The sequence below is a fragment of the Citrus clementina genome, unplaced genomic scaffold (assembly GCF_000493195.1).
Source record: "Citrus clementina cultivar Clemenules unplaced genomic scaffold, Citrus_clementina_v1.0 scaffold_8, whole genome shotgun sequence".
NCBI classification, from domain to species: domain Eukaryota; kingdom Viridiplantae; phylum Streptophyta; class Magnoliopsida; order Sapindales; family Rutaceae; genus Citrus; species Citrus x clementina.
The window spans coordinates 10,846,190-10,915,989 of NW_006262022.1; the positions used below are offsets into that span (position 1 = coordinate 10,846,190).

The 69,800-nt window shown below is 32.5% G+C and overlaps 7 protein-coding genes across 12 annotated transcripts; 2 read left to right on the forward strand and 5 right to left on the reverse strand.

Annotated features, from left to right (window-relative positions):
* Nucleotides 1-371: 371 nt before the first annotated feature.
* LOC18034068 (MADS-box protein JOINTLESS) lies at nucleotides 372-11,519 on the reverse strand. 5 transcript variants are annotated; one of them, XM_006423690.2, is made up of 9 exons: nucleotides 11,414-11,519; nucleotides 10,936-11,141; nucleotides 5,145-5,223; nucleotides 3,222-3,283; nucleotides 3,028-3,127; nucleotides 2,864-2,905; nucleotides 1,419-1,460; nucleotides 1,226-1,338; nucleotides 372-552 (listed from the first exon to the last, which is right to left on the reverse strand). In XM_006423690.2, exons 2-9 carry the CDS (start codon nucleotides 11,115-11,117, stop codon nucleotides 534-536), a joined length of 639 nt encoding a protein of 212 aa, XP_006423753.2. In that variant the 5' UTR covers nucleotides 11,118-11,141; nucleotides 11,414-11,519; the 3' UTR covers nucleotides 372-533. The 5 variants fall into 5 exon arrangements, with proteins under 5 accessions (XP_006423753.2, XP_006423752.2, XP_024035082.1 ...); XM_006423689.2 differs by having other exon boundaries at nucleotides 1,226-1,282; nucleotides 5,145-5,226; XM_024179314.1 differs by having other exon boundaries at nucleotides 1,226-1,331; nucleotides 5,145-5,226.
* A 6,129-nt stretch (nucleotides 11,520-17,648) lies between these two features.
* Nucleotides 17,649-19,419, forward strand: LOC18034258. Its single transcript, XM_006423693.2, has one exon. The coding sequence runs from the start codon at nucleotides 17,683-17,685 to the stop codon at nucleotides 19,153-19,155; it is 1,473 nt and encodes a 490-aa protein (XP_006423756.1). The 5' UTR covers nucleotides 17,649-17,682; the 3' UTR covers nucleotides 19,156-19,419.
* Nucleotides 19,420-27,222: 7,803 nt separating this feature from the next.
* On the reverse strand, nucleotides 27,223-29,281 carry LOC18035010 (sugar carrier protein C). Its single transcript, XM_006423694.2, has 3 exons — nucleotides 28,987-29,281; nucleotides 27,890-28,842; nucleotides 27,223-27,795 (listed from the first exon to the last, which is right to left on the reverse strand). Exons 1-3 carry the CDS (start codon nucleotides 29,117-29,119, stop codon nucleotides 27,313-27,315), a joined length of 1,569 nt encoding a protein of 522 aa, XP_006423757.1. The 5' UTR covers nucleotides 29,120-29,281; the 3' UTR covers nucleotides 27,223-27,312.
* An 11,568-nt stretch (nucleotides 29,282-40,849) lies between these two features.
* LOC18034377 (sugar carrier protein C) lies at nucleotides 40,850-42,840 on the reverse strand. Its single transcript, XM_006423695.2, has 3 exons — nucleotides 42,586-42,840; nucleotides 41,440-42,392; nucleotides 40,850-41,345 (listed from the first exon to the last, which is right to left on the reverse strand). The coding sequence occupies exons 1-3, from the start codon at nucleotides 42,716-42,718 to the stop codon at nucleotides 40,863-40,865; spliced, it is 1,569 nt and encodes a 522-aa protein (XP_006423758.1). The 5' UTR covers nucleotides 42,719-42,840; the 3' UTR covers nucleotides 40,850-40,862.
* A 3,691-nt stretch (nucleotides 42,841-46,531) lies between these two features.
* On the reverse strand, nucleotides 46,532-47,668 carry LOC18033621 (cytochrome P450 89A2). The gene is made up of 2 exons (XM_006423696.2): nucleotides 47,648-47,668; nucleotides 46,532-47,527 (listed from the first exon to the last, which is right to left on the reverse strand). The coding sequence occupies exons 1-2, from the start codon at nucleotides 47,666-47,668 to the stop codon at nucleotides 46,532-46,534; spliced, it is 1,017 nt and encodes a 338-aa protein (XP_006423759.2).
* A 367-nt stretch (nucleotides 47,669-48,035) lies between these two features.
* Nucleotides 48,036-51,976, forward strand: LOC18033757 (beta carbonic anhydrase 5, chloroplastic). 2 transcript variants are annotated; one of them, XM_006423700.2, is made up of 9 exons: nucleotides 48,036-48,511; nucleotides 48,595-48,668; nucleotides 49,319-49,480; nucleotides 49,569-49,617; nucleotides 49,759-49,872; nucleotides 50,034-50,087; nucleotides 50,304-50,386; nucleotides 50,502-50,604; nucleotides 51,457-51,976. In XM_006423700.2, exons 1-9 carry the CDS (start codon nucleotides 48,428-48,430, stop codon nucleotides 51,655-51,657), a joined length of 924 nt encoding a protein of 307 aa, XP_006423763.1. In that variant the 5' UTR covers nucleotides 48,036-48,427; the 3' UTR covers nucleotides 51,658-51,976. The 2 variants fall into 2 exon arrangements, with proteins under 2 accessions (XP_006423763.1, XP_006423761.1); XM_006423698.2 differs by having other exon boundaries at nucleotides 48,037-48,511; nucleotides 48,598-48,668.
* Nucleotides 51,977-54,212: 2,236 nt separating this feature from the next.
* LOC112096348 (disease resistance-like protein DSC2) lies at nucleotides 54,213-57,089 on the reverse strand. The gene is made up of 2 exons (XM_024179773.1): nucleotides 56,739-57,089; nucleotides 54,213-54,761 (listed from the first exon to the last, which is right to left on the reverse strand). Exons 1-2 carry the CDS (start codon nucleotides 57,087-57,089, stop codon nucleotides 54,213-54,215), a joined length of 900 nt encoding a protein of 299 aa, XP_024035541.1.
* Between the last annotated feature and the right edge of the window lie 12,711 nt (nucleotides 57,090-69,800).

Sequence of the window (69,800 nt, forward strand, 5' to 3'; positions counted from 1 at the left end):
GTTGTATATAATAGTTGTTATTTTTTGAATACTATAAACAAAAAATATTAATAATTAAGTAAACAAAATACAAAAAAATTATGCAATATACATTGTACTAAATTTAACACTCTGAACACAAATTTGTCATGACATTAATTGTCTTACAAAATTACTTTATTCGATCCGGATCAGCAATAAATGAAGCTTCACCCCATTATTTTCTTGTGCACATTCAGTTGAAATGCACAAGAACCTTACACACAAATATATATATACACACACACACACACACATACATATACACATTGATTAAATTAGATATATGTTGAGGAAAGATTCCAATATTTGCTACTTCAATTTGGAATCTTCTTGAAAACAAAAATCTCCCAATAAAAAACAAAAAAGTCAAAAATCAACTGAACCTACAATAATTTCAGTCCAAATAAGGACCGGGGGTCTTATTACACTGAATGGTAATTATAATTATTAATTGGTTATTCCAAAGCCAGCCATGCAATCATTATTGTGTGGCCTTCTTTTGCAATCTTTCATTAGCTGGGAAATGGTAACCTGCAAGACATAATTCAAGGAGATGCATTGGGAAACTTGATCTTGGCAAGATACAATCAATGTATGTCACCTAATAAGGGAGGTGATGAAAATAGGTTGTCCCACACGTAAAGTTTACTTCTTTAAATGAATTAGGATTCAGTGATTGGATGAGCTATACTCAACTCTTCATAATCTTCTACCACACGTTTATATATAGTAATATATGATTAAAATTTAATTAATATTATGTTCTTATTCAAAAATTATGAATTGTATCTTTCTAAAAAATTAATAAAAAGTTCAACTTAACACTAAATCTAAATCTTTTTTAAATCTCATAAAACTATGGATGAGTCTGTTACACCATGACATTATTGTTACACCATGTCATGATACGATTATTCAGTCAAAATATTATATATATCATGTGTTACTACATGTGGATTTATGATAGAAATTGTTCCAGGAAAAAAAAAAGACATAGTGACCTTTTTTATTGCAATTTATTTAGTAAACTTGTGGACATTTTGGTTTTATTTATTTTTATTTTTCACTTTTTATTGCAAACAAAACAAGAGGCATTGCAGTCTTTTTACAATTTAAGTCGATTCGTTCACTTTGTTAAATTTTCTTGATTTTTTTAAGTTAATAGATAGGCAAATGAGATTAATGCAATTAATAATGAACTTACCCCAACTTCAACGAAGTGTTAGAACTCTCCCAGTCTTGAGAATTATCTCCAGATGAACTGCAGATGAAGGTGTTAAATGAGTGGCCTTGTACATTTGTATTAATCCCTGTCTCCTAAATGTTCATAATGATAATATTAATTCAGTATCTAACATTAATTGGGAAGCAAGAAGATTGAGTAAAAGATTTCTCACATGCTGTTTCAATCTCAGGTTCTCCTCCGTCAGTTGCGCTTCCTGCATTTTTAACAAAAGTTGTGCTTAGTGAGCCACCACCTTGACCTTTGATTATATATATAATTTTCATTAACCAAGACGAAAAGTACAATAATATTTTATATACGATCTGTTATCAATAGAAACCAGTCAAACCACTCTAGTCTACCACTGTAATCTAATTCTCCAAGAGCATGAAAATTTTTTTTAAAAAAAAACGATATCTCATTATTTGATTAAATGATCATAAAGATTATTTTTATTTTAAAAAATGGTCATACGAACACTTTTTTGGGATATATACACTTTTTTGTGTATTCAAAAGTGGAAACACAAATCTTTAGTTTTATCAGAAAGAGATTTATATACCAATCCTAAAAAGTGTATGTATAACAGGTCTCCAAAAACATTTCGCCAAACCACAAGTATCATTTTCCTTTTTCTAAAAGTCTGTGCACTAAAGATACATTATATTCGCAAAGGATATTTTTCACTAACATAAAACAATGTGCAGAGACATTACAGCTCTGATAAAAATATCTTATGAACTCCTATAAATTATCCTCCAGTACAAACTACAAACGGACTCTTCGGATTGATACCATCACATAATTTCTATAGAGATAGACCTTCTATAAGCTAAAATCCTTTTATATAGAACTTATAGGGCTTCAGATTTAGAAGAAAATGTCACTAAACCACAAAAACAACAAAAGCACAGAATGACCACCATATATCTAAATTTGGATGACAGAAACTTACCATAAAAGCATAAACCTAGGTGAGATTTACCTTTAAAGAAAGTGAAAGAATTAAAATATAAATAACAGAAAGCAAGTTAATTAGAGGCACAAAAACGGATTTTGTGGACATCAAAATAGTCCAGAAATCAGCAGTTTTATTGCCTTCTATAAGCATGAGAAAAATGAGAAACCTGCGGATTGTACCGCCCTATTGGAATCACTTTCAACCTATATATACACATACACACACACACACATATTGAGCTTCGTTCAGCCCGCTTTAGTAGCAAAATCAAATACCAAGAAACTGAGCTGGCCATCTAAAACGATAGATCACAAATTAATTAACTATCCAGCATTGATCACCACAACAATCAATGAAAGCTGTTTCAGGAACATAATGTTATTGCCCTTACCTTATTAAAAAAAAAAAAATTGAAAAGGGTACAATTTACAGATATGTTGCAATCTAGGAATATAGATACATACATTTAGTACAACCCAAAAGTCTATCAAAACTAAATTAGAGATCTACGCTCCATTGTTGAAGGCACCAGCCCACCAATGGGCCCTTATCTTCAAAAATTTATTTTAATGATGAAAGAAACCAATGCTTTATTCATTAAAACTGCATAAAATTCCTTGCAACAAACTGCAAGTTACATATAATACTCATCTCACCTTTCTCCTCAGAGCATCAATTTCATTCAGAAGTCTTTCACCCTGGAATACATTATACACGCCATTTGTCAATAATCCACAAGCTAAATGTTGCCAACTTTCCATAAACAAGCCGATGGATTAAACAACAATAAGAAGAAGAAGAAATAGATGATATCACTAACTTTTGTTTGAACAACACGGCTCAGTCCTCCTTCAAGTGATTTTTCTAGTCGCATGAGTTCTTCCATGTTTAACTCTTGCAGTTCTTCTCCTTTCATCTGTCTGTGTAACAACTACGGTCATTAATAGCTTAGCAAAAATGGAATTTTAGGGAACACACTTCATGCAAATTAATGGCTTTACTATTTTCTTTTACCTTAGTTCACGGGTCCTATCTGCCATTTCCTTGCTCAAAATGGCGTAGGTACTGCTTTCGAGCTAAACAAACAACAAAAAGAGATCCCCTTTATGCAGCTTCTTTAGAAGTGATGTGCTTTCAGACAATAAGTTTTCAAGCAAAGAAGTACCAAAAATATCCTTATTTATATAAATATGAGAGATCGTATGCTCAAAGTAGATAATATCACTTAGACTACGTACAATTTGTATCTGAACTAGCTCGTTATAGACTAGGTTAATCTATCAGTCATAGGTTCTTCTAATTAAGTAGAAGCATTTAGATTTCCAAGGTTAAGAACAAAATTGTGAGAGGCCATATGTATTCAGAGCAGACACTTAAATTTTGGGCATTCAATGTTACAACTGGTATGAAAGCTAGCTCACTACTTAATGCCTGGATAAAATTTTGTTTTTAGAGTAGTGCTATTAACATCTATCTAAACTCCTTATGTTCAATGATATTACATAAATAGCTGAATATAAAATTAATTATTTTTTAATAGGATTTCAATCAAAAACTCATTATTTATTTTTTAACAAAATCCTTCAGCCGCACAATCTCATAATTTGTAATTATGTTTCAAAATTTTAGTTTCACAATTTTCCAAGGCTATAACAAAATGTTGGAACTTTCTACATTTGTGGAGAATATTCGAAAAGTTCGGGTATTTATTTTTGTGGTGAAAGAAAAAAGAGATCAAACTTCCAAAGAAATATTGTTCTTCTTTAGGGAATGCATCTTCTCCATAAGATTGATACTTTTTTCTTTGTACTTATATTTCATCATAGACAACAGTTGATCCTTAATGGATCTCCACAATCCACAAGAGGAAAATCATGGAATTAAGTTTGATGGATATCAATTGTACCATTAAAACAATTAGGATTTGAGATTTGGCACAGTTAGATGAGAGAATGATGAAGAAGATTGAGGGGTTCTCTATTGTCTACTCTGATAGACTGAAACCATGTAGAGAAACATTACAATTTTAGGTAAATATATACAAAGCTATATTCAGGTAAATAGGGGAGTTAAATAATACGAAGTAAATGCACTGTCCTAGACTCTCTACACGAGTGTACATATCAAACCCCTATATTATAAAAGAGAACCTCCACAATCAAATATCATGAGATATAGCTTTACAAACAAGATTTGCTAGCTGTTCTTTCTGCGTGAATTTGCTAGATGAGCAGGCTTCTTTTTCTCATGTATATATGACTACATCATTTGTAAATATATGAATCTTGGACGCCAAATATTTAACATAAATTTATCATATATTTCCTTGTTCATAGATCAATATAATCAAAATTTATAGTTTTAACTAATTTACATGGTAAATTCTATTAATAAAACTTACATATTGGTTATTCCCAGATGATGGTCAGTTGGTTTGGTCTAACCTACATATTAGCTATAAATTTATATACAAGTTTTTGTGACATTATCATGGAATTTTTTTTTTACACACTTTCTCAACATTTTTTTTAATTTTTATGCTCTACAATTCATTTATTCAATATCCATTTAATTATCATATTCTTATTTATTAATTATCAGTGAAAAATTTAAATCAAGAGAATCTTGGTCCTTAAAATTAGAATTATTATTGTTTTATAATTTAGGCAAAATTTAGTTGAGACCTAATCTGCATGGGAGGGTCATGATTGAGACTAGTGCAATGACAATGAGTGATATTTGGGGGAATGAGAGTGATTTTTTTTAAAAAAATAAAGATTAAAATAAGAATTCAGCTTTTATATATAAAAATATAAGTATAACTCTGTCACTTGGACAAAGTATAAAATAATCTTTATAAAATAGGTTATCACTCTGGTGTAATAGTGTGTATGCATAAATATCTTCTCAATGAAAAATAAATAATTAACCTATTACCTGCAGTTGAAGAGAAGGCTGATCAAATTTGTGAAGGTTCTGCGAATGGAGATTGTGCCTATCAATCACCTGCTTCATACTTCTTGGGAAAAAAAAAACGAATGGAAAACAGTCACTTGGTTTTCAGTGAAAAAAAAAATTGGTATTTTCAAAGAATGTCGTACGTAACACTACATATAGTCTACATTCATAAAATTGGGAGACCCAATTATATTATAACTAATGTGAAGACAACGTGATACTATCATACATGCAATGGTATTTGTTAGGTACTAATTTATCTTATCCTTCACAATAAAACTTCTCAATTTATGACATTCATTGATAATGTCGCATCATCTGACACAATAAATAAAATACATAACTTTGCCACATTTATTAAATTGTATACTTTATATTTAAATGTTATATTTTTATATGTTGTTTATCAATTTTTTAATAAGGGCGAAAAAAATCCATATAAATTTTTTAGCTCCTTATTTCTCTAAATTTAAATTCAGATAGCCAACAAAAAAAAATCACTCAGCCAATGGGCCGAGCATATCCTAACATGATAAATGTATGATTATTCCTTAATAATTATTTTTCAGCAATAAGAGATACAATAATTAGCTTTAAATTACCGAATATTAACAAAAAGCTGTAAAACCGCCAGATTTTGGTGCTTGTGTCGTTTTGATACTATCTCTAACCTTTCAAGAATTAGTTATACAAAGTTTTAACATTACACATAAACCAAAAGTTACAAGAAATAGGCTTACAAGTCCATTTTTCAGTAACTGAACCTAATTACTACCCTATTTATGAAATGTTATGAACAAGAATTAAGTTGGGATCTTTTAACATGTTTTCTCGCAGTAAAGTGATAGATATTATCGGTCATTGATTTTGTTCAATTCTTTATACTGGGAAAAAATGAATCTCTTGAAGCATTTTTCATATAAATTTGTTTTCACCTTTTTCTAATGTTTTTAAAAAGATAGAAGGATGAGTAAAGTTCAAATCAATTTTTTTTAATCTCCAACTTTTCCAAAGATTTGAACTCGGGCGGCCAATTAAAGAAAGTCACTTGAAAGCTATTCCGACCAAGCTCTTGGGAATATAATTAGTATAAAAAATAGAGGGATATACTCTCTGGTGTTTTCTCTTAAGAAACAATTTTTGTTTTTGAAGATGCCAAGGCACTTCTATGAAAATCAAATAGCTATGAAGTCTTTTGATACTTTTTAAGAAGGATGAGAATTACATAGCAAAGGGTGATATAGGAGTGAGAAACATGTTGTCACATTTTTCTTTTTCATTGAGTTTCTGCTTCTCTCATTTTTTTAAAAGATTAAGATTCTTAGATTATTTCTTGCTTAGTACTTTTCTTATTTTAGAAGAATTCATATTTAAGGAATAAGTGGTTGTCTTTTAGTATTTAGATTATTGAAGATGGAGTTTAGTTTCCGCAAGAAAATGAACATTGGGGCCAATTGGGGATGAAATATAGTTCAAAAACCCTATTTTTGACATATGAGTTTATAGAGGGTGTGAGCAGTCAAAAGCACATTAAAGAGGATTGTCAACAAAGGAATGGAACAAGTTTAGCATGTAGCTCCAAGTCTATAGATAAAAACACTATTAATATTGCCAACTATCTATCTCTCTCCTCCGTGAGAGACAATTGTATCATCTAAAATAGATGATGAAGACATCTTCAGGGCATGCCACTAGTGAAATAGAAGTGGTTTGTGATTGCTAACAACTCTCCATTGCACACAAGGTATAACTTGGTCTGTATGTGAGATGTGGTGAAATATTTATGATGATGGTTGAATACTCTCCGGGAAGCCAAAAATAAGAGTGAGTCATTTTAGCAAAGCGATCGACATGTGTTGATTATGTGTACTCCATACAAAGTAGAGTATCTAAAGAATCACAATTATTGGAGAAGAATCACAATTACTGGAGAGGGGACAAGATTCTACCCAAGGCGAAATAATTCCCATAAGCTTTGTGAGTGTAGTTTTGGTAAAGGAATAAAAGTAGAGACAAGATAGTTATGTGGATACGCAGTGAATTGAAGAATTCATCAATTTGGAGATTGTTAGGAAATATGTCTCTTTCTTTTTTATAAGGATCAGATTTCCTAAGTATTTCTTATTTAATATTTTTCTTATTATAGGAAGATTACTATTTAAAGAATAAGTTGCTCCCTTTTTAGGTCTTAGCTTGTTCACAATAGGATTAATTTGTACAAGAAAATAAATATTATACCTAAAAAAAAAGGTTACTAATCATAAATATAGGAAGGTAGAGTTCTTTTATTTTACGATAGTAATCGCAATCATATTTACAAATTGACATTTTCTAGCACAAGATACTAGAGTGTGATTTTTGAGCTTCCAGTGTGATAAGAAAAATACTAGAGTGTGATTATAACAATTCTTCACATTGCGAATTTTTCTCGCATCATTCTTGATGGAAATAGTTTGTCTCCAGCATAGGAACTTTTTGTTCGTATTTTATGGTTGGCACCTTTCTCTATCTAAATCTTTTGTTTATTACTTGAAAAATCCAATAAGTTCTTTGTCTCAAAATTCATAAGAAATAATTTCTTAAAATTTTTTTAGTGGAACTTCTTGAATCTTTAAAACAAAAGAAATAGCTTTTTAATTTAATAAATTCTAAATATTACAAAGAAATATATTCTCAAGTTCAAAAAATATTACCAAATTATTGATGTATCATCTTGCTCCATACGATATAAAGTAACCTTGGTCTATATAATGATTTCACAGTATTTTCTTTTAAATGGACCTAAAGTTCTTGTAGAAAAGACATAGCACACATAGTTTAATTGTGCTTTTAACTAAGCAATGTGTGATAAGAAGAATATCCTCTACAAGTTGAAAAAAAGTTACCAGGCTAATAATAAGTTTGAGGTAAACTTCAACTCTTGTACTATCTTTTGAGTATGAGTTAAGTGTGTAAACGTTTATCTGGTATTAAAGTCAAACTCACCAATACAAGTAGACCAGCACTACCAACCACGAGAAAAGGACTAGACAAGAGGATCAATTTGCACGTGATGGGGGTGATATAAGTTGAAAATAGTTATTAGGCTAATAATATAAGTTTAAGACAACCCCTTAAATCTTTAGCTAGCTTTTCACTATAAGTTAGACGAATGAGGTTCCATTATGTGATTGTGGCAGTTCACTCTTAGATTGTGGCACTTCACTCTTAAATGTTGCAAATGGTATCAAAGCCAATAATGTGGGCAAGAGTTTGAGCTCAAATGCCAGCCATGCATCACTATTGTCTAGTAAAAGAGTTTGAGTGTCCTCTAAGAAGATAAAGTATAACAAACATGATCATAAATAGTTACTAAGTCATATATGTACAATGATATTTTTTCCTCAATTAAAGTGAAAACTCTTTCAACAATATATAACTTTTTGGGTGAATTTCAAACTACAATTGTGTTGGCCTAGAGCAAAAATTGGACATTAAAATAGTACGTGAGAGTGTGACGCCACACTTGAATTATAAAAAGACAAATGAGAAAAGAAATAAAAAGTAAAGAAATTAGAACCTTCTTTTTGTAAGAGGAATCATAAGAACAACTTTACTTCATATTCGAAATTAAAATTTGGGATAAATTTATGATGTCGCAAATGAATTTACAACGTTAAAAAATCTGTTTATAACGTTATAAATCTGTCCCAAACTTTAATCGCAGATAAGAAAATTTTGTCTAAGAACACAACAAAAGAAAATGGTAAAATACCACTTTCTTAAGTTAATAAGAAAAGTTAATGTGAAAGAAATCTCATTCTATTAAAAGAATAAGTATAACCTGAAGATAATCAAGATAAGACAAACAAGAAAATTAAGTGGACCTAGATAAAACTTCTTAGAGTTGTCCTTACTCTTATCAACAGGAGGAAAAATAAAAACTTTGCCAAAATTTCTTTCAATCTTAGAGGAAATCACTTATCATGAATCTTGATCAATCAAAAGCTTGATCAAATAAGCATGAAACAAATATTGTACATGGTATTCTAAAGCTCCTTACAAAGTGTCACTGCATTGTCTACTCATATATAGGCAATGCAAGACCCATTTTAATAAATTACTAGTTTGAACAATTTTTTTTTATTTTAAATATTGTCATTATAATTTAGAGATCAATATTTAATATTGTGGTAACTACTCTCCACTAGTCTGTCTTTTTTTTCCATATTTAATGAATGAAATATCTTTAAAACATTGTTTTTACAAAGATAAATACTAAGACTAATGACATAATTACAAAATTAGATGTAAAGTTTTTATTCCAAGTGATGTGTCGCAAATCGGTGATCTCCATGTGTTTGGCAAGAATTGACTTTTTATAATATTATTAATAAATAATTTCACAACACGAATAAACGAATGACACATCATGTACCATATCATTTAAGGCACAAACTTGTATCCCCAACTTTACATGCATGTCGTTACTAAAATATTAATAATAAGAAAAGATAAGGTCTAAAACAACATATAATTGTTGAGGGGGCAGGTTCGAGTCCCAACTTTGACCATTTTGGTGTTGGGACTCTATCTCCCTCTTATTAAACAGGATAGGAGTAGAAATATCCCACAAAAATGTAGATATAGCATATATATTCTCGAATATTATTGAGAGTAGATATATCCTTATATATAAACAGAAACTTGGGTTGTTGGGTTGTGCTACGAGAGAGTAGATCTAATTTTATTGTTTGATGAAAAGTTTGTTTACTTTGAATGAGAAAGGCAAAAGTGTTTTTCAGTAACTCAACACTAGCTTGATGAAAATGATAGAGTGGACCCTCAAATATAATCTACAAGAAATTAGATCACTTCGGCAAGGAATGCACCAACAATATAGGTCAAGTGACGAAACCAAATTACCAACCCTACTTTTAAGTAAGAACTAAATGTAAACACAACATGAATCCTCATTAAATATGAAGTTTTACCACATCTAATTCACGAATTTAAAGCTGTATAGGTAGAAGCTAAAGAGAGAAAACAAAAGTACAGAGATTGAAGAAGACTATTTAAGGATTGAAAAATTATGAAAATTTTTCCCCTTTCTCAGGTTTCAAATCAAAGTATTATATTGAATGCCACCACTAGCTATGTTCTCAATTAAAGATACTTTAAATGCCTTAGCCGGAATTAATCCATATATAGAAGTGCTATATTTTATGAGGACATTCTCGTGAACATGTAGAATGCATATTCCAAGCATGCATGGGATTATTATGATGATCAATAAATAATTAGCATTAGAGCCCAAAAAAAAAAATACTTCGGAAATAAAAATGGCAGTAAGATATAGGCATAAGGCAATAAAAATATAAGCTTAGGTTAAAAAAATAGCACCAAATAAATATCAACCTCCTCAATCTTGACATAATACTCTCTCCAAATTAATTGGTGTTAATTCTACCTTGTCATAAAATATGATTACTTTAATTATCTCTCTCTCCCTCGCCCTCTCTCTCTTTGTGTCTCTATGTGTGGCGTCCAAAAAACTTAAGCAAAGATCCTAAGGTAAGAGTACTATAAAATCAGTTCGGTCAGTATATTTGATTTAAAAAGATCCTAAGGTACACACCAAATCTATCTCACTGCACAAGTGCACAGTTTCATATCATTTTTCATAATGAACACAAAAACTTAAGCAAATTAAATGCAGATCAATGAATTAATGGTGATGATCAAGTGACGAAATGAAAGAGAGAGGAGAGAAAAAAAAAATTAACCAAACCTTGAACTTGAGTAATCAAAGAGCCTTCCAGTAGTAGAAAAGACTATGAGTGCTACTTCAGCATCGCAAAGTGTTGAAAGCTCCTGAGCTTTCTTGAACAGCCCTCTTCTCCTCTTTGAGAATGTTACTTGCCTTGCTGTTGGGTTATCGATTTTCTTGATCTCTATCTTTTGTCTAGTCATTTTCCCGAGAAAATCAACCAGAACCTTCAAAAGAAAATCACCCAAATGATAGTTTGTGTATGCAAAAGGGGAAATAAAGAAGAATATGAAATGGGTTCTTAAGATCAAGCAAAATAATTCAAAGTAAAAAGAAAGAAAAAAAATCAGAGACCAAACCCTAGATGTAGCCAAGAGAAGAATGAGAGCTCAAAAAAGAAAGAATAAAACCTACCAACACAATAGCAGGCTGACAAATTTTGCAAAATAGTTGGAGATAAAAGGATTGGCCAGATTTGAGAAGTATTTCAAGTTCTCACCTGTGCTTGATTCTTTTCTTTTAATGGTGTCGTTTTTGGTGCTGTTGAGTACTTGACACAGAACCAGATACAAAGACAACAATAGATTTTTGAGAGAGAAAAAGATTTAAATTATATGGGCACATAAGAAAAAAAGATTCCTTTTATTACCAAATAAAGGAGAAAGATGGGCTCTCCTTTTTGTTTTGAAGAATTTTTTACTGTATTTAGTTTGATTTTAAAAAGTTTTAAAAGACAAATTGAAGTGAAGCGACTGTGACCAGAGTAGTAAAATATAAGGTTTTATTAATTTTTTAATCATAATAAATTTCCATTCCTATTTTTTATATGGTTAACAATAGTTTTCCGTACAGATTGGCCACACTCATGACTGGTCAGAAATTATGACAGCAATTGTACCCTCGTACTGTCTGCGTCCCCATCCACATCACACTCGTTCCATTTTTCGTGATACGAGTAATTGATCAAAATGCTCCAACCACATTTATATAAGGCAATCTCTAATACACTTTAATGTCACTTATAAAAACTAAAAATAAGTAATAAGAAAGTGGAATTGGTGGGTTTAGGTGGAGAAAAGTTTATTTAGTTTTTATATTTTAAAATTAGTATTTATTTAATTTTTGTATTTTTTTAAATGTCTCGAAACATCTCTACTGTTAAAGTATTGATACATTTACCGTTACTTTTTATTTCTTTTGGTTTACTTTTACAATACTACTCTTTTATAATAATTTTTTTGTTTGGACATTAATAAAAAAAAAATAATTAAATTATCAATTTAACCCTAAAAAAATATACTAATTTTTTTGCAAGCACCATTGCACACTTGATAGTTTGCATACAATTTTTGACAATTTAAAATTAATATAATTATTTTATTTTTTAAGGTTAAATTGGTAATTTAATTATTTTATTTTTATTAATGTCCAAACAAAAAAAATTATTATAAAAGGATAATATTGTAAAAGTAAGTCAAAATAAATAAAAAGTAACGGTAGGGGTATCAATACTTTAACGACAGGAATATTTCGAGACATTTAAAAAAATATAAAGACTAAATGGACACTAATCTTAAAATATAGGAACTAAATAAACTTTTACCCGATTTAAATTTATATTATTATCTTAGTTTTAGTGGTTGTAAGTTACACATTAAATGTAAGAGAATTCGTTGTTTAAGTTGCGAAATATTTTGTTGTAACGAATTAATTGTTCTTTTGACAATTATTGGCAGAGACATTTAGGTAACAAACTATCAATCTAAAATCTCCGCTCTTTCTTCTGTCAAACTCATTAACTCAAAGATTCAGTAGTGCGTTTTCTTCGCGATATTTAGAATGGGTTGAAATTAAAATAATTCAGATTTAGAATGAGTAATAAAAATTAAAATAAGTTATTTATTTAAACTGTAAAAATTAAAATAGTAATAAATTATATTTTTATTGATGCGTTTATTTTATTTTAGTATCAAATGAATTTTTCTATTACTTTGTTTTGGTATCAAATGAATTTTTCTAAGTTAATAAAATGCCCTTCATTAAAATAACATATTTTTTAACTAACAAAATAATAAGCAAACATTTTTAAATGAATATATATGATGATGATGACGATGACATTTTTATAATAATTATTATTAATGTTGTTGTTGTTGCCATCACTGATATTGTCATTGTAGTCATTGTCGCTGTTATTATTATAAAAAAAATAAAAATTACTTTTTCAAATGTAGATTAACTACTAGCTAGGTTATGATCTTTTACTCATCTAAAGAGAATATTCCAATTTAAACCCAAAAATTATTATACAGAATAGAGGTAGGAAAATAAGCAATTTTATCCGAAAGTTTCAGATTTGGATGAATGCGGATTGAGCATGAAACCCGGTTAGATGACAATCTAATCACAACAGCAGCTAAATTTAAAAAAAAAAAATGGAAAAAGAGGACCAAATTAATTTAAAATCCTAATTTCTGCTACTACCACTCACACAAAACACAGAGTCTCCATCGCAACAGCTTCTGCACCAAAGCCAAGCTTCCAGTCTCGTTGTCTCTCTCCATCATGCGAAGCCACAAAGACGCCGAACTAGCCTCCATCACAGCAACTCCACTATGACTGCGCCAAATCTCAGCAGTCTTCTCATACTTTTGTCTTATTTTTAGTGGTTGTAAGTTACACTAAATAATGTCAAAATAAGTAATGAGCAAGTGGATTAGGTGGGATTAGGCTCATACTTTTGTCTTACTTTTAATGGGTGTTAGTTGCAATAAATGTAACTTAGTAGGACCTTATATATAAATGTTGGGAATTCATTGCTTAAGTTGCGAAATGTTTCATCGTAACAGGTTCATTGTATTGATGACGATCTCTTAAATAAGGGCCGCTCTAGTGCTTTTTTGACAAAGTATTGATAGAGGCATTCAGGTAACAAATTATCAATCTAAAATCTCCACTCTTTTTTTTTTTTATATATCAAAGTCACTAGATCCAAGATTTAATGGTGAATTTACTCTGCTGCAATTAGAGTGGCTTAAAATTGGAATGACTTGAAATAAGAATGAGTGAAAAAAAATTAAAATATATTATTTACTCGAACTACAGAAATCGAAATCGAAATGAGTTGTATTCTTATTGATGTGTTTATTTTGTTTTGACATCGAAATAGATTTTGTAAATTACTAAAGTGCCTTTAATTAAAATTATGTATTTTTTCACTTACAAAATAATAAGTAAACATGTTTAAATGAAATATATGATGATGACGATGACGAAGACAATACCAACAACAAGTAATAACAATAATAATAATTTTGGTATCGTTGTCATCGTTGTTGTTGCTATTAATATCATTATTATAAAATAATAATACAAATTATTACAGAAACAATAAACTGTTTAAAAAATATAAAAAAAATACTTTAGGGAAAGGCCACCACACCCCTAAAGCTTGCTTAAATGATCACACATATTGCTTAGTTTCATAAATGGTCTTATAGATCTCTTTTTTATTATTATACTCTTGATTACAACAACCCAATAATTGGTTTTAAATAAACTTCTATAATAGATATAAATTAAACTTAAAATAATATAATGTATAAAATATCATAAAATTTATAAAATATTTTAAATATTAGAAAAGTTATTTTAACATTATTAACATGTCATATTCTTTTAATAACAATATAATATATTTGGCATAGTAATAATATTAAAATAATTATACCTAACATCACAGCAATTATAAATTTATTTTATTTTATTTACAATATCATTCTTAATTATGTCCATATTAGTATAAATCTTAAAGTCAAGTTTTTGATTAATAGATTTTAGTATTAATGAAATCCATTGGGATAGACTAATAATAGGGTAGTTTTGTCCCTAATAATAACTTAATATTAACAATAATTTTCATTATATACTCTATTTTATTAATTATACTTACTGTAATATTTACTGGTGTCATATGATATTTATTTATTATTTTTATCTTATTACTATATTTATGTTTATTTCAGTTGTTGAAATCAAAGAGTATAATATTCATTTATGAAATTAAGAGAGTCTATATTAGGAATGTTTATGAAACTAAAGGGGTCTCTGGGGTACGGGTGGCTTTTTTCCAATTACTTTTTAACGTGCAGATTAACTGTTTTTTATTTTTCACAGTTTCAGATAATGTACAGATTAACTAGTTTTAATTAGCAATTTGCGTTGTGATAGTTCGCAGGAGAACTTTCAGAATAGTTTTGTTCTTTGCTCCTCTAATCGATGAATTTTCATGTTTTTTTTTCTTTTTTTTTTGGAAAATAAAAAATAAAAATTTATGTTTGTATGTACGATTTCAATAGCGATAAACAAAATTGTAGAAATTCTAATTAATGCATCTTTAAAATAAATTATATTTTTATTGACATTTGTAAATGTATTAATATTTAACCATTTATTTCCACATGAAAAAAATAATTCATCACCTACCAGGCTATCATCTTTTGCTCTTTTAAACCCAAAAATTATTAGATAGAATAGAGGTGGACAAATAACCTAATTCTATCCAAAAGTTTCGGGTTTGGATCGAATGTGGATTGTGCCTGAAACTCGATCCGACGACCTTTTGGCTGATCCGGTAGGATTGTTTGCATCGAGTTTTCGGACCATCCGAACGCAGTGGCAACTAAGTTAAAATGAAAAAAAGAGGGCCAAATTAATCCAAAAACCTAATTTCTGCTACTGCAACACACGCACAGCACAGAGTATTCATCACAACAGCTCTTTCACCAAAGCCAAGCTTCCAGTCTCGCTGTCTCTCTCCACCGTGACCGCGCCAACTCTCAGCAGCCTTCTCGCTTGCTCACCTCCAGATCAGCCGTCGTTCATGGCTGTTTAATATATGCTATTTTATTTTTATTATTATTATTTTTTTTGAGTTGAGTTCAATCCGAGCTCCAATTTACTCGCCCCTAAATTTTGCTGAACGAAGCCCAACCTTGGTTTATCACATACTTGGGCCGGCACGTTAGAACAGCGATTTTTAGATTTACTAAATGCCCCACAGGAACAGTTTAAACAGCCCTCTCAATATCAATTTTCATTGCTGTCTGTCATTTGGCCTTTTTATAGGCGACGGTTGAAAGTCAACTTTATTCTGCGCTTCAGGACTTTTAAACTGTTTCTTTGGCAAACGAAAATCTAGTTTAGATTACACGACGTCACTGAATTACGAAATTACACTCAACGAATCGGTAAATGACGAAATCGTTTGAACATATTTCCATCTATTTTCGTTGCTGTCATTTCCTAAAAAGATAGCTCCTCTTTCGTCATTTAAGTTAAAAAGTTTTCTATCCTCAATGTTGTACGAACAACTGAACGGAAGGAGAGCATGTTTTATTACCGCGTGTCAGAAGTGATCTGTACAAATACAATTTTACCCCGCTTGATTCATCCTTTATTACACTATAACTAACTCAAAATTGCTGTCATTATCCAAAGCAGCAGTCCTCTTCTGTCCACTTGGGTCAAGCACTGATAACGAGAGTTCATATCAACCCCTGTCAAAACCTTATTCTTACCAAAATGCCATCACTGATCACAAAAGAAATTATGAGATATCAAGTACCTAACTTTTAGAGTTTCTTATTTGAATACATAGTTAGTCAATTTCTTTACAATAGGTCCTAATCCCATTCTCATGAAATAATTACAAAGTAAAATCTCGATAAATGAATATTCAATAACTTATTAATTTAATTAATAATAAAATCTTCTGCTCCTAAGTTAAGCTAATGTGCTGAATTAATAATTTCGTTAAATGCATAACATAATAGTTTTTTTGAAATCTTTTCGGGCTAATGAAAATATAAATGAATAATTAACCAATACAAATAATAATAGTAAATAATAAATAACATATAAAATTCATAATATTTAGGAGTTTTTTCTTCACAGCTTTAATTTTCTATGTATTTTAAGCATCTAAAACACTTCGTTCTTCTACCATATTTTATTTGAGAAGTACCTATATCAACTTTATATTTCTGAACAATGTACTTACATTAATTTTTCCACTTTCATGTACATCTACACAACACTTATTAAAAGTATATGTGATAACTCTTAGAATTCTATACTATATATGTAAACATATTAATTTTAGCTACATCCATTATTTATGTCTAGTATATGAATTTTTGTGAATTTTGGTCAAAAGGGCAATATGTGTATTAAAATGTATTAGCAAATCTAAAAAAATGATTTACTGGAAGTTAAATTACATAATAACAAAGTGTAAAAACTAAAATTTTATGGCTCTATAAGTTTGTAGAAGTTAATTTAATAAATTTAATGGGGCTAAATTAAATAATAATAAAATTACTTACATAGATTGCTGTGGTCATGAGCTGGATTCGTCTGTGATAAGATGATACAAGTAATTAAAATATAAAACTCTTCCTAAATTCATAATTATTTATTTACTAATAAATTTATAAATGATTCATTTAGTGATAAATAAATAACCTTGCTAAAACAATATTTAAATATAAAATATTATTTAAATTTTTACTTTTAATAATTAATTATGATTAAGGACCTAATTAATACAAATGAAAACAACGTTTTAGTTTCCAGAAAATTGTAAAAATATGGGGAACTTAATGATATTACTTTAAAAAATAATAGCAGTCCACTTTTGTTGCTCCTTACTCTTCACTTAAAAATTTGTTGTTTAGAGGAAGAAATAGAGAGAGAGGGACAGGGGACATGGCGACTGGCTTCAACAGAGCGGAAGCGGAGCGGTGGCTGAGCGTGGCCGAGAAAGTATTATCGTCACATGACTTCCAAGGGGCCCGCAGCTTTGCGATCCGCGCACGTGAGTACGACCCGAGTTTCGAGGCTCCCAACCAGGTCCTCGCCGTCGCCGACACGATCATCGCCGGCGAGTCCATCATAATCACCTCCAACGGTAACCAGTACCATGACTGGTACGCGATTCTCCAACTCGCTCGCTTCACTCACTCCATCGAACTCATCGCAACTCAGTACCGGAAACTCGCGCTGTTACTCAGTCCCGAGCGGAACCGCTTCCCCTTTGCGGATCGGTCCTTCAAGCTCGTTTACGACGCATGGTCGATACTGTCGAATCCCGCGAGAAAGATAATGTACGATACGGATTTGCAGCTGAGTCAACTCGGTGAACGACCGAGGCAAACTCAAATGCCACCTCCACCTCAGCCACCGCAGCCGATACAGTCGCAGCCGGTCAGAAGAAGCCCGCCTCCTCCGGCGAGAAGGAGCCCGCCACCTCAGGCTAAAATAAGTCCGCTTAATAAGGACAAAGGCGTAAGCAATAGGACAGTAGAAGAAGAGAGGTCAAGTTCGAATAACGTGACTGAGTCGACTCACGAAGCTCGAACGAGTCGGACCGAGTCGAACCGTCCGAGCGAGGCAGCGTATGAGGGACCGCGTTTCTGGACGGCGTGTCCCTATTGTTACATTCTCTACGAGTACCCAAAGGCTTACGAGGACTGTACGCTCAAGTGTCAAAACTGTAAAAGAGCATTTCATGGGGTAATGATTGCGTCACCGCCTGTGACGGAGAAAGATACGTATTTTTGTTGTTGGGGTTTCTTTCCGGTTGGTTACTCAGGCAATGCGAAAGACACGGGCGGAAATTTTTCTAAGTGGACCCCGGTATCTCCTATGTTTGCTTGCCCGAAGCCAGGGCAAAATAATAAGAAGACAAATAAACGAGTTCAAGTTTTGTATGATGAGGTGCTCATTTCTGATTCAGAATCTGATCCTGAGGAATCTGATGATGAGTGGGGGAGTAATAAGAAGAAAAAGAAGGCCAAAAATGTTAAAGGAAAAGGGAATGAAGTTAGAAAAAATGTGAAAAGAACCCCGGTTGAGAGGGGTAAGAGGGGCAGCCAAAATCAAAAGGAAAATCAAAATGCGGGTGGTAATGTGGATGGAATGGTTGGGACTTCAAGTGGTGGTGGTGGGGCGAGAGTTCTTAGAAGTAGCGGAAAGAAGCAAATGGGGAATGGGTTGGACTTGAATGTGGAGTTTAGTAATGAGTTGGAAGAGCCGATGGCGGCAGTGCCACCAAGAATGAATCCAGAGAATGGAATGGAGGATAATATCGATGGTGTCTTTTTCGAGGGGCTTGACGAGTTTTTGAGTAGTTTGCCGATACTCAATGTGGTGAAAGATGATAAGGTTAAGCCAACTTAGTGAAGTAAGACTCTCCCTGTTGTTGATGATGTTCATTGCCCTAGTTGCTGTTGTAGTTTTGGTATGTTTGTAGTAGTTTAAATCATGTAGAGGTACTGGCTCTGGCATTTTGGTTGCTGGGAGTTGAAATCTAGTATATATTTTTGTGCAATAAGGTATGTCTTATTGCTGACATTAAGTGCTCCCTCTTTTCATTGTGGATTGGCATGCTTTTTAAGTATGGTTTACTTATAATTTAGCACGATAAGTAGTTTCTAAAATCTTGAACATATATATATTAATTTTTTTCCTGTTAAGCTTAACTAGGAGCCTCATTACTAAGCCGTCCTTAAGAGCTTCACTAGGAGCCTCATTAAGCTTTATATCAATGAACATGATTTTAATCTTTTTGAATAATTTTGTTTGATATGAACATGCATATTTATTTATTTTCTTCTCTTCCTGTGGCCGGCTAAACTATCATTTATTTATTTTTATCAATTTTAAGTGTCCAATGCATATCATATGAAATATTGTTTTTCCTTTTAATTGTTATTGATGTAGTTCAGGAGTGGATTGTTTTCTTCCTGTTTGGTTGTTAATCATGCAGTAGAATATGGCTGAAGATATTTAATTGTGAGTTATATAGTTTAGACTTTCTTTGGGAAAAAGAAAAAAAATCCCATTCAAGTTGGTTTTAGGTAACACTAATATATGTTCTGGATAGATCTAAATCTGATGCACTCTTATAAACTCTGAATGTATAAGTACAACTACTATTTTTTTTTTTCACCATTTCTTTTTTCCCTTTTTCTTTCATCTGTGAATGTAAGAGTCAAATCTACTTGTCTCTCGTTTGAGAAAGATGTGAAAATCAATATTTTGACATTTATTCTTGTAAATAGAATCATTGTTTGTGGTTTTCGTGTTATAAAGAAGTATAGCAATAGTTATGAAATGAGAACTAGAATGGTGGTGGTGGTGGTTATAATGATGGTCTCGGTGGTGGTGTGTTGGGGATGAATGTGATGAACAAGATAAAGTTTTCATGAAATTAATGAGTAGTCTATGCGATGTGAATCACTTTTACTGTGTTGTTATATCATTCATACCTATATTCCCGTAAAAATCATACGAACTATTTTTTATTCAGATAAATGCCTTATTGTAGTAGCCAAATCACAATATCTTAATCATTTAGACGAAGATGCCTTCAGACTTCATATGAAAAGGGAAACAACTTGAAGGCAGCTAGAATCACTATGCCATCTGCTTATTGTTGTTGTTTTAACCTAATATTTAGAAGGTTAACTGATTCTCATGCGAGGTAAAAGGAAATGTCAATATAAATGAATTAACATGAGTATTTTAGATCTTGCCCTTCAAAACATTTTTATATGGTTTTGTTAGAGCAACTCCGAAAGGCTCATCTAATTATACTCTTCAAATACTTATTTGCTTACCTATGAAGCAAATAAAAGAGCGAAGGAATAAGCTTCCTTCCAAAAGGCTCTTCAAATAGAAATAGATTTATATTATTTTAATCAAATTTGCTGATATGACTACTTTCCAAAAGTCTTTTCAAATAAAAATAGGTTTAGAAATGATTTTGTAGTGATGCAAATATAAAATAATAGTAATTGAAGAACAAGAAGTGGAACTTCAATATTGAAGGGAGAGAAGTGAAATCTCATTTGAAGAATCTCATTTAAATTTGGCTGTTTACTGGGTAATTTAGTTGGAGAGGAACGAAAGGATTTCAAGGAAACTTTAGAAGAAGATATCAGGGGAAACTCTTGAAGAGGAAATCAATGTTTTTATGGGCTTCTGTTCCTTAAGTATACCGATGCTCTTCTCTTTTTTCATTTTGGAAACTGGGATACTGTTTTGCAGTAATAATGCTTGATGTTGCCATTTTTTATAGGACTACACTACAGGATACTTTTTTTTTTTTTTTTTGTCCTTCTAATACATCTTTTATAAGTATTTGGTTACTTATCAAAGAAGGAATGGAAAGGCTTCCCATCTAGCTGTTGAGTGGCCCTTGGAGATGTAAGTAGGATGGCAGGAAGAACAACGTAATGAAGAAAACATATATTGAAAGGGGCTGTCCCACCACTTCTTTCTTTTTTTTTCTTTTTTTTTTAAATAAGAAGGCTAAAAAGGAAACTGATGTTTAATTTATGAATGCATTGTTCTCTTTCAGAATATCTGAGGTCCCTTTAAATTTGAATCTACATTTTCCTCTATTTTTCAGTTTAGAAGAATAACTATTATATTATGGTGTTTCTTTTTGAGGAGTGTCTTTCATTATATACGGGTATTGAATAATTTTAAGTTCAATATGATATATCCTTCTTTTGTTACTCTGTTAGGTTTTTGGTGGATAATATGTCCTTGATTCATGGATGGCTCCTTGATTCGTGGATGGCTCGTTCGCCCTTTTGTCATCCTCGCATGCACTATGACATTCTTTGTTTCTTCTCATTTAGTTATTATGTATATACCTGTATATATATCCCTTCTTATTTCCTCTTTATGAATAAATTTTATTGTTCCCAAGAGGTAGTTTTTGCACAAATGGATGAAGGGGAAGCAAGTGGTTTTTAGAGATTAGACTAGTATTGTTTGCTAAAGTTACTTTCCATTTCAAGTCAGATGATGGGAAATACAAATGAGAAATGCGTTCACTTTGCATAAACTGTTTATTTTTGAACAAATAACTCTAACTCTCAAATAGATTTAGTAGAAAGTGAAAAATATATTGTTCTTCTATTTCGCTTTCTTGCTGCCGCTTCTCTTTCTTTGTTATTTTTTATTTTTTAATTTTATTTATTTTGGTTAATTTCTATTCATCCCCTGTTGTTTTGACTATCGTCAACCCACCCTCAACCTATTGAAAACATCAACCGAACGCCCATTTACCATTCAAAAGTTTAGGGTAAATGCAGGTTGCGTTGGTGAATGCTTCCTCGGTTTTTGTCTTCTTGATGGTAAATGCGGGTGGGATGATGTTTTCAATAGGTTGGGGTGGCGGGTTGAAGATAGTCAAAACATCTAGGGGTAAATATAGTTGACCCTTTATTTTTGCTCAAAGAAGATCTTTCTGATTGGTATTATTTTGCTAGATCGGTTTCTTCCTAACTTAAGTTCCCTTGCTTATTTTGGTATGACATCGTATTTGACTTGGTTGTCTCCTGAAAAGTCAGGATTGGTAACAAAGTGTCGTCTCTTCATCTGTCTGTGTACTAACTATGTGCATCTTTTTATGTGATGCAATTTCTGAGTGGTGTGTAGTTGATTGGACAGAGATGTGCGTTTGCTGTTGAATGCTAAAAGATCAGTTGCTGGAAGCTCTAAAGGAGAATTTATCCTCATGGATACAAAGTAGGTTGGAAGGATGGGAAATTAGTCACATCTAATTTCTTTTCTTCATTTTATAATTTGCAAAAAAATTGTGGTAAGGGGTTGGCCGGTGGTATCTCTTAACTCTTCAGTCTGACTTTGGGCTACCGAATATGGCTTCTTGCACCTTCTTGTGAAGCAATGAGCATGGAAGAAACAAATGTATTGAGCCTTGACTCTCAACCTCTTACTATGTTGATATCATTGGTGTCATATAATGCCTGCATTAGTCGGTAATTCATTCTAAAATTTATTCAACTAGTTAGATTTTATTTTATTGATCTCCAGATTAATTGTTGGTTTCAAGGTTTGCTCCTTTTATTAAATTTCCTTCTCAAGATTTGGTTATTGTTGGTGTAGCAAAATCATGGAAAACCACGATGGAAAGAAATGAAAATTTCTGGTAACTCTACTTCCTCTACTAGTACAATGTCCATTATATGCCATAGGTATTTGGTAGATCTATCTTGTTAACATCGTAGAAACATATAACCTGAAGTATAAAACAGTTCTATAATGGACCAGACCAAAGCTGCGTACCTGCTTTCAAGCATTTGGAGCATGTTAACTTGCTCTTCGCTGCACAGTCTCTTATTTGAGTTTCTGCCTCTACATGTGCATTTGCTAGGACTTTATGCATCACCGAAATACTCAGTCTTTAAGCCTTAATAATATGGCTGGACTATGTTTGGGATTTAGATGTTTCATTGTAGCTTGGCACAAGTAGTATTAGAGCTTCTGTTGTGTTTCTATGCTTTAATTTCTTATGGTAAATTGTCAGTTGAATTTTGTAAAGGCTAATCGGCAGTTGAAGTTGATGATCCAGCAGGGCATCTTAATGTGCTGTAATGGTTGATGTTTGGGTAAAATCATGTAAATGATTTTGAAGCTTAACTTCTCTGTAAATGATTTCCCACATTTTTGTAGGCGAATTTCGGCAATTCACTCAAAACACAGTAAGATCCGACTGCATTAACCGATGAGCGCGCATGCACTAGGATAGAGAAAATCAGCGTCCGTTAGGAAACAGACATAGTTATGGCCCAACCAAATAGCCCGAGTGCAGCCCAATTTAGTAAGCATGTTTTGGGATTTTTGTTTTCGTTTTTCTAATTACTATCGAGACCCGCTCTCACGGAACTCTACTCACCTGAGTACCTAACAAAACTTCCGCGGTTCTGACAACAGAAAGTGAGGATTACGCGGCAGAACAGAATACGCCTTATCCTATTTTCAGGATTTATTTTTTAATTTATTTTTGTAAAGAAAATAAATTTTGTTAGCGTTGGACTTTGGTAGTCTTCTTATTTGTTTATTACACTCATGGTAAGAATTTAAATCTCGACACTCTCGTGTAGGTTAATAATGTTGAAGCTTTTAGAATAATTATTATTAGTTCTGTAAAAATAGTCTGCTAGAATAACAATATCTTTAAATTTAATGATTTTATTTTTTAATTGAATAAAGATGGTTTAAAATTTTATAATAGGATAAAAGCTTATTTAGTTCCTATATTTTAAGATTAGTGTCTATTTAGTTCCCGTATTTTTAAAAATACCTCGAAATATCCATGCCGTTAAAGTATTGATACCCCTACCATTATTTTTTATTTCTTTTGGTTTACTTTACAATATTACCCTTTTATAATAATTTTTTTGTTTGGACATTAATAAAAATAAAATAATTGAATTACCAATTTAACTTTAAAAAATAAAAAAATTATATATATATATATTTGCAAGCATCATTTGCACACTTGATAGTGTGCATATAATTTTTGACATAATTTTTTATTTTTATTTTTTAGAGTTAAATTGGTAATTTAATTATTTTCTTTTTATTAATGTCCAAACAAAGAAAACTATTATAAAATGATAATATTGTAAAAGTAAGCCAAAATAAATAAAAAGTAACGGTAGGGGTATCAATACTTTAACGGCATGAATGTTTTGAAGTATTTTTAAAAATACAGGGACTAAATGGATACTAATTTTAAAATATAGGGACTAAATGAACTTTTACCCTTTATAATAAACGTGAAGATACATGTGATATGAAATCATTTTAAATATAAATTTAATTCTCAAAAGTAGAGTTATTTGAATATACTAAATTCTTTCCTACACCATTTTTAAAAAAACTAAGGATATATTTGATATTGTTTCTAAATTAGTATTTTATAAAAATAAAAATAGAATGAAAATAATATTTTATAATTGTTGCATTTTAAATTTAAATATAGGTCTGGTATATTTTTTGTATTCTATATTTTAAAATTAAAAATAATAATATGTGTTCGGCAATCATAATTGACAAGAATAAAAACAATAAGTATGTGTTCGGTAATACTACTTTCAGAAATATTTTTTACTAAACATTTAAGCCACACTTATAACTAAAAAAGATTAGATTTAAAGAATAGATTTTTTTAGAATCCAACAAATAAGTTTAATTAATATAAGACACGAAATATTCCAAGTTTAATTAATATAAAACATGAAATATTTCATTTATTGTTTCATAGCTAACTAGCCATCACTGCAGTGACTAAACAAAACAAAGTCCATATAAAAGTACTTAAAAACAAAATTGAAGTAACAATTCACATCAACCCCAAGTAGTGGGTTTCAGTTCAGCGCAACCTTCAAAATTAGTTTTGATCACTGCCCATACTTGCTCTTCATCTCCTCATTGAATTCTTTGGCTTTAACCTCATCAATTTTGGCTGCACTTGCGATGGACTCCTATTGCACTTGAGCAGCAATAGTCGCTCCACCAGCAGCAGAAGCAGCAGCAGCGATCCTCAGCACAGCAGCAGCAGTCGATTTGCCACCAGCCGAAACAAAGTAGAGACGCAGCACCACCACCACCACTAGTTGAGATGGAGCTGAGACACAGCAGCAACAGTCGATTTTAAAAGTTACAATATTAAAATATTTTATAAATATTAGTTGTTGTTTGGAAGTTAAATTGATCTGATTTTACATTCGTATGATGAAAAATTAATTATATTTTTACTAATTTTGTCAAATTATTATTTAAAATTGTACTTGTTATGTACTATTAACTTTTATTTTATAGTTTTTTTTTTAACAACAACTATAATCTAAAAGCTACAACATCTTAATACCAAACAAGTCTGTCTTAACTTATGCATTTTAAATAGTGATATGATATGAGCAAGTCAAACTGGATGTGCTCTGTTAAGAGCTCTTTAGGAAGTCAACAAAGCGGCATCATGTATGATGGACCAACTAGTGTAATCTAAATTTTTAGATTAAATTGAGCAGTTGATAAGTAATCTCAATGTATATGTAATTAGCCATGGCAGAAATGGGAAAGATAAGATATTTAAGTATAATAGTATGGATGTAGATAAAAAAAGATATACTAATATTTAAAAAAACAATATAAATAAAATATATAATAAAGGCTTTAGTTAATTAATTGACTACTCAAGTTTGAGTCATAAGAGAGATAGATGCTAAAAACTATTATCATCTATAAAATTTTTAGTTCATCTTTTCTAAAAATATTATGTTGCTGTTAAGGGTGCCAAAATAAAAAAAATGAACTGAATTTGAGTTGAACTTTAAATGAATTGGGTCAAAAATTCTGAATATAACCAAAATTTAAGCCATGCACTTAAGACCAAATTGATATTGAGCTCTTGGCTAAACTTATTTGAAGAACCTTAGCATGTTAAAAAAAATTTAAAAAAAAAAAAGATCAAACAAACAAAACAAAATTATCTTGTGATACAAGGCTAGTGGGGAATAGTCATGTTAGAAATCTCATGGAAGCCCATATAAGACCAAAACTCATGTTTAGGCTTACCCTGGGATTATTTATACTGTTTTATGTTGACTTAACAGTGTATATATTTGTAGGTCATTTGTTGGTGGGTTTTCGGAGATATATTTTAAATCAAACAATGTTATTATTTTTTAATATAAAGAACAATGCTTAATTAATATTTAGAAATTGAAATAAGTGGATAGTAATAGTATAATATCATGGGAGAAGAAATACTTGTGGCATTGTTAACTGACTGATCAGTTGGCTTTAAATAATAGTCAGAAGACTCAGAACATTTGTTTGATTTGAAAGATTGTAAGCAGGATATAACTAAGTTATTGCGAGCCATTATTCTTCAAAATCATGCTCTTTTGTTTGTTAATACGCATACGCTAACCGGGGGTGCATGAACAACTCAAATTGCACATTCTTGGCGTGATCTTGAGTTTGGTATTTCGGGTTAGGTGTTTGACAAGTAACCCAAATTTAATTTTTAATATCACGAGTCCCCTCCAAAATTGGCTAGCCACGTTGCCTCACCCAGGCTATATTTTATGGCCTTTTTTTTTGGGTGAAAAAAGTAGAGGGTAGGAAAGCTTGAATGCTTTATAGCCCCTCTATTTTTCTCTAGAATCCAAACTCAACTCAGATTCAGTAACTCAGATTCGGGTGACCAACTAAAGAAGGTCAAAACCCTTAAATTCTCAGACATCACAATCTAGCATTCTAAACAATTTGCTTCCTATCTTGTTGGGAAAAAATTAAAGTTTAATGGTGATAATTTCTGATGAATAAATAGAGGAAAACAATTAAAACAGAACTTAACAAGGAAAACTGATTAAACTAGAAAATAAACTAGAAATCATTATATTTGGAATTCTAACAAACACTTCTGCTATCAAAAAGGAAGTATAGTTATGTATTTACTACCATAAAACTGAAAAAGTAAAAATCCAGAGTTGATCAGATCAAACATTAAACATTGTTGATAGCGTTGCTTCCTTTCTGCAACTCCAGGCCACCATTGGAGACGAAATCGTCTTCTCCGACATAACGGGACCAGAACCAGTGATTCTTCCAAACTTGACCCATTTCTTCAATTGGAATCCCATTCGTCTCAGGCAAGAAGAAGAAGATAAAGATGGACATCACCAATACGAAGAATGCGAAGAAAATGAACAAGCCAAACTTGAGATGGCACAGTATGTTCAAGAAAATTTGTGCCACTACGAATGTGAATGCCATGTTGACAGAGACATTCACGCTCTGTGCCGCCGATCGGATTTCGAGTGGGAAAATTTCACTAGGCACCAACCATCCCAGGGGACCCCAAGACCAGGCAAATGCAGCAACATATATGCAGATGAAAAGCACGACAACAACGGCATACCACTTGGGTAATACTCCAGGATTCCCATCAACTCCGAACTTAGCACCAATGCAAGCAGCAACAATAGCCTTAGACAATACAAATAAGAGTTAAGTAGCAGATGTCATGAATTAAATAATAGTTAAAGAGTAAGAGTTAAAGCTGGTAACAAATATCTAGTACCTGGCAGATTAACATTTGAGTGCCCCCTTCAAGGAAGAGAGATCTCCTTCCCCACTTGTCGACGCCGTAAATAGAAACCAATGTTGCGCAAGCATTGACAAGGCCGGTGATCACGGCGGACATGAGTGATGCGTCATTGCCGAAACCAATTGTGTTGAACAAAACAGGAGCGTAAAACATGATAACATTAATGCCAGTGAGCTGCTGGAAGAATGGAATTAGAATGGCCATGGTAAGGTGAGGCCTGTACTTCCTTTTCAACAAGTTCCCCCAAGGATGTTCAACTTGCTTAGATGCTTCACTGGCTGCAACAAGATCATTGAACTCCTCATCAACATCATTAACGCCGCGAATTTTCCTAAGTTTCTCTCTGGCTTCATCGCGCTGGCCACGTTCAATCATTGAATTTGGTGTGTCCGGGAGGACGAGTGAGCCGATGGTGATGATGAGGGCAGGGACCATGGCGCCGCCTAAGCTCAAACGCCATCCCCAGCCACCCTTTATCTTAGCGAAGAAGTAGTTCAACACATTGGCGATGAGGATTCCAATTGTGATTGACAATTGAAACCCAATGTTCAGTGCTCCTCTGTACTTGTAGGGGGCCATCTCGGAGAGGTACAAAGGCACGGATTGGTTTGCGAAGCCGATGCCGAAACCAAGTAAAAGTCGGCCAAAGATGAGCATCCAAACGCCTTGGGCGAAGCCATTGATTAAGGCACCGGCGAAAAACAGGACGCCACCGAATAACATTGACTTTTTTCTTCCGAATTTTCTCGTCACGGATGATGCTACCAGCGATGATAGTAAAGCAGCCAAGTATAGCGAAGACGTGAACAGTGTCAACGTCTCGCTGTTGTATTGACAGTACTGATTCGTTGATGAGTTTGCCTGTTGCTTCCTGTACACCGACGGGAAAAACCTCTTCAAAAACGAAGGCATTGAGGTCACACCACCTGTCAATTAATCATTAAAATCATAATTAGCCCCCCCAAAAAAAAAAAAATCAATCAAACAAAAGATATACGAGTTGCGTACGAACGAATAAATTACAGATATCTGCACTTGAGAATTTACTAATTTTTAGTAAATATAATTACCTGAAATCCCAATGTCGTAACCAAAGATGAGACCACCCATGGCAGCAACAATACATGTTACTGTGACGAACGGGGTAAGTTTTCCTGGGTAACCTTTGCCATTACCATTATCAAAAACGCCGGCAGCAGGCATAGTTTCCGCCTTTTATTTATTTATTTATTTATTTCTTAATTTTAAGAAGTATTCTAAAAACACAGCAGACAGTCGAAGATGAATAGGGAGAAGAAAGAAAGCAGAAAAAATTGGACGAAATTGAAGAGCTGGGAGGCTTAACATAAGAAGAATTTACATTGGTTTTCGATCAGCACATGCAAGTGTTTATATAGATAAAATTTTAATTGTTTTCCGAATCCTTTTCTTATCCGCAATTTCATTAAACAACAACTCCGTTATTAAAGAAAATATTATTTTGTTTAATTTGTATTCCTTATTTAATTGTGATTTCTGTTAGGAAATACGTGTCCTCTTTCAGTGAGGATTTATAAATATTAATTATTAAAATAAGATATTTTCTATAAATTTCTTATTACTAATTTTCTTATTCAGAAAAATTCCTATTTAAAGGAAAATTAATTTTCCCTTTGAACTTAACTTATTGGAGGAGGAATATAATTAGTATAAGAAAATGATTACTTCTCCTACAATAAATAATCACTACATAGGGAGATTGAGTTCATTTATTTGCATAACACAAAAATCAAATTTCTTTGTAAGTAGACAGTTTCTAATGTGAGAAAGGTGGGTTGATTGAGAGATTGACTGTTATTGGGATTTTAGTGTAATTATTTTCTAGAATGATTGTAATAATTTTTTCCATAGTGGATTTTTTTCTCTCATCATCTTTGATGGCCGTGATTTTTCTTTGGTATAAGATTATTTCACGTAAATTCTTGTGTTATGTGATTTGTTTTATTCTTCATCTATTTTATGTATATTGTTTGTTTGATATTTTGCTTGCAAGATCTTGGGTGGGATTAAAAAATTTTGTGGCAAGTAGTATCAGAGCTAGAGGTTATTTTGCAAGGCAATTATGTCTACAAATAAATTTTGAAATCCTATGAGGATTAAGGTTGAAGTTTGGTAGAAGAATCAATTTTGTTTTGTGGTAAATTCAAGTCAAGGATGTATTGATTCAATCTAGGCTACACAAAGCTTTAAAGGGCAAACCATCACTTGCTTCTAGCTGTAACTTTACAAAATCTATTATTATGAGTGAAGAAGATTGGGAAGAATTGGATGAAAGAGCTACAAATGCTAATGATTATGTCTAGCAAAGAATGTTCTTGTGAATATAGGAAAAGTTCATTCGGCAAAAGAACTTTGGGGGAGATTAGAAAATTTGTATTAGACAAAAAGCATTTTTAGTTATTTATACCTTAAGGAGCAATTTCACAAGCTGAAAATGGTTGAAGGTACAAAATTTCTAATCTTCTTAGCGTTCTCAATGGCATCATGATAAAATTAGAAGCTATTGGAGTTAAAATTGAAGACGAGGACAAGGTACTTAGGCTATTGTGGTCGCTTCCAACTTTCGACAAGCATTTGTTGCTTACTTTAATGTATGAGAAAGATCTTGAAGAAGTTACTAGTACTTTACTTTCAGAAGAACGAAGGTTGAGTGATAGAAGTAACGAAGCTTCTAATGATCCAGAATCAATAGTTGATAATTGAAAGAAAAATAACTCCAAGAAGAAAGAAGTCTTTTGGGTGTGTGGACAATCAGGACACCTTAAAAGAGATTGTTAGAAAGTGACTGCAGCAAGTCCTACAAGTGGCTCTATGTTAGTATATGAAGATACTAATAGTATTGTTGTTGGAAAGTCTCTCATTTTTTATGGGAGACGATAGTACCTGTAATAGATGATGAAGGCATCCTTATGGCTAGTTGCTAGTACCATAAAAGAGGTGTGTTATTGCTAATGGGTCCGCAAGATTTGCCCACAAGACATGGTTTGACATTAATGCAAAGTGTGTGGTAGAATTTTTTATGTTGATGGTTAAGGACTCTTAAAGAAGCCAAACATGAGAGTGGTTATTTTCAGCAGGGTAACCGATATGTGCCGAATATGTATACTCTAGATAAGGTGGAGTGTGATGATTCTCAATGTAGATAATCATGGATACTGTATAAAGCATATAATTTTATCCTTGGTGGAGTGATTTTGATAAGATCTATGTGAATGTGGTTATGGTGGAATAAAGAAGGTGAAGACAATATAGTTGATCTTGTTTTATCTCTTAATAAAAAAACTCGCCAAGGCGCACTACTAGAAAAATGGGCTACCATGACAGAGAATATCTGTCATCCGACCCCTCTTATGATAGAGTTTCCATCTGTCATTGTAGCCCCTGTCATAAATCTATGACAACATTTCTATCACATGTTCTTGTGACAGTGTATATCTATCACGCATATGTCACGAACTAAGCGACATCGTTTTGCAAGGCTTTTGAGAATTAATTGGAAATTTTAGCAGGTAATTTAAATTATATTGAATTTGGCGGGCTTTTTCAAAATCTTTCATGTATTGATGATTCACATTCTCTGTCATGAGATTTAAGGTTTAAAAAAAATAAAATTATTATTTTTAATTTTGAAATTATAATAATACTAATTAATATTATTTAAATTCCAGAATTTTGAAATAGAAATAACAAAAGCCACATTTTTAAATTTGAATTAACTGAGATAAAAATTACATTCAAATTCATAATAACTATCAAATACCAAATATCACCATATACTAAAAATTTCAATTACTTGAAACTTCCAACAAATAGTATCATCAAAATACATGGTGAATCAAATCCGTAAGAATAGCTCATAAATTCTCTACAATATTCAATCACTACCCCATCATTAGAAAAAAAATTAATTCGTAAAAAGAACACTGATAGTAAATTCCCAAGAGCCACCAACATCACCTGAAACACAGATTACATTTAGATGAGTGCTAGAAGAATATATATTAGTGTATTGGCCACTTACAATTAACCCAATTCATGATAAAGTATTTTTCCAAGATTACAAATTAATTAATGAACAACATCTAACAAAATCCATCAAAATTCTATCCTCTTCTCTTGATTCCCCTATTCTCGTAAAGTTTCACCATCCTTTTCTTTATTTCTACTCTTTTTTTTAATCTTCTCTTTATTCTTCTTCCACTATATTTGTTCAAATTTGTTTATCAATCTAAGTTCTAAAACACATATATTACACTGAGACTCCAAGCAACGCAAATCCATTTAACTTGTTCATTAGGGCAAGACAATCTTGGCTAAGAAGCAACATGTGGAAGTATTTCAAAATGACTAGAGAAAGACTTGCTCTAGAACTATGAAAATTAGCATATAAAAAGAAATAGAAAAACACTAAATAAACAAACCACCCAAAGATTTCATCACATAAAGCAAGGGCAAATTATGTGCGAGTTCATCACATGAAGCAAGGGCAAAATTATTATCACATCCCACTTCACACAACTCATTACATACCTTACCTCAAGAACAAGTACTTTGAAAAATTACGGATATCATTTGGCCTGGAATGATCAGCAGAAAATAAAAACGTTAACAAAGTGCTGCAGCAATGATATCAGAACAATTTCAAACTTAGATAGATTCTCACTTGGGGAGTCCAATATTCTCATCAAACCTTCGACTTTTATAAAATATCACCAGATGGAGCAAACCAACTCAATCAATTTCCAATCCAACAGTGCGTATATATCATATATCAATATTGAGAACTGGTAAGTGCAACATGGTCCACAAACCAAAACATTTCCAACTAATAAAGCACAATATGTGACAAATCAACTAAAAAAAATATCTTCCAAAAAGTTCAACATGTCAATTAAGAGAAAAATTATAGGATTCATATCAGTGCATCCATAATGGCCTAGTTTCTCTGTCAACAAGTTAGTCATAAGCACAAGTCAAAATAAATCATTTCACTGAAATGCTAGAAGACCAAGCAAATAAGCACAATCACCACCACACAAAGCATTTGCATTTCCAAAAATGTAGTTCACAAAGATTTTACAGAAGATATCTTTTTAATAGAAAAACACAAGCACCAATCAATTGTAATGGGTTTGAGAACTACCAAAGTAGTTTTCACAGTTGAAGAACAGTCTCTCACAAAAATTCACTTTATGCGAATACCTCTGGTGAATAGATTTTGCATACATTTTGGTGGACCTACCATGTGCTCAATATATTTAATAAATAAAGGTGAGAATAATAACAATACCTTAGATGTTGTATTAGGTAAGGCAAACGTTGCTTCAATCCGAACTCTCCAAAAGGCTTAGAAACAACAGAAACATTCGTTAATTGTATTTCATTAAGAGTAAGTCAAATCAAAATCACATATACCTCTAAATTTGGTTAACTTGTCACTAAGGAAATTATTCAGTGTGCCAACAACATTGAAAGAAAGACAGGGCAGAGTGTCTAGACTGCTGTAATTGCTCGTGCCTGAGCAACAACATCTCCATTCTTCTCTAACTGATTTATCTGATAAATAAAAACAATCATGTAAGATTGTTATCCAATTAATTAAGTAAACAATGTTAAAAGTTTGTATCGTCACAATCTACTCAATAACGAACAATAAAGAAGTAAAAACAGAGAAGCCATCACTCCACACTCAAAAATTTCTCTCACTTTCTCGCCAGCCAAACATTCATTTTCCTCTCTCAAAACCTCATCTTACCACTCAAAACCCACTAAATTTCAGCTCAAATTCTGCCAAAATTTTACCTTAAGTCTAAGACGTAGTAGCTAACTCGCTGTCTTTCTCACGTCGCCAACTCCTCGTAGTACAATCTTCTCCGATCCGACTCCATGTAAATAGCACGCTGCCACTCGCGTGTCACGGAATCGTTCCACGAAGGCCATAAAGCGGAGTGATTGGCACGTTAGTCCACGAGCTCGAAGTCAGTCCTTTAAGGCCATGGAACGGCTTTATTTTTTTCCTTTTATTGGCATAATTTTAGGGATTTTGAGAAATTTATGGTGATTGTTGTCTCTTCAAAAAAAAAAAAAAGAACTAATCACTTACCTCTCCTGAAAGAAGTCAGTAACAGTGCCTCGAACTTGAAGAAGATCAGTTGTTCAAGCTATAAAAGGGAAATGGGAATAGCCAGCAAGCTGTGGAGTGGGGATAAAGATGACGACAAAGACAAACAACAACAATTTGTCATCGGCAAGCGTGATGGTGTATTTTTGTGTGATTCGATTTGGATGTAGAAATTAGGGTTTTCTATGTGAAGTTCAAAGGAGTGTCCAACACTTAGAATTTTTTTTGAAGGCTTCAAGACAGGGTGTCCTTCAATGCCCAAATTGGCCAATCTTAAACTCACCGTTTCATTACTATATTAATATGCTATCATGTGCAAGTGACAGATAAAAGAAACTATCACAAAGCTATCATGTCTTGTTGATATATGAAAATTCTATCACATGTGTGTCATATTTTTGTGATAAATGACTAATTTTTTTATATCTATCACAAAAATTCTTTCATAATAGCCTGTTTTTCTAGTAGTGGTGGAGATTGTTAGAAAATATGTTTCCTTTTTCAATGAGAATTTGTAAACCCCAAATAAAGATATTCACTAGACTTTTCTTATTTAGTAGTTTTCTTATTCAGGAGAATTCTTATTTAAGGAATAAGTAATTTCTCTTTTGGGACTTAAGTTATTTAAGGAGGAATATAAGTAGTACAAGAAAATGAATACTTCTTCTACAAGAAACTGTCAATATATATATATATATATATAGGTTGGATTCACTTATTTGTATAACACAACAATCAGTTTTCTCTACAAGTACACAATTTCTAGTGTTAGATAAATTGTAGGTCTATTGAGAGATTGGATATTATTGGGTTTTGGTGTGAGAAAAATAATAGAGTCATTGCAGTAATTTTTCACATAGCGGATTTTTTCTCTCGTTGTTCTTGCCGGCCGTAGATTTTCTCTGATATAGGAGTTCTCTACGTAAATTCTTGTGTTGTGAGATTGATTTAATTCTCCATCTATTTTCTTTTTATTATTTGTTAGATATTTTTACTTATAAGATCTTGTGTGGGATTAAAAATTCCCTAACAATTTAGATTCTAGTGATCTACTTTATCAGAGTAAGATTAAAATTATGTTTATAAATAAGGATGTAATCTCTTTCAATTTCGATCTCTTATTAGCTTAGTCAAATCCAGGAATTGGTCGCAAGAAAAAAATACTATAAAACTAATTAAACCTGTTAATCCTGCACTTTATAAGTTATAATCGCCTGCACCTAATAAATATTTTATATTTGTATATGTATACGTGAGCACGACAACCATAAAAATATTAATGAATGCCACATACACGCTGATGTTTGGAATTTTTGTTATATTTTATTGCAATCGCATGAAATTTGAAATTTAGGAATCTATTGAAGCCATGCTGCGCATTGGATTGTCGAGTAAGTACTTAGTGGAACGGTGGAAGTGTAGACAAATCAGAAGTGACAAAGTACTAGGCTGCAAGGATCCTAAATTATCTTCTTTCGAGACAACGTACATTCTTCATAGGAGGGATGGCAATGGGCACCATCCGATACATATTTGCCATTATTAAATCTATATCTACGTAAAATTTAAATTAGCAAATCTATTTGTAGTTGGCGCAAGTTTTTATTTTCTTAAGAAAATTCGTCTGATGCGGATTTTGACAATTACTAAACTTAGAATGGTACTTATGGATTTTTAATGGGATTCCACACAAATATTAAAAGGTATTTTTAACAAAACCTAAAAATTTAAATTATAAAACTCAAATATAAATTTATAACAATAAACTAAAATTTCAAATATAAATTTATAACAATAAACTAAAATTTCAAATAAAATATTCAATTCTAAATCTATTCAATGTAAATGAAAAATTAAAATTTCAACATTAATCCAACACTAATTTTCAAATATATGTATGAAATACATAAGTCCATCAAATTGCAAAAGTGCTTTCAATTAAAAAAAAAAAATACAAACTAGCATCCAAAAAGTAACAACATAATTATGCAAAAGTAGCAACACTGCACCAGCATCAATTATCGTCTCATATTCTCATTTAGCACAAGCTCTAAAAGTTAAAATTCTTCATTTCATTTGCCACTATTAGCACCCATCTAACACAATTCCTACAATAATGATTTAAGATTAGTATTTTCTAATCAGTAATACTTTCTAAACATTAATCCGAAGAACAAAATTATAATAAGTATATAATAATTCATAATTTTATAATAATTGCAACAGGTATATAATATTCCATAAGTATAATTTAAAATTTAATAAGTGTATAATAATTCGTAAGTATATAATAATCCATAATTATGTAATGAAATTAATTTGTATGTAAGCATTATAATAAGTATTAAAATTATTAAAATTTTAAAAAAATAATTGAAAAATGTGCGGGTTGGCCCGAATATTTGGCATATACCAAACTCGCCCGTGACCTAGTGTGAGTTTTAATTTTTGATACCAAACCTGCCCGTGACCTACAAAATTAGCAATAACTGGCAAGTTTTGATGGGTGGGTTGGAACATATTTGCGGGTTTATGGGTACTATTGCCATCCCGACTTCATAGAGGGATTGGCATGCAGTTTATTTATCTCTACAATCTTTGTTTAAGAGGTGGTAAATATTTTTTTAGTCCCTATTATTGTACAAATTTTATTATACTCGCAAGCACACAAATCTATTGTAGAATAGATTTTGTGGTGACGAGTGTTGATTCCATGAGTAGGTAGATTTAATTATGTGTATGGTTAATTTTCTAAGTGTATATGTGAGTTGGTTGGAAGTGAAAATTTTTTTATCTTAAGATTTAAAATAAAAAGGTGGAATAAATTAAAGATGAAATCAATGCAAATGAAATACTTGAGTCTCTGGATTTACACTCAACATTCACTATGAACTTAATATTTTCATTTTAGTTCTGATTAATTTATGAGGGGAGTATTTCCACTCCTTATAATCCTTACTCTAATAAATATGGTATCAAGCATTCAGTGTGGGAAAGGACAATGATCTTCCATTAAATGTAGTGTCAAGAATACGTTGCGCCAGACGATAATAATTATTTTGTCGACAACGTGGCAAGATCATCCACTAAATAGCTTGGATACACTCTCTGTCGAAATTGACTCAAGACGACTCACAAAATACTAGAGGGAAATTTTCTCTCTAATAAATATAGTGCTAAGTGTTCATTGTGCCAAACAGTAACAATCTTTCACTAAGGAGCTGGTATACGTGCAAAATTTAGACAAGATACATTATCTGTCAACAGTGAGTCAAAACAACCACATAAATTAGAGAGGAAAAGAGAATAAATTTACCTAATTAAGCGCATGGATCATGTTGAGACTTCACCTTCAACCCAAACTTCAAAATAAACTAGCCACTCATAATTGAACTAGAGGTAAAATAGTAATTTTATTAAAATACGTAGAAAATACAAGATGAAGAGAGAATTACATCAAATTAGAGCTCAAAAATGGATTCAAGGCTATCAAATTAAGGGGAAGCTCTTTATTTATAGATACAATGGGTAATTCATAGCCACTAGATGAAAACAATTTGAACACTCAGGATTGCGTCACGTGGCAAGCTTTGATTGACTGGAACACATCATTAGTTAACACCACATCAACATTTCGATCCAATTAGATGTTACCACGTCATCGGTCAATGCCACATCAGTATTTTGGTCCAGTAGCATCCTGTCACATCATCAGTCAATGTCACATCATCAGTCAATGTTACCTAATTAGTCAATGCCACATCATTGGTCCAATAGGATGTTGTCACGTTATCGGTCAATGCCAGATCATCGTATCGTATATGTGAACAGTACCGTATATATGAACAATACCATATACGTGAACAATATCGAACACCCTTTTATGCTCCTCCTAAGATTTTCAATCATTCCGAGTTTAAAAGTGTCATTTGTTTTGCTGTCTGATTTCTCATTAGTCGTGAAATGGCTAAATATCCCTGAAATACATGAACTACTTAATTTATAATAAAACAAACAAAATAAAATCTTAGAAAATTTAAACATATAAAAATAGAAATGTTAGTGAGATTTAGAGCACGAAATGACAACTTTACCCTTTATAAATATGTATTTTCCAATACTCATCATCTATGTTTTGATTTAAGTACTCATTTAGTTCCTATATATATTTTAAAAAATGTCTCAAGATATTTTTGGTATTAAATATGTTACACTCCTACCCTTACTCCTTTTTTTTTTATAATAATACCCTTACAACAATATTCTTAAGGAGAAAAAAAATTAATTTATCAAATAAGCCTTAAAAGAAATATAAAAATTGGTATAATTTTTTTGTTATTATTTTACTTTTAGGATTAATTTTTTAAATTAGTTTGTTTATAAATAATTGTTAGTAAGATTGCTATAAGGATATTAAACATTGTTTAGAGTTGGGTAGTACTAATTAATTTATAAAATAATAATTAGCAACATTGTTGTAGGGGAGTAGAAAATACTAGTTTTTTTAGAATGATATTTATTGGTTAATTTGCTAAGTAATAGTTAATTTGTTTATTAACTTTTTCAATAGATAAATAAATTGATGTCAAGAATATTATAGTAAGGGTATTATTGTAAAAGTAAAGAAAAAATAAGTGCAAGCACGTAATATATTTAAGAGCAAGGGTGTCTTGAGGTATTTTTCAAAATGTAAGGACCAAACAAACACTTAAGTCAAAATATAAGGATTAAATGAGCATTTACCCTTTCACAAAATATATATACAAGTGATTTTATAGTAATTTTTTTGATGGGTTTTTAACTCTCTTACCAATAACTTTGAAAATTTTAAACTGAATATAGGGGAGTTGTAGGAATTTTAGAATAAATTAGAGATAATATAACCAATTAGTACATGTAAGATTTGTGTAAATTAGTTTAATATAATTACCACTCACATGGTGGTTTTTCAAAATAAATGCACGTATATTATATCATTATTTACTTATTGGATGGTTAAAATATTATCTCAGATATGCTATAGAACTTCTCAGGGAGTTAAAATAGACAAGAAATATTTCAAAGAAATAAGTTAATATAAATATATACAGTAACGCATGAATTCGCTCAAGTAGTTTTAAGCAGTTTTCTTTAATTGACTACTTGAGTTTGAATCATGACCCATGAGAGAGATAGATGATAAAATTACTATTATCGATGAATTTTTTTATTTATCTTTTCTAAAATATTATGTTGATGTCTAAAAATAGAAGCTTGGCTGAATTCAAGTTACGTAAGTTATGTGTATTCTTCAGTGTACCCGAGGCACTGTTACGAGGTGTGTGAATCATAATTTAGAAGGCATGGAAGCACCTAAGGCTAAATTCATATTGAACTTTTGGGTAAAATCATTCGGAAGACCTCAGCACATAAATTAAAAAAAAAAAAAAGTGTCTTGTGACACGAGGCTAGTGGAGAATAGTCATCTTAGAAGTCTCATGAAGCCCATAGAAGACTAAAACCTATGTTTAGACTTACCGTAGGATACATTAATCATGACTCAAACACTATATACAAATACATTTATCAACAAAAAAAATAAAATAAAATCACGACTCAAACATTATATACTGACTTAAAAATAATCTTTAACAAAAGTTTTTCTATATATATATATATATATTCTCTAGTGAGGTTGCATACAAAAGTACAAAAAAAAAAAAATTCAATATATTAAACACGTGTTTTTTGTCGGTTATTGGCATCCTCAATTTATCAAAATGAGGATGTCCTCACTAAAGACATATTTTAAATGAAACAATGTTTATTTTCTTTTTAATATAAGAACAATATTCAATTAATATTTAGAAAATGAAATAGTGGATAGTACTAATATAATATCATGGGTGAAGAAATGCTTCTGGCATTGTTAACTAACTGATCAATTGCCTTTGAATAATAGTCAGAACATTTCTTTGATTTAAAAGATTGTGAGCATGATATAACTAAGTTATTATCCTTAGATATTTTTAATGAAATGTGTGGTGAGCCATTTATTCATCGAAATCATACTCTTTTGATTGTTAATACGCTGTGCATGTGTAACTCAAATTGCACATCATTGGGGTACGTGCATGGATAACTAAAATTGCACATCCTTGGCCTGATCTTGACTTTGGTATTTCGGGTTAGGTGTTTGACAAGTAACACTAACTTTAATTTTTAATATCATGAAGCCCCTCCAAAATTGGTTAGACACGTTCAATACTTCTTTTGAAGCTTCTCTTTTTCAGTTTTTTCTTACGATGAAGCCTCAAACAGGCTATATTTAGGGCTTTTTTATTTTCTATTTTTCTGAAGAGAGTAGAGGGTAGGAAAAGCTTGAATGCTCTTTAGTCCCTCTATTTTTCTCTAGAATCCGAACCCACAACTCAGACTCAAGTAACTCAAATTCGGTAAACCAACTAAAGAAGGTCAAAACCCTTAAAATTACTTCACTTTCTAACCAATTTTTTTCCTCAGACATCACAATTTAGCATTCTAAACAATTTGCTAAGTAGTAGTTTCCTAGCTAGTTGGGAAAAAAGTTTAATGGCAATAATTTCCGGTGAATAAATAGAGGAAAATAATTAAAACAGACGGCAGAAACTAAACCAGAAATTATATTATCTGTCATTCTAACAAATCAATACTGCTATAAAAAAAAAGTATTGTTATATCTTTACTACTATAAAATTGAAAAATTAAAAACATTGAAAAAAGAAAAAGAAAAAGAAAATCCCAAAGTTCCAGATTAAACATTAAACATTAAACATTGTTGATAGCCTTGTTTCCTTTCTGCAACTCCACGCCACCATTGGAGACGAAATCGTCTTCTCCGACATAACGGGACCAGAACCAGTGATTCTTCCAAACTTGACCCATTTCTTCAATTGGAATCCCATTCGTCTCAGGCAAGAAGAAAAAGATAAAAATGGACATCACCAATACGAAGAATGCGAAGAAAATGAACAAGCCAAACTTGAGATGGCACAGCATGTTCAAGAAAATTTGTGCCACTACGAATGTGAATGCCATGTTGACAGACACATTCACACTCTGTGCCGCCGATCGGATTTCGAGGGGGAAAATTTCACTGGGCACCAACCATCCCAGGGGACCCCAAGACCAGGCAAATGCAGCAACATATAAGCAGATGAAAAGCACAACAACAACGGCGTACCACTTGGGTAATTCTCCCGGATTCCCATCAACTCCGAATTTAGCACCAATGCAAGCAGCAACAATAGCCTTAGACAATACAATTAAGAGTTAAGTAGCAGATGTCATGAATTAAATAATAGTTAAAGAGTAAGAGTTAAAGCTGGTAACAAATATCTAGTACCTGGCAGATTAACATTTGAGTGCCCCCTTCAAGGAAGAGAGATCTCCTTCCCCACTTGTCGACGCCGTAAATAGAAACCAATGTTGCGCAAGCATTGACAAGGCCGGTGATCACGGCGGACATGAGTGATGCGTCATTGCCGAAACCAATTGTGTTGAACAAAACAGGGGCGTAAAACATGATCACATTAATGCCAGTGAGCTGCTGGAAGAATGGAATTAGAATGGCCATGGTAAGGTGAGGCCTGTACTTCCTTTTCAACAAGTTCCCCCAAGGATGTTCAACTTGCTTAGATGCTTCACTGGCTCCAACAAGATCATTGAACTCCTCATCAACATCATTAACGCCGCGAATTTTCCTAAGTTTCTCTCTGGCTTCATCGCGCTGGCCACGTTCAATCATTGAATTTGGTGTGTCCGGGAGGACGAGTGAGCCGATGGTGATGATGAGGGCAGGGACCATGGCGCCGCCTAAGCTCAAACGCCATCCCCAGCCACCCTTTATCTTAGCGAAGAAGTAGTTCAACACATTGGCGATGAGGATTCCAATTGTGATTGACAATTGAAACCCAATGTTCAGTGCTCCTCTGTACTTGTAGGGGGCCATCTCGGAGAGGTACAAAGGCACGGATTGGTTTGCGAAGCCGATGCCGAAACCAAGCAAAAGTCGGCCAACGATGAGCATCCAAACGCCTTGGGCGAAGCCATTGATTAAGGCACCGGCGAAAAACAGGACGCCACCGAATAACATTGACTTTTTTCTTCCGAATTTTCTCGTCACGGATGATGCTACCAGCGATGATAGTAAAGCAGCCAAGTATAGCGAAGACGTGAACAGTGTCAACGTCTCGCTGTTGTATTGACAGTACTGATTCGTTGATGAGTTTGCCTGTTGCTTCCTGTACACCGACGGGAAAAACCTCTTCAGAAACGAAGGCATTGAGGTCACACCACCTGTTAATTAATCATTAAAATATAATTAGCCTAAAAGTACAAACAAACAAAATACTTACATCTTTTTTAGAAAGATATATGAGTTACAAACGAATAAAGTATCAACATATTACACCGAAAAAAGATAAACAAATAATGAGGGACAGACAGCTGCACCTGAGAGAATTTATTAATTAGTAGTAAATATAATTACCTGAAATCCCAATGTCGTAACCGAAGATGAGACCGCCCATGGCAGCAACAATACATGTCACTGTGACGAATGGGGTAAGTTTTCCGGGGTAACCTTTGCCATTACCCTTATCAAAACCGCCGGCAGCAGGCATTGTTTCAGCCTTTTGTTTTATTTTATTTTTTTCTTAATTTTAAGAAGAATTCTAAGAAGAAAACAGAAAGATGGAAGATGAATACGGAGAACAAAGAAAGCAGAAAAAAATTGAACTAAATTAAAGAGCTCGTAGGCTTAGCATAAGAAGAAGTTACGTTGCTTTTTATATAGATAAAATTTTAATTGTTTACGGATTGCTTTTCTTATCCCACATTTTATTAAACAACAACTCCGTTAATATCTAGTACGCACTGAACAGAAGATTATTTTGTTTAATTCGGATTTCTTATTTAGTTATGATTTGGATTCTTAGTTATCTACATTATTTGAGTTAGATTTTCAATTTCGATCTCTCGTTAGCTGAGGAAAGCTGCTGCTTATTAGCACTGGAGTTAGACATTGACTTAGTCACAATCTCTCATTGGATAACTTTTTGTTTTACTGAGATAATCAATGTCGTTTTGGACCAAAATGGATTGCATGATATATTCAAACATATTTTTTTTCGTTTATAACCGTAAAGATTAGTCACTGCTAATTCATTAGCTCTACAATAGATAACGATAAGTTTAGAACTGGATTGGGATGAACACTTTAATTTTTTTTTAATTATCATATTAAAATATTAAAAACAGTATAAAATTCTTTTGGCATCTCCATCAATAATTAAAAAAATTGTTTATTAATCTGATAACCACATTCTTTCAAAAAAAATTTCCCTTGTTTTTTTTCTACTAAAATGTTGGGGCTACAATTTTTCTAGAGTAATGCTTTTCGCACCCCTTTAGTAATTAATTTTGTTGATAAAATCTAATTATTTGGAATAATAAATAAATTAATTACTTAACAATGATATTATTATCATGAAAAATATATTTACAATTTAATTAATTTATTCAAAATGATAGTAAAGTTTAGTTAAAAGTCTATTGTATTTAATTTTATGTCCTTTTTCTAATTTCATAAAAGAAGAGCTATAAACGTAAATATGAAATAGGGTTTCTTGAGAGTTTTAAAAGGGAGTTGCACTGTTGGCATCCCTCCAAAATTGAACTAAACATCCCCCGCTTCTCTTTAACCCCTCAATCATACTTTATTTAATGCCAAAAATACCCTTTCAAATGAAAAGCCTAAAACATCTTCTACTTTTCTTTTAAGCATCAATTTGAGTTCAAGGAGTATATTTCATTCCATACACAATAGAGATGGCAAAATTACCTGCCAACCAGTAAACCCGTTCAAACTCACCCATAAAAACCCGCCCACTACGGGTAATTTTGTGGGTTGCAAGTGGGTTTGATATTTCAAACTTAAATCTATTGTAGGTTGCGAGTGGATTTAGTATTGAGAAAAAATCTGCTGGGTACCAGCGCAAGTGTCCACAAACCCGCATTCTTTATTTTAATTATTTATATTTTTTTATTTTAATCACAAAAATTACATTGAAAAAATTAATCATAAATATATTTAAGTTAAAGTTTCTAATTCCTAAACCTAACTTATTTCACTGCAATAGATATACAATAAGCTTTTAATAATTAGAAATTTTATAATTTTTATTACTAATATTTTATTTTACTTTAATTGATTTTGTTTGTTTTGCCTTAACGATAATGGTATAAAATCTACTTGTTAATATTATTGATAATACTTGTATATTGATTAAAAGATGAGGCAAGGCATTGATATTAGTGATGATAATTTGCCTACAATAGAAATATTTTGTGTATTTTTTTATTGTTGAAATTTTAATTTCTTATTTACATTGATAAAATCTAAAATTGAATATTGTTTGCGGATGTTTAGGCTATTATTATATATTTATAGTTTAAATTATATAATTTAAGTTTTTATGTATTATTAAAAGTATTGGTTGCGGGTGAGTTTGGTAATTGTTAAAATCCACAGTGGGCGGGTTTTTCCCGTTGCGGGTTGCAGACGAGTTTGGTAATTTAAATTTTTTGTAGGTGCGGATTTGGTAATAGTAAACCCGCAATAGGCAGTACCTATTGCCATTCCTATACACAATTTCTGCCTCCATTGCTTTCTTTTGAGTATCAAAATGTTCTTGTTTCTTACTATTGTTTGAGCGGGGAAAAAAAGAAAGGAAACTTTCATAACCTTCATCTTTGGACAAAAAGGAAATTCCAGCGGCTATTGAAGAAGTAATTTTTATGTTCCCATTATCAGTTAATCTGACTTCTTGCTTGATTCAACATTTTAAATTTAGAAAAATATGGAATTGCACGTTTATTCTACCAAATCAAACAAATGAAAGAAGCTTACGGAGAACAATCCAAAAGGTTTTCTTTTGTGATTATATAAGGTTATTTTTGTAAATAAACGGGATATAAGCGCGATTAATTTTATTTATATTTATACTTTAATTTAATTATAAAAGAATAAAGTTTGTTGAGATTAATGAAGGGGTGTAAACATGGCTGAAAAATCCACTCAAAATTTTTTTTAAACCCAACCCCATATGAAAGCATGGCTGAAAAATAGACAAAAATGGGCTGAGGGCGGAAATGAGATTTTTAGCCCAAAGTGAGTCTCTTGACTCTCTTCAACCGACAATACTTAGCCTATGTCATAACAATATGTGTACCGTTGTACTTGCTCCGCGCATGATTATTCATATTGCAGCGACAATACTTAGCCTATAGCAACTTCTATTCAGGGCGGAGAAAGCATATATGGTTGACTAGGGGTTTATTCAAAGACAATATAAAAAAATTTAAAAACTAATAAAGATGTAAATTTAAAAGATTTATAATACTTCAACATATGTTTACAATTATCCTTCACGAGTTTTCATACATTGATACATTGCATTACAACTTCATTATCAATATTATTAAATAAGTATTTTTTTTAAGTAAACAACCAAAATAGAAAGATATTTAGAGATTTTTTATTGGTGCTGAACTAGTGGTGAAATTGAAAAAGAAAGATTAATACAAAATTATTAATGAGTTTGTGGGCCGTATAAAAATTAAATTAATACTAATATTTATAGGCTTGTTTTTAGTTTGCAAAGTTCATATCTTTTTATTTGAATTTAAAAATACGGAGTGTGAGAATTTATGTGTAACCATGTATTGCAGGCTTGATTATAAATTAGTGGGGGCTTAAGAAAAATTTATTAAAAATTTTAGGCAAACTAAATTAATTATTAAAGAATTTTTTTTTCAGTCCCCACTAGTCCTATAGTAAATCCACCCCTACTTCTATTGATTTAAAATATATATATATCAATATTACAGGAGTAGGAAAATACTTCTTACTAACAATGGGTCTTCTATTTTATTATGATCTGATATTGCAACACATGTTCTTACAAATATTTAGAAAAAGATAGTAACCTGTTGAAGTCCCACAGGAGAAAGAAGTTACGAAAAGTTTCAAAATAATTAAGTGCTTCGTTAAAGAATATGTAGTAAGTGATTGATAGCTCTCAAGCACAGGTCTTAAGATTTCATGTCTCATTTGCAGTGCCATGTGTCGAGAACCAAATGCAACACGTGGCAAAATAATTGTGACATCAAATCTTCCTTCAAAACTAAGGGGAAATTTACACAAATAACCAAAAAATTTTTGTTATTTTCACAACTAACCCCTCAACTTTTTTCCTATCAACATTAGCCAATAATCATCCCTAGTGTCGAAAATGCCCCTCCCATAACATTATCTTTTCGTCCTCTCCTTCCTCTCTCTCTCTCTCTCTCTCTCACCGCCAAATTCACTGCAAGATCTACTTGATGCGTTATCAAGATCATCATTTGTATATGCATCTGACTCTGGCGTTGTTTTAATTTAGGTGGTGTTTTATTTTAGATTTTTTACCAAATAATTGTAGAGTGATTTGAGCATGATTTGCTGCAGCTGCTGCTTGCAGAAGCCGAGTAAACTCTTGCTTCTCAGTCCAATCAACCTCATCACCATCCACAGCCTTCCACTCAAAATTCCAAACCAAATTAGCCACAAAATACTCCAAATGAAGCATAGCCAAACCAAAACCGGGACAGATCCTCCTGCCAGCTCCAAATGGCATCATCTTAATTTCCCTACCCCCCGTTATGTCAAAATCTTGATCATGATCATTCAAAAACCTCTCGAGCTTAAACGCCATCGGATCCTCCCAAACTTTCGGATCCCAACCCATGTCGGCCACCATGAAATTCACACTCCCGTCCTTTGGTATCACGTACTTATCATCAAGCACGAAATCCTCTGTCACGGCATGTGGCAACACGAAATGCCCAGGCGGGTGCCTCTTCAGTCCCTCTAAAATCACTGCTTTCAGATACGGCATCTCCTGCAACTCCTCCTTTTTCACCTCTTCATTTTCACCAACAACTCCTCTGATTTCCGTATAAACCTTCTCTTGAACGTGCGGGTGCTTCACCAGATTGGCCATGATCCACTGTAGCGCCGTGGAGGTACTTTCAGTGCTCGCGCTGAGAAATTCTGAACACAAACTCACAATTTCCTCTTCGCTAAGCTTTTTTTTCTCTTCATGAAGCTGCAAATCTAACAGAGTATCCACATACGATAACACATACTCCTCCTTGTTGACACCGAGGCTCTCTTCTTCTTTCATCTTCTTTCTTGCTCTTATCAAAGGAACCAATACGTTTTCTTGATCTCTACGCACCTGCAAGAATTGTATCCACTTCTTAAAAAAAACAATTTTTGTTAATCTTGGCCAGAAATTCAGTATATTGAACTTGCCAACAGCCAACAGCAGTCTGCGCTGAACGTTCTCAATTTTTTTTATTTGGGATTCGGGAGAGAAGAAAAGTTGCTTTTGGTTTGTAAACAAGGGTAATTTGGGAAGAAAACATTGTGTTTGGCTAATGTTGATAGAAAAAAGTTTGAATGACTCATTGTAAAAATTACAAAAAATTTTAGGTTATTTTTGTACATTTCCCAAAACTAAGGGCATTGTTCATATTCTGAAACACATCACCAAAATTCTCTATTACCTTATTGTTTCCAAATGAAAACTAAGGGCGTTGTTCACTAGCATTAAGGGCAATTTCCAACTTTAGATATCCATTTAGGGCCTTTTTGACTTTACATATCCATGTGAAATATTGGTTATTATTGTTATTTTTCTTAGCCTATTGGGACAGTCCAGGTACACAACTTCGAGTGCTTTGCGCTAAACGCTAAAGTACTGACTTTATTGGAATTTTTTTTTTTCTAGGCTGACTTTATTGGAATTTGATTCTCTTAGAAGGGAGTCGATATTTCTTTGTTTGGGAGTCGAATTCTTTTAAAAGTAAATGAGAAAAGAGTACTATTGTATTGTATATCAATAAGTCTGTGATTGTAATAACGATCCAAAAATCAGTTTACGCCAAATAAGTAACCGACATTACCGCCTTCGCAAATCACAAGAGAGAGACGCGAGTTCTAGAAAGAAAGGAAACAAGAAAAACATTTCAAAAGCAAGTTGCTGAGTTGGCTTCTGCAAAGCACTTGTTTTCATTTCCACTTTGTTTTCTCCGTCTTTCTTGGAGACAAACCCCACAATCCAAGTGTTGTTTGATCCAACCAACACACACCCACTCGTTTTTAGAACCCTCCTCTCTCTCTTTCTTCTTTATATTTCAATTTGATGACTGCCACGAGATCCCACCATTTCACCATTTTCTTTAAGTACCACCTTTTTCTCTTTAAACATCTCTGAAATTTTTTAATGGCAATTCTTGCCCCAGCTTCTGTTTCTAAAGACCCGTTGCCTTCTTCATCTTCAGCTCTCACTCCTCTGAGGAGTTCCACAGTAAGCTCTTTTTTTTAAAAAAAAAATTTTGGGTTCTTTATATGTATTGTTTTGTTCTGAGTTTACTGATTTATTGTTAATAGCAGCAGATCTTTGGCCCCAAGTTCAAATTTAGACAAATTGGGCAGACCCAGTTGAGCTTATCCACTTCTTTCAAGTGAGTGCCAATTAAGATTTTTTCTTTCTGTTTGATTTCTGCTTTCATGGGGAGAAATATTTGTACTGATACGAGCTTTTGAGCTGGCAATTGTTGTGTATTCATTTGATTTTCCTTATGTTGTTTGCTTTTGTTGCTAGCTTGTTAAATTAAATAAAAAATGTTCATTGGTCAACGTATGTTTGTGGTAACTGTATTTTATGTTGAACATCAACCTCTTTTAATCTAAGAAAAGCTTTGACATTTTGCAATTTCTCTGCCTTTATGATCTTATTGATGTGGAAGCTGAAATCAGATACTTAGTTCGGTTTAGTTGCATAATTAAATAGCAATTTAATGTGTATAAAGGAAGAGTTGCCAATCTTTTATTTGAATAATACTTTGTTCCTTGGGTGTGAATGCACCGGGTTCTCTTCTTATAAATGATGGCACTTTATTGAGTTTTCTAGCAATCTAAGATTACTTTTGTAAACTTCTCTTGGTAATGTTTCAGTGATTTATTTATAGGACAAGTTCTGCATATTAGGACACTGACTGCCATGCAACAGGGGGTTGATACTAAGAGATAAGAGTATCTCCATTTTCGTTTATACTCCCTGCTACAACATCATTCAACACGATTTTTCTAAGCATTATTGTTTCACTTTCAGGAAAAGTTCAGGTTTCAAATTAAAGGGTTGGAGACATTCTGAGGGAATCACTCAAGAATTTCAAGTTGACAAGCTGGAGACTGCAGCAGAAGTTGAAAATGAATGTGATTTTTTTGATAAGATGAAACATCGCTTTTTGAGCTTCAAAAAACAGAAATTCATGTAAGCAATGAAGAACTGCTGCCTTAGCTGATTGATCTATTAAGATCCATTAGTCTGCCATCTAAACATGGTCAATGTTTTTTAACAGGGAAAATTTAGAGCATTACCAAAATCTTGCGGATGGTCAAGCACCAAAGGTATTTGTATACTTTGTAATTTAATTGTTGCCTTTTCTGTGCTGTTTCATTTATATTTTTTAAACATTTTAGATGGTTGCCTTTATATTTTCTCTATAGATTATCCAATCAAATTTTGTTAACTAAAAGTTTCTTGGACAGTTTATGGTGATTGCTTGTGCGGACTCTAGAGTTTGTCCCTCAAACATCCTGGGATTTCAACCAGGAGAGGCATTTATTGTCCGCAATGTTGCAAATATGGTGCCCCCGTGTGAGGTATTTTACATGGTGCAGCTGATTTTTTTTATAAACATGTCCACTTTATGAAAAAGATTGATGCTGTGGATTGAATGCTTTATTAGTAGATGATAAAAAGCCAAACAATTTTCTCCTCTTTGTCTTTCCATTCTTTTTACTTGGTCTTTTTAATTGAGCAGAGTGGGCCCTCAGAAACAAATGCTGCACTGGAATTTGCCGTTAATTCTGTTAAAGTAAGTGTTTTGTTCTGCAAATTTATTGTAAAGGTTTCTATGTTTCTTGGATTCCAGGGAAATTATTATTTTGATGAGTTGGATCCTTCAATTTTGGAGTCTTAAACATGGGATTTCTCTACTTTCGCCTTCTTCAATATGGGAATTTATGGATAACTTTCCAGTCATGAATGAAGTCTTCTGAAATGTAGAGATGATAGATCACTCCTGTTGCAGGTTGAAAACATTTTAGTCATTGGCCACAGCCGCTGTGGAGGCATTCATGCCCTTATGAGCATGCAGGATGAAGAAGATCCAAGGTCACTAGGAGAGAGCAACTTATGCAAAAGTTTATCCTTCTCTGCAAAATGTTTTATTTTTGCAAAATTCAGTTTGATTATGCTTCTTACTCAGCTAAATTCTTCTTTTCTGTAGTTTTATTAGAAGTTGGGTTCTTGTGGGGAAGAATGCAAGGTTAAACACAAAAGCTGCTTCTTCCAGCCTTAGCTTTGACCATCAGTGTTCACACTGTGAGAAGGTGATTGACCTTTTCCTAACTTTAGAAAGTGCTGCTCAAAATGAAATATTTAGTCCAGTATAATCTGATGCTTTGGAATATATATAAATGATGAAAATGTAGCCTGGTAATGTCCGTGAAAGTTAAATCTCTCAATCCCTCAATTGGTCTGTGTGTTTAATCTCAGTGATCTTTTCTGGGGCCTGGTTATGAATCGACCTTTATGGGTTAGTCAGGGGATTTTTCAGTTTCTTACCAAATAAGGTAAAAATGAAAGAACAAAGTTTTGCTCTATGAAAATTTTATTTTGTGTGATATTGGAATTCAGGATCGATGACTAACCCTTGGGTCTTAACCAAAAAGAGTGCTTCTGGTTGCCGAGAGAAATATTTTCAAAAAGCTTATCCACCGTGAATGAACAAAAATAAAAAATTCACCCTTCAAGGTTGGGTGAGGAGCAGTCGAGCCTTCTACTTCCACTACAATAGGGCTAACCAACTTGTTATCTCCTGGGGACATATTGCTTGTTTCTTGATTTAAATTCACCATTGATGGAAAAAATGATTTTACCGGAGAGAATTAAGTTTTTCTTTTCTCTGAGCCAGCACTATTCCCATTCAACAATGTCTTTTTTTTTTTTTTTTCCTTTTTCTTTTCCGGGGTTCTGTATGTAATAAGTGGACGGTTTGAATTTCTATGCCAACAACAAGGTTTATCCTTCATAATACAAATATGGGAACAGAATTTTATGTTTGTATGTTAGTAAGCGAACAATAAATATAGTTGACAGGAGGTGAATAAATTTATTAGTGGTCTATAAAATTTTCTTGCAAATTGTACATATCGATTTATTAGTTTACCATTTGTTTACAGGAATCTGTAAATTGTTCATTGTTAAACCTGCTCACTTATCCATGGATAGAAGAAAAAGTTAGGGCAGGTGCTCTGTCTCTTCATGGTGGCTACTATAACTTCGTTGACTGCACATTTGAGAAATGGACCCTGGATTATGATGGGAGCAATTTGAAGGAAAGTAAAGAGGTTGCATTTAGAAACCGTTCCTTTTGGAGCTGATTTCCACTTGCATCATCTCCATGAAATAAGTTTCTTTTCTTTTTTCTCTTCTATTGTATGTGATTTATTCATAATTGTCGGACAAATGAAAAATAATGTTATCCCCTTCCAAGGGAATAACTATGCTGTTGTATCTTATTAGCTTAAAAAATATGTTGTCGACGTGTCTGAGTTTGTATCTTGTTATTTCTTGGTCACGAGAGAATTTTGTTTCCAGGTGAAAAAGTGTGTTTACAATATGTTGAAGGATTTGTATATTTCCATCCTTTTTGTGATAAAGGATGCTGGTAGTTGATATTGGAGGAAAAAAATAGTTGAATCCACCTATGTTTTTTTTTTTTTTTAATTTTTAATTTTTGGTTTGTTTCCCTTCCATTTCTGCACTGTGAATGATTCTGTGTGGTTTTGGTGTTTCGAGTTCCTCCCCAGAGACATCCTAGTATCTCTTGCATTTATTAGAATATATTGGTCTTTTCAACTCTCATGTTGCTTACTGAACATATTAATTTCTTTCGCCTATGAAACCCCAAGCTAGGACTTATGTGAAGTATAAGATTCTGGTTTAGTTGAATGCATATTACAGAAGATGTGGACCAAAATCATATCATCAGTTTCATAAGATTAAATGCAGTACAAAGGGAAAACAATGCTCCTATAGCAAGAATGAGTAAGATTTGCTCTAATTTTGTTTCCATTGATTATGCTGAATCCTCAAATCTTTTGGGGATAGGATCATGGTCTCCAGACCAGCTGCTGCTGGAACGTTGCTGACTGTCGTATCCGCTTCTTTTAGACAGGATTGGTCCTCTTTTGCCTGCCGATGCATGTTCACCTCCATCAACACAGCCAGCGAAAGCAATATCTGCATTCGCTCTCATAAACCAGTGGCATCCCACACTTTACCTGAGATGCAAGAACAGTCAGAGATCACAGATACCTCCACTTCGTCTCCAGCTTCAAGCTGATTTTCAAGGGTTGCATTAGTAACTGGGATGCCCGTGTCTGGTGATACAGGCCATTCAAGGTTCTTTGGACTCTTTTTTTATCACAATGTCACCAAAACCCAAAAGTATCATCAGGTTTTCCTCGGCTGAATAAGCAGCGCATAGTATCAACCCTATGATCGGACAATTTGACGCTGGAGGCACCTGAAAACTGATTATAGATCCCTCACTTCGAAAGTCACACCAATCGGGCACTTGGTTCGGGGGACCGTAGTCCCATGAATGCAACGACTTGGGAGTTCGTGTATGGTACATAAGAATGTATGAGTGATCGGAGAGAGAAGCATAAGGGTTATGTGTCCAAAACGGTTTACCTGAAGTAGCATCTTTCTAAATTTGTCTGACAGATTGTAGCACCCATCCACAAAAATCCTAGTTGTGGATTCCAACTTGTCCAAGCTCTGAATCTCAGCAACTCTTTGGCAATTATCAAGTGTCATTGCCGGTTTGTTTTTCCAAGTTTGAAACATCTAGTACACTTTTCAAAGAAGAGCAATTTGAAGCAAGCAAGTAAACTACGTTTCTTGCAAGTAATGGAATTGATTGAAGCATTGTACAACCATTCAACAAAGGCTTTCGAAACTAGAAAGATGAACTATGGTATCTGGTAAGCGACTGAAATTATTGAAGCATAAATCAAGATGTAACAATGAGCTTAAGCTCCCAATATCAGCAGGAAGGGCATTGTCCGACAGACTACAGTTAGAAAGACAAAGTCTTCTCAAGGAATGTAAACCCAACAGAGTTTGGAAGGAGACTAATAGAATCGGGACTTCTTCTTGATATCCAAGTCTCGAAGAATGAATGTGACGCTGTTCTAAGCAATGCTTCATTACAGCCTCTTAAAGATAACAGCCTGAGATTCTTTAGAAGCTTTATTGAAAATGGTAGTCTTTTGATAGTGGTTTGATCTGCAACAAGCACCCTCAAATGCTCCAGTTTTCCCAGCAAGTTTTGAACAGTCAGATGGTACAAGAATTTCAAGAGACTCATAGCATGCACAAACATCTTGGAAGACTTGTCAGGGATATGCAATCTTTCAGATTCAAGGAAACAACCCTGACAAGGTGTCCAATGGATAAGTGGATCTCAACCAAGCTTGGGCAGTCTATAAGCACTAATTTCTCCAAATTAGGGAGCCCATCAAAGTTTGGTATTTTAATCAGGTAGAGCGAATGACTGACATTAAGGATTTTCAACTTGTTGAGTACCCATTCGCATGTTGAAGGTCCCAATCAAAGCTTGATTGTAATTGTTAATAAAATATAATTCTCTTAGGGTGAGAACAGACCACTGAATTTGGATAAATACTCGCCGTCCCCTTTATTGAATAGGATCAAATTTAAATACAATCGTTTAACTACTACTCCTAAACTTCAGATCCACAATGCTATAATTAAGGAAAACAACTGCTTATATTGCAAATAAATAGTTAACAACACGTCCATCTTCCCACGACCTTCCTACATGTACTACACTTTGTGAATGACATGGCTTATCAATACCTTCCCCTTTTAGTGGAACCTTGTCCTCAAGGTTCAAGGTAGAGAACTAGCCCCCAATGAGCTCGTTATTGTCACCACTAAATTGGTCATCAGTATTCCCTTCCAATAGTAAAAGTTGGCGACCCATACAATTATGGCCAGAAGAAAATTTATCATCACAATTAAAACAAAGGCCTTGAGCCCTCCTCCTTTTCATTTCCTCCCATGTTAGCCGCTTCACGGGCCCTGTTGTTGGAGATTCCATTGGTGGTAGAAGCAATTTCTTTTGTCGTGATAGCTGGTCGTCTTTCATGCGAGCTAAACTGATGGCTTCCTTTAGCGTTCTTGGTTTGAACATGCGGATGTCTTCGGATATCTCCGGTTTTAGTCCGCCCATGAATGTTCCCACAAGAGCTTTCTGTGTCCAGCCATGAACTCTGTTACCAAGGCTTTCAAACTCCTTCTGGTAATCGCGAAGGGAACTGGTTTGTTTTACTCTAGATAAAGCTTCATCAAAGTCTTCACATTCCGTAGGACCAAAACGAACCCATAATTCCTCAGCAAAGGTTTCCCATGTCACCAAACTTCCTTCCTCTTGGTAAGCTGGTCGCAACCACTACCACCATTGATTGGCTTCTCCCTCAAGGTGAAAAGACGCCAATGCAACCTTTTGTGGCTCCGTTGTTCCCTAGTATTCAAAAAATTGGGAAACTTTGCTAAACCACTCCGTAGGATCATCTCCAGCGTACCTTGGAAATTCAAGCTTAGCTGTTTTTTATGAGAAAATCATTCGGCTTCCACTAGCTTCCTCCTTGGTATTCTCCTTGTAAGAATGACTAGGGTGATTATTGACGTTATGGCTGGACCCTTCTTTGTTTGAAAAGAAAGCCTCATACATACGATTGATGGTCTCCTCGAGCTGATGCAGTTTTTCATTAATGCCAATCTCCATTTGTTGCATTCCATCTTGAAGTCCGCCAAGCCTTGCTTCTAAATTTTCTATCCTTTCTTTGTTAGTTGCCATGAGAACAACAAAGTTTTTGAACAAGATAATGCAGCCCTGATACCAATTGATAGGTCCCAATCAAAGCTTGACGGTAATTGTTAATAAAATATAATTCTCTTAGGGTGAGAACAGACCACTGAGTTTGGATAAATACTTGCCGTCCCCTTTATTGAATAGAATCAAATTTAAATACAATCGTTTAACTACTACTCCTAAACTTAAGATCCACAATCGCTATAATTAAGGAAAACGACTGCTTATATTGCAAATATATAGTTAACAGCACGTCCATCTTCCCACGACCTTCCTACATGTACTACACTTTGTGAATGTCATGGCTTATCACATGTACAAGCAATCATATAATGCAAAAAATGTATAAAATTATCTATGAAATTGAGGAAAGTTCATACCCTATTTTCCTTCCAAATTTGTGCGAGGCCACTGTAGCACATGTCCAAAGCAACTAGGTTCTCCAAATGAAAACTAGCTGGTAAAAATTTCAACGGAAAGCCATGGCAATGCGACCACCTCAATCAAGATGCTTATAGTCTCCATTGAGGTGCACATATTTTAGATTTAGTAATCTTAGATTATGCATTACTACAAATGCCTCTGTAGTCAAATTTACAAATTCTGAACTGGGAATGTTTAATATGGGGCCTTCAACCGCATTGTTCCCTAATAAAACAAGAAAACATAAAATTAAGATGCAAATATAACTGATTGATCAACAATAATATTATAGCATGAACTCCTGCAAAAGCCATTTGTGATTCTTATGAAGTTAAGGGGAAAAAAGGAACATCGTTTAGAATGCACCCCCGTCTCGACACACGCACACAAAAAAGAGTTAGATAGGAAGGACTGATGATTTTATTTTATTTTTTCCAATGATCAGATTGCTGTAACTAAGTAGACACAAATTCTCCATTAATGTTACAAAGAGATATTGAAATGATTGAGAGTTCAGACTGTAGATAATGTCAGATTAAAGGCATGACAAGAGAGAACACCAAAAAATTAGTTATATATTGGCAAGCATGATTACATGCAATAAGCATGAGAAACAGAAAGTTACAGCATCTCTCTCCTACATACAGCGAACTTAGATTAAGAATCACATGGAAGCCGTCATGAACCTACACTGTTATTATTTTCATACTGCTAATTGCTGCACGAACAAAAAATAAAATTAGAAATGCACTTACAGAGTGACTGGTCAAAACATGATGCACAGGATCTTTCAGGGATTCTTGGCAAGCAATTTCTCTTTCATGTCTCTAATGAGATCGTGCATTTTCAATCTATTGTCTTCATCAATTACTATGAGACATCTTTGAGTAAGAACAAAAAAGACGATCTCTGAGGAAAAGCCACAACTTTGAAGTATTTTAAGAACATAGTCTTTATCCATTCCGACGAAAAGATGTGCAATATCCATGAATACGTTCTTCTCCTCATCATCGTTTAGTTCATCAAAACTTACTCTGAGTTTGTTCAAAATTTCCTCACTAGGTATCCTTTTCAGTTTCTCCTCTGCACTTTCCCATACATCTATGCTTGTCTCGTTAAAAAGAAAACAACCAAAACTTCAAGACCAAGTGGAAGCCCTTCAGCGCAACGAAGTAGTTCTCTGGAGAGCTTCATGAATCGTTGAGGAGGCTTGTCTTTTCGGAAGGCATGCCAGCTGAAGAGCTGAAATGATTTACCAAGACATAATCTAGGAACCGTGCATACCCCATCTACTTCAAAAACTTTCAGCAAATGTTCATTTCTATTTGTTATAATGATCCGACTTCCAGAACCGAACCACTTATTCTCTCCGGCTAATGGTTTTAGTTGATCTATGTGATCTAAGTTATCAAGAACAACAAAAACCCTTCTGTGAAGAAGTCTGCTGCTCATCATATTGAGCCCTCTGTCAATGCTTTCCATATCTAACATTTTTCTCAACAACGGTTCAGAAAGCATTCATTTTGAAGCTGAACCAATCCATTTGGTTTCTTTGCCATTTCTTCAACGTCTTCAAGGAAGCAACTGCCTTCAAAACAGTGGGAGATCTGGTCATAAACTGCTTTTCAAATGGTAGTCTTCCCAATGCTACCCATCCCACAAATTCTTTTTTACAAACATCTAGATCATCAAGTCTTAACAAGGAATGCACGTGTTCGACAGGAGAATCTATTCCAACTGGGTAGGAGGCAACAGCGAAGTATCTGCAAGACAATTTTATTGCTATTTCTTCAACAAGTTTCTGGATGAAATTTGGTTCTTGTCTGCTTGTTGTGAAGTGTGATCACATGAATCAAGACACAAATTAACCTGTTAGTACTGTTGTCCGCAAAATGCAGAATCAAGCACACCGAATAATCACAGAAAAATAAAGGACACAAGAATTACGTGGTTCGGTAATATACCTATGTTCACGGGAACAAGAGAAAAATAATTATATTTTTAACAATTATTTGAGTACAAATTTGAGTAAAGAAATCTCACTTTTCCATAACTCAAATACACTCAATACTCTTACACACACTCTCCAATTGCTCACACTCTCCAATTGCTCACACTCTCAGAACTCTCAAAAGCTTAGTAACTTATAAGCTTAACAAATTTTTGGGATACATGAAATGAATGAAATCTTTATCTATTTATAGGAGAAACGAGTTACTATGCAAAGAATAAAATAATTGAAAATATAATTTTTAATTATTATTATTTTTCACACATTTTGGCTTCATCCCCTTTGTCCATTCTTTCTTTTCGGCTGCAAATTCAAATTCAATTTGATTTTGTTTCCTTACAATTATTGGTTGCAACCAACACAATTTTTTTGACTTCAACAAATCTCCACCTCGGCGAAAATTTGTCTAAATCTGAGCCGACTACTAATAAACCATCATCCCCAATGTAATCCTTCAATAAGGTTCTAGAATGGTTGTGTCGTTTCAACTGCCTACGTACCCAAAATTTGGGATCAAGCCAACCGTAATTCATAATTCTCCAAACTCAACGCATTTGAAGAATTAATTTCAATCTGTATAAAGATTTACTCAATCTGCACACACGATTCTCCTTTCCAGTAACTTTGAAACTACAAGGCTGAGTCATATAGATTTCCTTCTCCAAATCTCCATGCAAGAATGTCGTCTTGATATCCAATCGAGCCAACTCTAACTCATATTCAGCTACCAAAGCAAGTAGGATACGAATGGAAGTATGATTTACAACTGGAGAGAACACTTTATTATAGTCAATACCTTCCTTTTGAGCAAAGCCTTTTGCTACGAGCCTTACCTTGTACCGAAGAGTTGTTTGATTTGGAGATCCTTGCTTCTTGGTGAGACCCATTTATTGCCAATAGCTCTTTTCCCCTTTGGTAACTCCACAAGTTCCCAAGTCTGGTTTTGATGGAGAGATTTCATCTCTTCTTCCATGGCTAACTTCCATTGATCACATTCACTGCTGCATAATGCTTCACCGAAAGTGTTGGGGATGTCATCATCAATAACTGGAAGTGCATAGGCTACCATCATGTCTTTAGTAAGCCATCCGGATTTTTTTATTTTTCTTCTTAGCCTCCTTGTTACTATAAAATCATCATTATGTACATCATCAATTGTTTCTTCATTTTGTGGGACATCAAAAGAAACAACCTCTTCTTCAACTCTAGGTGTCACCTCCATAGTTGAACCCTTTTCTAATGTAGAACTAACTAGTACATATGGAGCTACATCAAACTCCACCCGCTGCAATACTTCTGTGGTCTTGTTCTCCACCCGTTGAGAACTTGAAGCTTTCATCATTGAAACTTCATTAAATGTGACATCTTTGCTACACACAAACTTTTTATCTTCGAGATCCCAAAGCTTAAAGCCTTTAACTCCACCTTTAAATCTCATAAAGATAGCTTTTCTAGCACGAGGATCCGGTTTACCATCTTTGCCATGATAATAAGCTGGACACCCAAATATACGAAGGGAATCATAGTCTTGTACATGCTTTCCAGACCACATTTCTATAGGAGTTTTACCTCCAATTGCCGCAGAAGGCAACCGGTTTATTAAGTGACTTGCGTAGCTCACAGCTTCAGCCCAAAACTTTTTATCTAAACCAGCATTAGATAACATACACCATACTTTCTCCAGTAAAGTACAATTCATATGCTCAGCCACACCGTTCTGTTGCGGAGTATGTCTCACCACAAAATGTCTTTTAATACACTCGTTCTGGCATACTTGCAAGAATGGATCAGAAGTATATTCACCCCCATTATCAGAATGCAATACTTTGATCTTTCTGCCAGTTTGAGTCTCTACTAGTTTCTTCCATCCCACAAAAATCTCTAGAACCTCATCCTTTGCTCGCATGGTGTACACCCACACACGTATAGAGAAATCATCAATAAATGTAACAAAATAATGGCTTCCACCAATTGATGCAGTCTTGGTTGGTCCTCATACATCACTGTGAACATATTCAAGGATCTCATGAGTATCGTGATTAGCTGTACCAAACTTGACCATTGTTTTCTTGCTTACTACACAATGCTAATAGAAATTTAATTTACTGATTTTGGTACCTTTTAAGAGTCCATGCCTCATCAGAGTTTGCAAAGATTTCTCTCCAACATGTCCCAGTCGTACATGTCATAGCTTGGTGGTGTCACTGTGTGCCTCAACAACATTTGCTTCATCAATTGTACTTCCCTTCAAATAGTATAGATTGTGACGTCGAACCCCTTGCAAAATCACTATAGCCCCATACATGAACTTCATTGTGCCATTTTCAATAGTAACCTTGTAGCCTTTAGCTTCTAGAGCACCCACAGAAATTACATTTTTTTTTAAAGTTGGAACATATCTAACATCTTTCAGTTCTCTGACCATTCCATCATACATTTTGAGCCGAATTGTTCCTATCCCCATTGTGCGACTAGGTTGATCATTCCCCATCACAACTGCACCGGATTCCAGATTACGAAAATCCGTAAACCATTCCTTAATATGACACAAATGATTGGTTGCTCCAGTATCAAGTATCCGCTCACTTGAACAAGCCACCTATGCTGCAGGAGTAATACTTAGCGAATAATCAGAGTCCTCATCTTTACATGCCATGTTTGCTGCTACTGGTTTCTTCTCATCTCTCTTTTGAGCCTTTGGACAATCTTTCCCCCAATGGCCCTTTTCATGACAAAAGGCACACTCATCTCGAGCTATATTTCTACTTCTTGATTTGGATCGAGAATTTTTTCCACCACGCTTCTTCTTTTTCTCCATCGCCCAATCTCTACTCACCAAAACTTCAGACGATACTCGTTCAGATTTTTTATCATTATTCTGAATCTCCAAGTTAGTCAATGTTGTGTAAACATCTTTGAAAACGATCACACTTTTCCCATATATCAAGGTAGTCACAAAATGACTATATTCCTCTGGTAGTGAGTGTAACAGAATCATAGCCTTGGCTTCATCCTTAGTATCTTCATCAAATTCTTCAAATCAGCAAGTAACTTTTCAAATCTTGAGACATGATCGTGCATTGACACCCCAGGCTTCATTCGAAATCCATATACTTAGCTCATTGCGTGAAGACGATTTTCAGGACTTTTCAGCAGGTACTTCTCCTCCAATGTACACCACAAAGTCATCGCACACTCCTCATCTTTCACCAAGTATTTCACCTCCTTGGTCAAACAAGATTTGATCTGACCACAAGCTTTCTCGTTCATACGATCCCAAATTTCTTCATCATACAAGTGTCTTTTATTTTTCAGAACAACATCGAGATCGATTTGAATAAGAGCATCCATAACTTCGTGCCTCCACATGCCGAAGTTGATTTTCCCATCAAACTTTTCAACATCGATTTTCTGACCTCCTATAACAGGTGTTGAATAGCGATTTGACAAATCTTGCCTTCCACCTGAAGTATCTCCTGAAATAGTCTCTGTAGATCTCTCCCCAATTCTGGAAGTTTGACCTTCTACCATTTTCTCAACGAACTATTTCCACTTGAAAAACAACCTTTATGATGTCAATTTCGCATGAATAAATGCACCAGGAAAGTTTCCAGGAGACTGGACGGGAACTCGGTCCCAATTAAAAATCAGAATCCTTATATTCTTATCACTTTGTTGACAAAACTTTCCTAGACATGCAAAAATACGCACTAATTACAATAGACTGTCTCCCAAGTACAAATGGTCGTCTCTACCGTATTCATAAATAGTACCGTATACATGAATAGTATTATATACGTGAATAATACCATATACATAAACAGTACTGTATACGTGAACAGTACCGTATCCTCCCAAGTACGAACCGTCGGCTCTGATACCACTTGTTGTGCGCAGAATGCGGAATCAAACGCACCGAATAATCACAGAAAAATAAAGGACACAAGAATTACGTGGTTCGGCAATATACCTACGTCCACTGGAGCAAGAGAAAAATAATTGTATTATTAACAATTATTTGAGTACAAATTTAAGTAAAGAAATCTCATTTTTCCAGAACCCAAATACACTCAATATTCTCACACACACTCTCCAATTGCTCACACTCTCAGAACTCTCAAAAGCTTAGAAACTTATAAGCGTAACAAATTTTTGGGATGCATGAATTGAATGAAATACTTAGCTATTTATAGGAGAAATGAGTTACTATGCAAAGAATAAAATAATTGAAAATATAATTTTTAATTGTTATTATTTTTCAAACATTTTGGCTTCATCCCCTTTCTCCATTCAAACATTTTGGCTTCATCCCCTTTGTCCATTCTTTCTTTTCGGTTGCAAAATCAAATTCAATTTGATTTTGCTTCCTTATAATTGTTGGTTGCAACCAACAATTTGTTTGACTTCAACAAGTACTAAAGCCACCATATACAACATGAAGAAAACTTGTTAAGTGTAACACCCTAAGTAAATTCCACATTAGCAAAGTACGGGAGAGATGCTGGATTTGTAAGAGGTGATCCACATATTAATTGGTAAGACACGTTTTGGGGTGTATGGATGCCCCAAAAACAAAACCGTGCGGGCCTTGTTAAGGTCCAAAGTGGACAATATCTTAACAGATCTGGGTTGGGTCCATGACAAATAGTATTAGAGCGGCTTCGCGTGTCCTCTTGAGCGATGGTGGGACAAACCTTAATAAGGAGGCTGAGTCCTTAAAGGGGGGGTGTATGTAACACCGTAGGCAAATCTCAGCAAGGCCCGTGTGGTTTTGTTTATAGGGCGCCCAAACACCTAAAATGCGTCTTGCTAATTAAAGTATGGATCACCTCTTATAAAGCCAGTATCTCTCCCGCTCTTTGTTGATGTGGGATTCGCCTAGGGTGTTATAAAATGATTGAATTACTCATTATAGTAAACTTAGAACTAATTATTTAATGTTGAAGATTATCTAGCAGTTCATCATTTTTTTTAATTATATTTTTGGTCTACTACATAATCTTCCACTAGGAATGGTAAAAAAGCCCTGGCCGGCCCGGCCCATTCCCACGGGCTTTGGCCCAGGCTTTGCACATAAGGGTCTGAACAAAGGTTTAAGAAAAAAAGCATGTGCTAGGCCTAAGCCTTCTATTTTTTTTAAAAAAATAAATTTATAAATTAGAATTTGAAAAATACTGGAAAAATGAAACAAAAGTAAACTTATATTCCTAATTTATATACCAATAATGAATAAAAAAACTTAAAATTATAATACTGAACTCTCTTTTAAGCGTTAATAAGTTAACAGAGTGTTTGAATTAGAGAATTCAGTTCTAAAAAATTAAATCTCTAAACTTTTATTTGTTTTATTTATTATTTTATTTTAAAATATTTATCATCTTTAATTTATTGTTGATTATAACAACTTGATTATTATTAACTCATTTTAAGTTAACAATAATTTTAAAATTTTTTGAAAAAGTAAGCAAAATTCTAAGCCCAGCTCAGGCCTGCAGTGGGCCCGATTGAGACCCAACCCTTGCACTTCTTACTTAATGGGGTTGGGCCAGACTTTTTTAATTTGCCAACCTATCTTCCATAGCTACCGATATAGTTAATTTGAAAGACTGGTTTGTTAAGTAACTATAGATTCATAGGATACAATTTAAATACTATTAATGACATCACATATCTATAAAGAATGATTTATTAATTAACAATGAAAATCTCATCTCAATTAGTTTTTCTTTAAGAACATAGTAGTGCTAATCAAGTTAAAATCTATTTGGTCCATTTCAACTATATTTTATTTTTATTTTTATAATAGTTCTAATTTCTAAAAGAAACTGCAACTTTTGAAATTGAACAACAATGAAAGTTATAATTATTATTCAATAATTAAATATTATATTTTAATTTTTATTATATTAAAAATAAAATAAAATAATGTATTATTTATTATTTAATTATACTATAATAATTAATATATAAAATTGATTAATCTTTCATAAATTAATATAACTAATAATAAATACTTAAATAATATGATATTATATTATTTAATTATATTACAATAATTAAATTAGTTATTTTTGAATAATTTAATATAATAAATATTTAAATTTGAATAATAATTGAAAATTATTAATATAAATAATTACTGGATAATTTAGCACAATTCATTTTGTTAGTAAATATGTTACAAAAATTAATCACTTTATTATTTTGTAATTATCTTTTGGTATATATAAACTTTTAATATGTTATTCTAAGATAATTTTTTAACTAATCTTGTAGATTTTAACTATTTATTTATATTGTTATAGTATTTAGAGATTATTTGATTAAATTATTTGTTTCAATCTTTATTTCACATATTATATATTTAGAAAATAAATAAATGTTATATTTCCAAAAATTTAAGGACATAAATTTTGATATTTATGAAAATTTTTGATATTTTTTAACATTTTTATTTAAAAAAGTTAAATTTCTAAAATTTAAGACTTTTATATTTAGTATTTTTCTAAGTACTAATCAATATTATTTTCTAAATATATAATTTAAATTAATCATAAAAAATTAATACGGTACAGTATAGCACCAAACATTGTACAACATTGTTATAATACAGTGCTAAAACAATACAATATAATACGATATACATGTATTAAAAAATACTATACAGCATAATACAATACAGTGTGCCAAACATACCCTTAGGTTATCTTCGAGAGTTAGGATTAAGTGTGGAATTAGATTAACTTTGAATTTAAATATTTTATCGCATGTTTAGCAAATTGGCTTGGACTGGATTAGGGAGGACTAAATTTAAATTTACTCCTCAAATCATTGGATTAACAATCTCAATGTATAAGCGGGTTTAGATGGGATTAGAATAAGAGAAAAAAATTATTCTTTTGTAATATTTCTTTCATATATAATACCATTTTTTGTTTATCACTTAAATTTTAACTAATTTATTAATTATTTTATTCATGATTTACTTGAAATTTATTTTTTATTTTTTTATAGTCTAATTAAATTGGTATTTTTACTCCAATAAAATTAACTATTTAACAATTTATTACAATAATTGATTGTATTAAATTTAATACTCACCAATGTAATATAAAATAATAATGAAAATTAATAATACAAGTAATTAATTGATTATATATATATATATTATTTGCTAATTTTTTGATAAAATAAAATATATCTAAAATAATTGATAAAAATTAACTAAATAATTAAATAGTTTCATTAATTTAAATTTTGTTTATTATAATTATGACTACCTAATAGCTAATTTACTATATCTTTAATGTTCTTATTAATTACCTTTAAATTAATTTTAATTATTACTCTTAAATATTTTTTTGTATTTAAATATGATTTAACATTGTCCAATCCGATATTGTACCAAACATAATACAATATTGTACAATTCAACATAATCTAATCTAAACTAATTCAGTCCAATCATAATATTTAGTTCAATCTAATCCTGCGTGCCAAATGCAGCCTAATGGTATGTTTGTTGTAGGATTAAGGAATTGAAATATGGAATGGGAATGATAGATAATATTTATTAGCTAAAGTAGAGAAGAGAATGAGGATAAAATATGTAGAGCTCACATATTTTTAGATTAAAGAATAAGAACTTTTCTTATGAGGGTTGGGAATCAAGTTTCTATTACTTGAACTCTTGATTTTACTCCATTAAATTTTTATAATCTCGGAATCGCCCTCAATTAAATTTTGTTGCTTTTATATTTTGGTCCCTGTAGAAGTTTTATAATATTTGTAAATAGGTCTTTTGTTATTTATTAATGATGATATTATTGTTATTATTATTATTGTTGTTGTTGTTGTCGCCGTCATTAATGTAATAATAATAATAATTATTAATGTTATTATTATTATCAAAATTTATTATTTTAATTACTATAATTTTATTATTATTATTATTATTATTATTATTATTATTATTATTGTTGTTGTTGTTGTTGTTGTTGTTGTTGTCATTGATGTCATTATTAATAATATTATTAAATTTTATTAATAATAATATTATTAAAAATGTTATTAAAATAATAATCATAATCACAATTGTTATAATTAATGCTGACAACAATCAACTAAGGTTATTTTACTAACTTAATAATATATATTCTTATTCTAAAATAAAGTAAATATAGGGATTTAATAATATATATTATGATTCCAAAATAAAGTAAATACATAAATGGTAATATAACTCATTCTGATCGTGATTCTTACAGATAATATAAACAATTTATTTTGATTTTCATTTCTCATTCTGATTACAACCCATTCCGATTCCAATCCATTCTTAATACCAACTAGTAAACGCACCATAAAGTCAACCCTCCCTTTTTTGGAATCCAATGGAGTTTGGAGTAGAATTAAAGTCAAAATGGAGAAATTATAAACTTTTTAGCATATAATAGTGGGGCAAAAAATTTAGAGATTATAACAAACTTATGTAAAAAAAATAAAGGGGCCAAAAATAAAATTAACATAAAATAAGTAAAATATCTAGAAATGTATGTGGTTCCAAAATTGGATTGGAGTTGGCTAATTGTTATTATTATGGGAGCCAATTGTCCAATGACAAAGTTTCTTTTATAGAATTGTTACAAAACTTATTTGAGGGATCATGCTACCTACCGTAATTTATATATTTATTAACTTTTAAATTTTTATATATGTATTATAATTTAAATGTTAGGGAATTTTAATCCCACCCAAGATTTTGTAAGTAAAATTATTAAATAGTAATAAACATAAAATATACAGAGAATAAAACCAATCATCTAACACAAAGAATTTACGTGAAAAACTCCTATGTTGGGAAAAAACCATCACTGCCAAGAATGACGAGAGAAAAATCCACAATATGAAAAATTATTATAATTACTCTAGTATTTTTTCTTACACCCAAAACCTCAATAACACCTAATCTCTCAATAGACTTACTGTTTCTCTCACACTAGAAACTGTTTTCTTTGTAGAACTAATTGTTGTGTTATACCAAAAAGTGAATCTGACCTCCCTATATATAGTGATTATTTTTTGTAGGAGAAATATTTTTCTTATACTAGTTGTATTCCTCTTTGAATAAGTCCCAAAGACGAAAATACTTATTCCTTAAATAGGAATTCAACTAAAGAAGAAAATATTCTAAGAAATCCTTATTGAAAAATGATACATATTTCCTAACATTAAAAATCTATTGAGAATACATATATTATAGTAAAGTTCATAGATCTACCGAGCATTAGCTTTGGAATCTACTTCTACTAATATTAGAGAGATATCTATCTTTGTATAAAGAAAATGAGCCCATACGAGTCAAACTTGAGCCCTCAACATAACACTAAGTTATTCTAGTAGCTACTTACCATAGTTATGTTACAAATAAAAAGACAAGTCTAATTTACTTTTCAATACTTAAATCTTATTATATTAGTCATAAATGTTATAAATAAATAAAATTTCAAACTAAACATGAATTACTAATTAAAGCACCTGGCTATTGAAATACAAGTTATGCAACCCAAGAGGGGGGTGAATTGGGTTTTTAAAACTTAAGCTAAGCAAACCACACAACAATTCATTCTAATGCCTTAATAAATTCGAAAAAAATAAGTGTAATAGATCACAATAATAAATGAGTAAGGGAAGAGAAAACAAACACAAGGATTTTTACGTGGTTCGGCAATCCCCGCCTACGTCCACGCCTCCAAGCAACCCAAGCTTGGGGATTTCACTATCCAAGCCTTCCAAGGCTTCAAAAACTTACAATTGACTTCTAAGGTGTCAATGAACCTTTACAACAAAGAGATTATCTCCTAATCTCTTCACTCAAGTGTCTCATACACTTAAACACTCATAAATTTGATGAGGAATTGAAAATTACAACAAAAACTTTCTCGAAGAGTAGATATACAAATTGAAGAATAAAGATGATTCAATGTTTTATGATTTTTGAAATGAGAGCTCAATATATGTTGTGTGCTTTTTGTTTTTGCTTGCTTAAATTACCAAAAATGAATTGAATTTGAGTTTATATAGTTTGAGCTAAAAAACTAGCCATTATGCACATTTTGGTGATAACCGGCTTACCGTTTATGGAATCCAGTTAGCCATTTTTATGTAATTGTTACATCAAAAATTTAAATTTCAGAACATCCGACATGCCACTTTTCATATCCGGATAGCCACTTTTGAAATTCGGATGGCTGCTTTCAAAATCCGGATAGCCGTTTATGTTCCAGAAGCTTACTGCCCAAAATTCAGTCTTCCACTTGTAAAATCCGGTTAGCCGCTTGCTACAGTAACTGCTACAGTGAACTAATTTCTAAAATTATAGTTTTACCCCCAAAACTTTCCATAATTGTACTATGGCTCAAAATATTATCATTTTTACAAATAAGTCCAATTTCAGAATCTCTAAATAATACTTGTTATTCTCAAATTTTTTTGAAATTATGATATGGCCTAAAATATTATGAAACTTTTCAAATAACTCCTTCTCCAAAATTTCAAGCAATACTTGTTGATTTCAAGGTTTTCAAAATTCTTTTAATTAAACCATAAACTTGAAAAACAACTAATTTCATAAAATCATTTTTCCATTAAATATAAAACCTTTATAATGTGAAAATAATGATTTATTTAAAATGTATAAAAAATAATTTGAGTTTAAAAGATTAATAATTCTTAATCTTGTTTGTTATCATCAAAATCACCATTATGGAAACATATGTTAACAGTTATTTGGCTTATTAAAGTCTTGTTATTGATATTATTGTAGCAGTGCTAAATTTTCAATGGACTTCTTTCTAAACTATAAATGGTGAAGCAATGAAGCCATGCCTAGGCATAATCTAATGAATGCTGAATCTAAGAGTTGGAGTCCATATACTTGGAAAGCTAGAGACTCAGTTCATGGACTTTTGTTTCGGCTAATTTAGCCCCATCCTCAGACGTGGACAAAGAAATCAAGTTCTACATTAGATAAGCCTAAGATAGAAAGAGAAGAACTTGTAAAAAGTAACAATAATAAGGAAAGTAAAATAAATTTACCTTAGAAAGAAGGCTTGAGGCAAGCTTGAGAGATTCAGTAGGATCAATGCTCTCAATGTCTTTCATCAAAGTTGAAGAATGAAGACATACAGAGGACTGATTCAACATAGGATTCTTTAATGTAAGATTATAAATCCCTTCTCAAGTAAAGGAGGAGGATGAAGAGGACTAAAGAGTGCAATTTGCTGAACTTGGGACATAGTTGGAGAAGATAATTCACCTTGTTTCTATTGAACAAAATTTGGGATCACTAACCTCTTCCTTTTTTTTTTAACCTTGAAAGTTAGCATTAAGAAAATTGTTTGAAGCCATTACTAAAGCTTCCTTCTGAGAGAGTGGGATGCCTAGAATAATTTCAAGCTGAACTAAAGTCTCTTTAAAGTAAGTAGTAAAGATGCTATGCTTACCCAAGTTAAAGGCTTATAACTTTTGCTATATTGCTTTCCTCATCTGGTGAAAAGTCAGAGTAAGTCTATTGATTTGCAAAACCAAGGAAGAAAAATTAGGTCCTAAGTTATAGGAACAACTCATGGTAAGAAATAATAAATTATAATGAGAAGATTAATTTTTACTTGGTTGAAAAAATTGAGTCTGGATGCAAGCTTTAGGATCTTTGTACTTGTCCAAAATCCCAATTCCCTCTAGTCAAAAAATGATAAGGTTTCGAAGTTTTATCTTGATGGCTAAGTTCATCATGAAGAAGAATCTTGTCTGAATTAGGACAGGAAGACAAACACCAAAACTTACAGTCTTAGGACATCCCTATGGATGAAAAAGACTCTTGAATTCAGCTACAATAGGATCATTGAATCCTTTGGGATGCTAAAAAGATCACATTCTAATGATGCAACACCAAGCTTTGAGAGCAAGTTAACCTGAGGCAAGTCCTATTGCATGTAATATCCTGGGAATATAATGGTAAAATGGAAGTCGTACTCTAGAATTTAACATACAACTAGTATCATTAGAAAGATTGATAATGCTCCTTTTAAGTCAAGCACGATGAAGAGTGGTTGCCTAGAAATGCTATACCTGATCATCGAAATCCCAAGAGACATTTCACCTAGTCCACGCTTAATCACCTT

Excerpts from the sequence above, each read along its gene's own strand:
- LOC18033757 (XM_006423700.2), top strand. The coding sequence starts at position 48,428 with ATGGCAATTCTTGCCCCAGCTTCTGTTTCTAAAGACCCGTTGCCTTCT. Across the intron at positions 49,481-49,568 it reads TTCAAAAAACAGAAATTCAT|GGAAAATTTAGAGCATTACC; the intron begins GTAAGCAATGAA and ends GTTTTTTAACAG. Across the intron at positions 49,618-49,758 it reads CGGATGGTCAAGCACCAAAG|TTTATGGTGATTGCTTGTGC; the intron begins GTATTTGTATAC and ends TTTCTTGGACAG.
- LOC112096348 (XM_024179773.1), bottom strand. The coding sequence starts at position 57,089 with ATGGAAAGCATTGACAGAGGGCTCAATATGATGAGCAGCAGACTTCTT. Across the intron at positions 54,762-56,738 it reads CACTTGGTCTTGAAGTTTTG|TGGTTGCGACCAGCTTACCA; the intron begins GTTGTTTTCTTT and ends CAATGGTGGTAG.
- LOC18034068 (XM_024179311.1), bottom strand. The coding sequence starts at position 11,117 with ATGACTAGACAAAAGATAGAGATCAAGAAAATCGATAACCCAACAGCA. Across the intron at positions 3,128-3,221 it reads GATAGGACCCGTGAACTAAG|ACAGATGAAAGGAGAAGAAC; the intron begins GTAAAAGAAAAT and ends GTTGTTACACAG. Across the intron at positions 1,339-1,418 it reads ACCTGAGATTGAAACAGCAT|GAGACAGGGATTAATACAAA; the intron begins GTGAGAAATCTT and ends ATGAACATTTAG.
- LOC18034258 (XM_006423693.2), top strand. The coding sequence starts at position 17,683 with ATGGCGACTGGCTTCAACAGAGCGGAAGCGGAGCGGTGGCTGAGCGTG.
- LOC18035010 (XM_006423694.2), bottom strand. The coding sequence starts at position 29,119 with ATGCCTGCTGCCGGCGTTTTTGATAATGGTAATGGCAAAGGTTACCCA. Across the intron at positions 28,843-28,986 it reads TTACGACATTGGGATTTCAG|GTGGTGTGACCTCAATGCCT; the intron begins GTAATTATATTT and ends ATTAATTGACAG. Across the intron at positions 27,796-27,889 it reads CTCAAATGTTAATCTGCCAG|GCTATTGTTGCTGCTTGCAT; the intron begins GTACTAGATATT and ends GTATTGTCTAAG.
- LOC18034377 (XM_006423695.2), bottom strand. The coding sequence starts at position 42,718 with ATGCCTGCTGCCGGCGGTTTTGATAAGGGTAATGGCAAAGGTTACCCC. Across the intron at positions 42,393-42,585 it reads TTACGACATTGGGATTTCAG|GTGGTGTGACCTCAATGCCT; the intron begins GTAATTATATTT and ends ATTAATTAACAG. Across the intron at positions 41,346-41,439 it reads CTCAAATGTTAATCTGCCAG|GCTATTGTTGCTGCTTGCAT; the intron begins GTACTAGATATT and ends GTATTGTCTAAG.
- LOC18033621 (XM_006423696.2), bottom strand. The coding sequence starts at position 47,668 with ATGCCCTTAGTTTTGGGAAAT. Across the intron at positions 47,528-47,647 it reads TGCCCTTAGTTTTGGGAAAT|CAACTTTTCTTCTCTCCCGA; the intron begins GTACAAAAATAA and ends ACAAACCAAAAG.